Below are 72,089 nucleotides of genomic sequence, written 5' to 3' on the forward strand. Positions count from 1 at the left end.
TCCACGCCGTCAGCCACCCCGTTTCCCGCGGCGCCGCTACCCAGCGCGCGCCGCGGCACCGCATCCGCGGCGCTGCCGTCCGGCACGCGCCGCCTCGCCGCGCCCGCGGCCACATTTCCCCTCGCCGGGCCGTCTGACGCGCCGACCTACCGCCCTATGGTAGTCGGTCGCGAGACGGAGCCGCGAGGGACCTCCATCGCCGACTCAGAGCGATCCTCGATTTCCCTGCGCATCCGCCAGGTTCAGCTAAAGGCTGAAGAGCAGCTCGCCAAGCTTGCGCGAGCTAAGCTGCAAATCAACAAACAGTTGATCGAGCTAGAAGAGGCTCACATGCGACGCCGCCTTGCTTATGAAAGCGAGTCAACCAACGAAGATGAACCAATATACGGCCACGCCACGGCCGTACCGATGAGTCATCCGACTTCATCTTTCTCCGAACGTCGAAGCCTCGACGCTCATCCGCATGCCGCCATCCCGGCGCCTATGTCCCATGGGGGGCAGACCACCCTGCCCCGAGAGACACTGTCATGTTGGCAGAGAGAAAACGAAGCCCAGCTCCGCTGCAGTGAGCTAGAGGCCCAGCCCCGCTACACCGAGCATGAAGAACACTGTGCTGAGATCTGCTACGAAACAGATTTCCCAAGCAAGGAAAGTGACGTTCCCAGTTACGTGCATACGGTCGACCGACGGCATTCCTTTCCTGTTCGTCAGTGTAGTGACAGTGAAATTTACTGCTATATCAGTGAAAATGAAGATTATGAAAGTGAACATGTGAGTGACTATGTGTCACCTGTGTGCCGCGGCACAGTCCCGGGCTACCTGGAACCGGTCTCACCCGCCGACGGCCGAGCCGCCGCCAACCATGTGAGTCACCCATTGACTACCTGGAACGAGTACCCTTCACACTCCGCCATAAACGCCGCTACAGTGATAAAAGTGTCGTTCAATGAATGTGGTGCGAGTGTTGACATAGTGCCAGACAATGAGTGTGCTATTGTGCATTCCATTCCGTCTCTACTGAATAGAGACCCGCCCGGCCGGGCCGACACCGCCACCTGTGATAGTGTGTGTAGTGAAAGTAAAAAAGTGCCAGTGTATGTGTGCCACAACTCCAACCGCTGTGATGATGACACATACATCGAGGTCGTCAGTCCTGACGCCACGCCCGAGGCACGAGACCCGGCCGTCCATCCAAATGACGGCCATACTATTAACGATGCGGCGAGTCAACCTCTGCCCATTTTCCAACAACGGTGTGACGCTGACGCTCACTATGAGCGCCACGACGCCGCCGCTGTTTCTGAGTGGGACACATCCGTCCCGCCGATCGACGGCCAACCCACGGCTGTCTTGCTGAGTCAGCGTCCGCTGACTCCACCGTTTCCCGAGCGCCGAATCCCCGACGCTCGCCACATGCATGTCAACCCTGACAATGTACCTGAGCGAGACACACCCGTCCCGTCGATGGACGGCCAACCCACGGCTGTCTCGCTGAGTCAGCGTCCGCTGACTCCACCTTTTCCCGAGCGCCGAAACCTCGACGCTCGGGGTGAGCGCCTTGACACTGGCGCTGTTCCTGCGTGGGACATGACCGTCCTGCAGCCTGATGACCATTCCACGATCATCTTGCTGAGTCAGCAACCGCTGACAGTACCGTATCCTGAGCGCCGAAGCCTCGACGCTGAGCTGCCTACACCTGTCCTCGTGTGTCGAGTACCCGACACACGATACCATGCCGACATACACAATGTCGGCCGTGACGTCTCCACACATGAGCTGCACGTCAAGACCGACGCTGCCTTCCAATGGACGACGTCATCCACTTCCCCGTCCACCCCCGCCGCTGCCGCAATCCTGCCGCAGCCTGCGGATTCCGTCTCTGTGCCGCTACCAGCTGTCCAGCCAACAGCACGAGACGACTCCGCACAGCCACGTGAGTTGCCTACGGGGGGAGCCCTTCTTTCCCCGTTGTGTGTTATTCCGCTGCGTCATCTTCCCGCTGCTGCCACTGAGCGCGGGACCTCCGCTGACGTGGCCCCACCAACAGTAGCGAGCCGAACCGCGCCGCTACTCTCCGCTGCACGTCATTCCCCAAGACGCTGCCCTTTCCCCGCTGCTTCCAGACAGCGCGGGGCCTCCACTGACACAAGAGTGTCACCACCAGCGAAGACAGTGAGGCAGCCCGCTTCACTGAATTCCTCCAAAGGCCGCACCCCGCGGCACCATCCCGCTGCTACATCCAGCAGCCGAGCCACGACCGCCCCAAGACGTCCATTCGTCGAGACGTGGATCCACGACGGGGGGAGCCCCTCTTCGTCGAGTCGTGGCCACCAACCTGGACACGCAACACGCGGTCCCACTGGCCACCCCAGGCCAGCTCCAACTACATCACCGGGTACAGCCACGCCGCTGAAGCCTACTCGGCGCCCGACGCTCGTCGTTGAAAATCACGACGTCCGTCGCTCCGTGCCACGCCGCCCCGCTGCTATGAAACAGCGCGGGGACTCCACTGGCCACCCAAGGCCAACTCCAGTTACATCAGTGGGTACAACTACGCCGCTGATGCCCACTTGGCGCCGCTCCCTGCTGCGCAAGCCCGCTGCTACGAAACAGCGCGGGCACTCCAATGGCTACAAACAGCCAACGACGGGGGCATCATCCGAGCCTGCGCCGCAGGCGTCCCAGGTGCGCCGCCGTCGACCGCAACGTCCCGCTGCTACACAGCGCGGGATCTCCACTGGACGCACGCAACGAGTCCCAGTTGCACCAGCAAGCAAGCCTGCTACGCTGGTGTTCACCGCACGCGTTTTCTCACCGTGCAACCGCATCCCCGCTGCTTTGACCCAGCGCGGGGTCTCCACTACAACCGCACGTCATCCTTCGACGTGCATCCACCATCCACCCGCTGCTACCATACAGCGTGGGTTCTCCACGGCAGTGACAAAGGCGGGAGACCTCCAGCCTATGTCTGCCACTCTGCCGCACCATTCCGCCGCAGAACTCGCACGACGATCCCTCGCCGTGTCACGAGTCGTCGACGGGGGGAGCCCTCCCTCTTCCACCGGTGGCCGCTTCATCGAGTCTGGACCCAGACGACCCACAGGCTACCAACAGCCTTCCATGAAGAAAGCGTGCAAGCCTGCACCGCTACACCCTTCGTGCCGCCCCACGTGGCATCACCCCGCTGCTTCCGCAAAGCGCGGGGACTCCGCTGACTACCCTCCGTCAGCACCTGTGAGCAAACCAATTGTGCTCGTTTGGCACCGCACCCCGCCGTGCCACCCCACCGCTATGAAACAGCGTGGGGACTCTCCTGGCTGCAGACAGCCATCACCTGGGACACCAGCGTCCCATCCTAAGCGCCCCCAGCCGCGCAAGACCCGTCCAGGCGCACATCCCGTGCGCCATGAGACTCCAACTGGCGCCCTGCCAGTTACCACACCGCTCGCAACCGCTGAGCGCCGCACCCCGCGGCACCGTCCCACTGTGCACCCCGTACAGTGTGGGACTTCCACTGGCTGCCCCCAGCCAGCACCGAGGCCTGTCAGCAAGACCGCTGCGATGGCACTCCATGCGCACTGCCCCTTGCCGTGCTGCAACTTTCCTGCGCGCTGCCCTTCGCCGAGCCGCAATTTCCCCGCTGCATTTACACAGCGCGGGGTCTCCATTGGCTTGTCCGAGCCAACTCCAGAGCCGACGTCTACGAAGCCTGTGCCACTGACGATCAGTGCGCGCGGCTCCCCGTCACGCTACCCCGCTGCTCTGAGCCAGCGCGGGGTCTCCGCTGCAACCGCAGCCATCCCCGGACTTCCGCCGACTGCAACCAGCAGCCCTGCAATGGTGCAGAAACCGCCACCACCGAGGTGGCCCCGACGTGGCTGCGTTACTTGCTTCAGGAAGAGCCAGCCACCAGCGGAAGCTTCATCGAGGCCATTGACGCCCGCACCGGCCGTCAATCCAGAGTCCACACCGGACGAATAGTTCCCCGCCGTCCTCCACCAGAGACGAAGAGTACGGCTCACTCCGTATACGCCGGGGGGGAGACTGTTACGGACAGCGAGCTACCCGTCCTGCTCGCACACACACAGTTCTCCCTCGCACCCACGCACGGCGCGCTTGACCAATGAGCGCGCCTCTCCCGAGTCGAGAACAATGGAGGCCTATTGGTCTCAGGTATAAATACAGGCCCATTTTCCCTGTATTGTCAGTCTTAGCCTCGCTTCGACTCGGAGTTCTGCTCAGCGCAAGCTAGCAGTTCTCACCTCAGCCGACCGCAAGGAAGGCACCCAAAAGGGTCGAACCTCCGCGTTCCCCTTTTCCGCACATGGTTGCGTGACTCCGACCGCAAGGAAGGAACCCCGACGAAGGCGAATCCTCGATTCCCTGAGTCACCCCGCCGAAGTCCGAGCCAGGGAGCAGACTTCGCGCGGGAGGTAGCATCCGCTACTCCAGACACCCGTCTGGCCCAGCAGCGACGCCCGTCGCTACTACCGCGACGCCCGTCGCCTCCACCGTGACGCCCGCTGCGGGTCGAGCCGGTAACCACCGCCGCTCCCCGCAGACCACCGTCCAGACACCCGTCTGGCCCAGCAGCGACGCCCGTCGCTGCTACCGCGACGCCCGTCGCCTCCACCGTGACGCCCGCTGCGGGTCGAGCCGGTAACCACCGCCGCTCCCCGCAGACCACCGTCCAGACACCCGTCTGGCCCAGCAGCGACGCCCGTCGCTGCTACCGCGACGCCCGTCGCCTCCACCGTGACGCCCGCTGCGGGTCGAGCCGGTAACCACCGCCGCTCCCCGCAGCCCCTCTCCAGACACCTGTCTGGCCCAGCAGCGACGCCCGTCACTGCTGCCGCGACACCCGTCGCTCGTCGTTGACATTCACGACGCCCGTGGCCCCGACGCCGCTGCTGCGGGTCGAGCCGGTAACCACCGCCGCTCCCCGCAGCCCCTCACGAATCCACGGTACGGGTCGAGCCTGCATCCTGCCCTCCCCGTGACACCAGTATAGAGAACAGTGACTAAAGTGAAAGTGATTACAGACAGTGATATGGACACCCGTCCTTCAGTGAACCTTTTACGCCTGTGTCTTTATGTATTTGTGTTAACCTTTGTGTTCCGTGTATGTGAGTGTGTAAATAAATTCCTCTTGTTGAGGAGAGTAGAATCGAAACGGTTTTTCTTTTATTCCGCTCAGTCCACTGCTGTCCTCAACAACTCTGAATACCTTCATATCGTCGGCAAACAAGAGGAATTGTGAGTTGTTAAAACAGACGTCAATGTCGTTAATAAAAATAATGAAAAGGAGGGGGCCCAATAACGATCCCTGTGGTACTCCAGAAGGAATGCTTTTCCAGGTTGACGTATAACCGTTATGTTATATACGTGATGCATCATGTTTTAACGGTGTTGCAGAGTAAGATGATCGTCGACCACTCAATTGCGTGGTGTGACTCCAGCATCGCTTTGGCCTGGATTCACACTCCACCGCATAAGTTAGGGGTCTTTGAAGGAAATCGGGTCTCCCAGATTCAGGGTCTCGTTCCTTCAACTGAGTGGCGACACGTTCCATCAGCGCTCAACCCTGCTGATTGCGCCAGTAGAGGTCTTCGACCCGACGAAATTGTCGGGCATGATTTATGGTGGTCCCCGTCTTGGTTACGGATCGACCCTTCCACTTGGCCGGAGAATATTGCGGTGAACTCGTCCAGTGCCCAAGTGCATACTGGAACCATTGCGAGCGAGGAAGAGGTAGTAGCTGTAGACCCTTCTTTCATTGTCGGTCGCTACAGCTCTCTATCAAGAACCAAGCGAACAATGGCTTGGGTTTTGCGATTCATCCGCAATGTTCGAAGTCGCAATCATCCGACCAAACATGACCCGTTGGTCGTACCGGAACCATTGACCGTTTCGGAGCTTGATGGTGCCTTGCTGAGAATGATTAGGTTGGTGCAGATGACTTCCTTCTCTGAGGAGATCACAGCCCTGCGCGAGAAGAAACCCCTCAAGCGACTGACTCAGCTCAGTCCATTTTTGGATTCAGAGGGTCTTCTTCGTGTAGGTGGACGTCTTCGGCACTCCGGCTTGCCATTCTCTGCAAAGCATCCCATCCTTTTGCCTTCGAAGCATTGTCTGACCGATCTGATCGTCGACTACCACCACGTCACTCACATGCACGCCGGACCTGCATGCTTGATTTCGATGCTGAGCCAAAGGTTCTGGATCCCTTCAGCGCGTCGTGTGGTTCGACACCGAATACATATGTGTCACCGGTGTCACCGCCTGAAGGCTAGACCTTTGCAGCCGCTCATGGGTGACTTACCTCCCAACCGTGTAGGCCAAATTCGTCCCTTCCTGAAGGTCGGCATTGATTTCGCGGGGCCTTTCCTAGTAAAGGCCTCCACTTTGCGAAATGCGAAGTCCCACAAGGCATATCTGTGTGTCTTCGTTTGCTTCGCCACTAAGGCGATGCATTTAGAGGTCACCACAGATCTCACTACCGAGGCGTTCTTGGCAGCATTCCATCGGTTTGTGTCGCGAAGGGGAATGGCGTCGGATGTCCATTCCGATTGTGGGAAGAACTTTCAGGGGGCTAGGCGTCATCTATCGGAGGTAGAAACCTTCTTGCGGAGCAAGCAGAGTGACATAGACGCTGCTCTGGTTGGTCAGGGTGTCAGGTGGCACATGAATCCACCGTATAGTCCGCACATGGGGGGGTTATGGGAGTCCGCAATGAAGTTCGCGAAGCAGCTGCTGAAACGAACCATCGGGGATAGGATTCTCACTTTGGAGGAGCTGATGACCGTGTTCTGTCGGGTAGAGGCGGTGCTTAACTCGAGGCCGTTGTGTGCTCTGTCGAATGACCCAAATGATTTGGAGGCGCTCACCCCCGGGCACTTTTTGATCGGTCAACCGTTGGTGGCGCCACCCGAGCCCTGCTTCGAGGATATCCCAATGCCACGCTTGAAGCGATGGCAGCTTGTGCAGCAGATTGCTCAGCACGTGTGGCGCAGGTGGCAGCTGGAGTACTTGCACACTCTGCAGCAGCGTGGCAAGTGGACCAAAGATCTCCCCAACCTTCAGTTGGGAGACTTGGTTTTGATTAAGGAGGACCACTTGCCACCTCTACAATGGCGCAAGGGGCGAGTGCTCGAGCTGCACCCTGGACCCGACGGGGTCGTGCGGGTTGTCAAACTCAAGACGGGTTCTGGCACATGCCTGCGTTCGATGGCTAAGCTGTGTCGACTTCCCACTTTGCAGGATTAGGCTGGCTTGTGGGTCCCACCCCAGCCGCGCTGTTAGGTTTACTAGGTAGGTAATTTAGTTTTATAACTTTTAGGTAGGCATTACTTTATTTATTTTTTTTTCATGCGGAAAATCACCTCGGAAAATCATCTTTCTTATATATTTTTTTTCAAATTTTGTTTTTACTTTCTCGTTAAAGAGCCTAGACGCTCTTTGGGGGGCGGTTTATGTTGGGGCCATGGGCATAGGGTCAAGGAACTTCGTGGGTACACACACAAACAGCTGACAGACAGGTACACAGATGCTTGTAACTCCTTCCCATCTTCCCTATCCTAATGGAAACTGCAGGTAGATGAACACTAGCTGTCATCTGCCACCTCAACGACCGACCCTCGTCCACTTCTACCACCGCCGCGATTCGAGTCGGTCGACGCACCTTACGCTCCCGTCACTCAATCCGCGATAGAAGCACAATTCGCCGCGTACTACAACACACGTAGCTCTACGCCGCGCACCGGTACATCAGCACATCAACCTGGAGAAGACCGGGTGGAAAATCGAAGAGGTCAAACGCATTTGCGCAGCCGGACAACCGTTCCTGCCAGGTCAGTTTCTTCCTTCAAACTTCCCCCTTGCTCCTCCACCATCTAATCTATATCAATATATAATTCATTAGTAAATAATGAGATATGTATCAATTTAGTTCGCTCTCACCGGAACAGATAAGTTTGTGGCGCTGTACTGTGTTTAAAGGTCGTATACGTCAAAATAAAACAAGAAAATGCAATCATATTCTGTATTTTGTAGTACAGTTCTGCCATATTAATAATGCGCATGCAAATCTTCGCAAACTGTCGTATTCCCGGAAACACCCGAATCATTGAATCGTAGAGCCTTAAACAAAGCACTTGCATTTTGATCCTTGTTCGAAAGAATTAGTAGTCAATATCATGTGACACATAATCGAAAACAATTTGGGCGGTCGGTGGCTGTCACCGATCAGTCAAGGGTCTCAAGGTCAAGATCAGTATTACTTTTGTGGAATTATAAAGAGCTGCAATTACACATCGTTGTTGTTATTTTTTTCAAATGTGAATTTAATTTCAACTTTAATTATTTTTGACGATGCCATATTATGAGGCACATTTAAGAATAAAATATACATCACATTGATAGACTTCACTTTGCCAATAAAGCCACACCCAAAAGACCAAGTTTGTAATTGTAATATTATTGTGAATGATCAGCGCTGTAAATACTTTTGAACTGAGATTCAAAATTTTTAATGTAAACCTGTGTTTGAAATCCATTTCTCCTTATAATATAAACCTTGTGTTATTCAAACCTTTTTTCATCCATACCATACATCAGCTTCAGTAAGACACTTGAAAAGTACCTACTGTAACATTTTCGAAGTAAATTTTAATATTATGGAATATTATGAATTATCGAATCAAATTTCGTTACTGATAAATCAATTATCTCTTTTAGCACCAATTACATAATTCTACTAAAATTTCATGAAGAAAATGCAATTAACCACTCTAAATACATAATAGTTTTCTAACGCTCAGGAATACGACCGTTGCCAAACAATGACGAAGATTTCTATGTGCAATGTGCATTATCAATTTTGGGGAACTGTAGATTTGTATGTACGAGAATTGAGGTTAAAGCGTTGAAATTTTAGTGAATTTTAGAATAAATTATTTTTTTACATCCGGTGTCCGTTTACGCATGGTCAACAGTAGATTTCAGCCGAAAACTGCATTAACCTCCTGATGCCCACGGTCCTTCTGTGAGTACTTAACGAGTATAGTTGTTACTGCCCAAGCTATAATATATTTTTTCTGGACTAAATGCCCACGGTCCTTCTCCGAGGACGAATACTTTGTGTTTGAACCATATTTGAATTTACCGCCATTATTTTTTGGGATTGCATCAATGGATTTAACATTCCATCACTGACAGCTGTCTTAAGTGTCATCTGAGGATAATCAATCGTTCATTGAAAAAACGTCAAAAAACGGAACCATGGCGGGGCCACCGTCGACTAAGTAAGTTGTAATCTCATTTTACTTATGTGATCTAATCATTTAATTAAATAACTTTAATAAAACCTTATTGTTAAGTATATTAGCAAGAGACGAATGCTAATATTTTATCAATTAAGGTTCTAAATAATATTCTATGATCATCCATTTACATTAGTACTCGTCTGAGTACCGTGGTCTTCAATTACATAAACTTTTAGTCCACTATACTATAATTTTAGATATACTTATTTTTGTATTTTTTTACAGAATATAATGCTAAATCCAAGAAATTGAAGCATATTTAGCTATGTCGGACATAGATCTCTCGGAGGACGATGACATGACGACATAAATGACTCACCATGAACCCGTAGAATTTGAATTTTGTGATGATGATATCCAGGAGCTGCTAGCTGAGCCTTTCATTTTATCTTATTTTGTTCCTATATTGATCCCAATAATTATAATAGTTGATAAGTGTGAGTTTATCTAGAATAAATATAAGTTCTAAACTTATATGAGACTGATTTAAAGTGTTAAATGTGTTCCTAAGTGGTTCTTATTTCATTAGTTTTGTTATTTCTAACAAATTACCTTATAAATATATTTTCTACCAATAAATTAAACTTTTTTTAACTGCCCACGGTCCTCACATGAGGACTAATGATTTTCGAATTTAAACCTATTGAAACTGGTTCCTTTTTTAATGCATTACCCGTACATACTACTAGGAACACTATATAATAATTTTTGCGACATTTATTCAAGTTTAAGTTTCTGGGCAGTAAGCTAGGTAAACGCAATAGTCCTTGTGTGAGGACCGTGGGCAGATAGTCCTAAAAAATAAAATAACGGCTGGGCGTCAGGAGGTTAAACGGTTGGAAACAAGTGCGCTTTCACAGTATATAGGAACACAACGCTAACTAAATCTTAATGGCTTTATTTATAGCAATTCCGGTATTACTTCAATACCGGTATTGAAAAAAGCGTGGATTTTGTCCGGGATCCCGGTATTACGGGATACTGGTATTGCGGTACTGCATGCCCTAGTAGGTACATACCTACACAAAAACCCAAATCGTTAGTTACAATAATTTTAACATAATATACTTAGCACTCACTTTCATATTCCTCTCTAACTAATACCTACTTATTCTAATATTCTCTTTGGGGGTAAGTACCTGCTCTCTCGAATGGAACCTTAGTGTATATCCCCAACCCCAAATTCTAAACTGCCTTCGGGGTCGCCTGCCTTGGAACATTTCGCCCCACAATGGCCCACTGTGGGTTGGTGGGTTCACATAATTTAGAAGTGCTAAATCTAGATATTATGCAGGTTTCATCACGATGTTTTCCTTCATCGTAAGAGCGATGGTCCTTGTTTCACGGGGAAAGACATCTGATACAAACAAAAACTACCCTTATTCGAATGTAATAAGGGTCCTTTCAGATGTCTTTCGTCGTGAAACAAGGTATAAGTAAGTAAGTACATATTGTACTTAAATTCAAATAACTCATTGGTATTAAGGTAGTATTGGCAATCTCTAATTTGTTGCTTGACTGCACTGATTCTGGGTATCGGCTTTCTGTGTAAATGAGGTAACTATGTAGGTAAGTACTTAAACGCATGTTAGTTTTTAGTGCATCATTTATTGATTTAGCACTGTTGTTATAATATTCTATGTACAAATACAAATATGCATATAGTTGACCCATTTCAGTACCTACGCTACGCCTACGCCCCAGAATGTGAAAGTACATAAGTACCTACATAGCTTAGGTATAATTAAGTACTTACTTAATATGTCGGGAGAAGTAAGACACATTTGAGTAAAGGATGATTTATATTTGTGCTGGGTTCCGCACATAATTATAGACATTATATCTGTTTTAAGTACCACAAAAACTTTAAATATTGTTTAACAAGAACAAGTGTTTATAACAAAATTTTACAGAAATTAAGGCGTTTGACAGTGCATGGACAGCGCTGAACATCTGTTTAACACTGCGTACCTAAGTGTAAGTTTTTGTTGTGAGGTATGAGACCTTCTGAGTCGCAGGCGATTACCATCTCGGGCAAGGTAATAAATACTCAGTAAGTACTTACTATAGAAATTTAAGTAAGTGTACAGCCTGGAAAAATTCGAAAATAATCTGAAAAATAATAGGGGACAAAGGGGAATGGCCAAATCTGACCCGATTTGCGTAAGTTAGCAGCCACTAACCAAAACTATTTTAATTCATTCATAAAAGTGTTTTATATAAGGAAAAAATATGTAAAAAAATCTAAACCATGAGATTATATCTTCTTTCTCCCATGCCTCATAATAATAAAATTTTACCAGGATATACGTGGGCATGGACTACACATCAGTAAGTGTTTCATCAATGGCTGCTCTGGGTCATGGCGACATAGAGATTTGGCCATTATCTTTTACTTAAAAATTTTCAAACTTTATGTAGGTACTTATACTTAGTTACTTAGACTTTATACATAATTAGGTATATTATCATTGTCTGATATTTACCTGTAATTAAAGAATACAATACAATACAAAAATGAAATAGCAATAATTAACTAATTTCTATTTCATAGATTTCTGCAAAAAGTAATCATAAAAACTGGCGAAAATTATTTACTTATTAATCATTTTTATATAATATTATACATGGAAGTAGAAAAAAAGATCTTTTTTTCTACTTCCATGATATTATATATACTTATACATTTATCCAGACATGGTAAGTATATTATTATTATATGTTCTTTTATATAAATAACAATTCTTTACAAAATAACTTTCGGTTAGGTAGTTGTGAAGGCCTCCAATAGGTAGTTTATACTTGTACCCGTAACATAATAAGTAAAAGTATTTCAGATCTGTAATATTATTATACTTAATATTAATAATAGTAAACTATGCAGTGTTGTAAATATTATATTTGTTGTAAACTATTACAAATGCGATGTGGACTCGATGATTGCGTCAGCAAGTGGCCGCCGCGCCGCCGCCGCCGCCGTTTACAGATTAAGTACTATACTCGTATGTAGGTATATTATAATACTTATCATGATATTAAAATTTATTGTCCGCGCCACCACTAAAGTCTTCGGCAGAAGCAGGAACTACAGTAAAATGTTCACTCATCATCATCATCATCATGTATATGCGGCAACACTTCGCTTGCAGCGGCATGGGCAGTGTGCCGACTGCCGACTACTAGTTGATCGGCAGCGGAAGGGGCGCGGCCGCCACTTCACTACATACGCCATAATATAATTAATTATTATGTATGTGAAGCTCAAACATTTTATTTTAATAAGTACCTACGTCTAGAATAAATAAAATTATGATGTCTATATTTTTTTTGATTATTTGTAATTAACACTGAATACACCATAAATATCACGCCATTATAATGATCTCTTGGGGGGCGGATGGTGCCATGGCGCTCAGAAATTTAATTTGGTGATTAATTTTATGATTCTGAAAGCACAATTTTACATTTTTTTTTTAAAAGTGTGATGAAGGGTTTGTTCGTTGATAGGCGTGGGGCCCTGCCGGTGCTGGCTCTAGGGATTTGGTCCTCGTACGTTAGTGGGTAAGTACTAATGATATTGCTCCGCTAGATCAGCCGTAGAAGGGGGGGGGGGCTGGGATTGTGGAAGGGCTTGTGTATTGGATATCCTTATCGATATGGGGTTTGTCGTAAAATATTCACAAAAGTGAACACGTATACAATAAATTAGTTACAATAACGGTTTTTATAAAGATCCCTGTTTCAGCGACATTCACCACTTCAGATACTTATCAAAGTGTGATCAGTGACCGCTTGTGCGTAGTACCTACGGGTATATTATAGTATACACTTACACTTATATAACTTATTGGAAAACATTTTGGAACACATTCATTAAATAGTTTATAAGTAATTAATTTACTTATCAACTTATTACAAGATTTATTTTATTAGCACGGTGCACTTGATGCACTGTCGGCTGTGCAACAGCACAGAGGCGCCTGCAATAGCCAAAGACTACGGGAGAATCTCCTTATGACTCGTAGTTCTAACTTCACTGGACGAGGTTCCTCGATGAACTAGATACCTAACTAACTAAGATTGGGTGTTACAAGCAACGTACTGTAGTTTTCCAAAACGATATTCAGGATCTAACATAAAGCTTGTTATATAATATCATAAAAATTCACATATTTTTACAAGCTCTATTCTATACTTAAATGATTCTTACCATTTTATAAAATTGCAAAGCCGCACGGCTGTCCCATTTCAAAACACAGTAACCGCCAACTTTAAAAAAAAACGGGTCTTTGATTTATACATTATTTTAGGCGATTCCGCACAAAACTGCATTGTCAGAATATCAAAAAACCGCTTAGAAACGAAAATAAAATTTCTAAAAACCTAGTAACTCCACCCTGCGAAATCAAAAATGCCACGAAAACCATTTCAAAACATAGTAAGAGCCACCAACCATTTTAAAACACAGTAAGTGAAAATGACTTACTAGGTTTTAAAATGGTCAATGGCGCTTACTAGGTTTTGAAATGGTCAGCAAAGGACAATTTTCGTCCGTTAATTTTAGTAAGTCACAAATGGCATACATTATTACTAACACTTTTTTCGAACAAAATATCAGACATTTCAGAACCTGTATCTTTGCACCAATGAAACCTAGAGAGTTGAATTAAAAGTAGAACATAAGTAAATTTTGTCTTCTTTGTAAAAGCTATAGAGACCTTTCTCGTTAAAACCTTTCTACTAGCCCTATTTTGCATAAACAAAAAAAAAACAAGTTATAAAACTGATTTTTAGATAGAAATTTAGGAAATATTGTCTAATTGAAGGCAGCCATAAATAATTTTCATGTTGGAGCCTTCTGAATATGGCTATTTAATTCATTTACATAAAACAAAAAAACAAACATAAAAATATGCCCGTATTTCAGCTATTACTTATAGTGCCGTCGTGTAAAAGTGCTGCAAAATTGGATTTATAATATGTGAAGGATCCCAAACATATAAAAAATGAAATTATTACGCAATTATTGCAATTTCAATATACTTAACTTGTCTTAAATGACACAATAATGGCCCTTACTAGGTTATGAAATGGTCAGTGAGGGCGGTTTTAGGGTGAGAAAACCATATAAAACCTAGTAAGTGTTTTCTTTTGTGCATTACAGCAACAATTTTAGTCATATTTAAATGAAATAGTATTGTATATAAAGCCTAGGTTCTGCCGCTTCTTTTAAGCTTACATTTGTTCAGATATCTATCATAGTTTTACCAGGGCATTGAAATGAAGGTACAAAAACGTTTTTTGGCTCTCCTGAACATTTTGTCTCATGGCTGTTACTGTGTTTTAAAATGGGACAGCCGCGCAGTGTGACAGCTCGATCTGTGCGCGCGATGCTCGCAGCTCGAGCCGTTATCATCATCATCATCATCATGAGCTTTCAAAACCCTGGAGTAAAATGTAAAATGAATCAGTACAGATGTTACTTGAGTGCTACAAGCTGCTGCAGCACCGTGCGGACATTGCTAGAACATAATTTCATGTAGGTAAAACAGATAAGTAATATTTTCTCTTTAAAAAATCTAATCACATAAGTAGAGCAATAGCTGACTCTCTGAAATAAAAATTTTAACAAAAAAAAATTAAGTGTTTATATTAAGTATATTATTTACTTATGAATATTTTGTGGGTTTTAATACATTAATTCCTACGTAATCCTACCTTGGTGTTATACATTTTTAGGCAATTTATAAGATATCATATGTAAGTACCTACTTACACTTAGTTAAGTACTTACCTACATACTAAATACGTTTTACGTGGTTTTGAAAACCGATAAATATGGTTTAATTTAAATATAATAATTGTTCAGTGTAGCTACTTACCTATAAGCTTTAAACCTTTATTAGTAAGAGATTCCTCATACTTCAATAACTCGAAACATTTAACTGAGGATTTCCAGGTAAACAACGCGGCAGGGTGTAGGTAGTTATTACGGCCCTGGATTGCTCTCTGGCCATCATCTCATCGTCTCACTCAACTCAACCCTCGACTTTTACCTCTCCTCTTAAAGGAGAATGTCCAGATCTGACCAGCTTTCCCTAAGTTAGTAGCCACTACACATCATCACGACGTGCAGGAGGGGCATGGGTCTCCTTCCAATGAAGGAAGGGTTTTAGGTCCACCACGCTGGCCTAGTGCGGGTTGGTGGACCCCAACACAAGCAAGCTTGTGCTGAGAGAGTTGTCGGGTAAGTGGGCAACCCGATGTCAGATATTATTCAAGTTGCCCGAAGGCCTATGATTAGGCTTAACGACTGCTGTCGAAGCAGCAACCGGGACCCACAGCTTAACGTGCCGTCCGAGGCACGGAAGTGTCCAGAAAGAACCACTTGAAGTGGTTCACCCATCCAATGGCTGACCGTGCCATCCATGATCGATGTTGCTCGATCGAAGCTAGACCGACTACGAATATACCACTAACCAAACCTATTTAAATTCATTGATAAAAGTGTTTACTACCTAGGTACATGAGGAAAAATATTTTAAAAAATCTAAACCATGAAGTTTGTTCATGATAATGAACAAAGTGAATTGTGAATAAGTGATTAAGTAATTAAATACTTTTTACTTTAAATAAGATTTTCATAAATTTTATAACAAAGCATAATTAATTATCTAAACCATGGGATTCCTAACATAGTGCATCACTATATTAGTTGTAGTGTGTTATATGATTTTATTTGTGCAAATTATATAATTTGTATTTATATTTTTATATATTTCACAGTCACACTGAGTTTTTTTTTCTAAAGCATTCGTTTTAAAATTTATTTCATGCTATTCAAAGTTTCCGTTATCCTGAAGTAACATAATTAAATACTTCTTATCCCGGAATTCGCACGGGAACACTTATAAAACGATGCTAAGCTCGAGAAAGTAGAAAGACTTGATTCTGACATCGATCTCCCATGTCTCGTATATATTGTTTGTATACTGTAGTCAAGGACTGCACATCAGTATAAATGTTTCATCAATGGCCGCTCTGGGTCATGATTACTCATGATGCTATACAAATTTGGCCATTCTCCTTTCCAGAGGATGTCGTGAGCCGAGTGAGCGAAATTTTCCCCCTTGCTCGTGCAGGTAGCACTCAGTGACGTGGCGGCACAAATATGTAAATATAACAGTAGGTACTTACAAAACTCCTTAGTTCTACCACAATGCTCAAGCAAATAAATTGTAGCAAAAACCTAATTGCAATTATAGTCATAAATTAATAACAATCAATAGGATGTAGGGGAATGGTCGGCGCTATCTCCGCGTGCAGTTGATGTCCACCGGAGGAGCGGCTAGAGCCAGCCGGCGGCGTGCGGGCCGCGCAGCGGGGTCACGCCCGCCAGCCGCGCCAGCGCCGCGCAGCGCCCGCACGCGCCCCCCGCGCCCCCGCCCCCCGCGCCGCAGCCGCCGCACGCCTCCGCCTTGTGCGCGTCGTCGTCCAGGCTGGCCAGCAGCGGCTCCGTGCTGCCGGCCTGCTGCGGCGCGCGGGGGGGCGAGCGCGGGGGCGAGCGCGGCGCGGGGGGCGCGGGCGGCGGCGGGGAGCGCGCCGGCACGGAGCTGGCCCGCTGCAGCGCCGCGGCGCGCGCCCCCGCCGCCGCCGCCGACGCGCGCTCGGCCGCCCGACGAGAGTCGGAGAACTTTTTCCGCTTGCGCTTGAGAGCGGCCAGCGCCGACAGCGGGTGCAGCGGGCCCGGGCCGCGCGCCGAGCCGCCGCGCTGCACGCCCCGCTCCCCGCCCCGCTCCGCCCGGTCGGTGGAGCCCCCTCGCTCGGGGCTGCGTTGGGAGTCGCTCCCGGAGTCTGATCTGTCGCTGCCGCTGGTACACGAAATGTACACGTTACATACTTACTGATATTGTCACAAAATGTAAATCAACACAAAGACAAGCACTGTGTGTCGCTCACCTGGGCGACTGCCGCGCGTGGTCGCACACGGAGTCCTCGGAGCGGCTGCGGCCGATGAGGCGCGACACGCGGGCCGCGCGCGCCGCCTCGATGATGGTGCCCCAGCGGCGCTTGTGTGGCGCGGGCTTGCGGCGCGCGCTGCCCCCCGCCGCGCCGCCCCCGCCGCCCCCGCCGCCGTCCGACAGCGAGGACTGGCTGGTGCGCAGCGCGCGGCCGCCCAGCAGCGCGGACAGCGAGCCGTGCGCCGCGTGCGCGCCGTGCGCCGCGTGCTCGTGGTGCAGCGACGCCAGGAACTCGTCCACGGGCGCCAGCGTGCCCGTCGGCGCGATGTTGAAGCCCTTCATCAGGCGCCGCTCCTTCTGCCGGTTCTTCTTGCCGCCGCCGCCGCCTGCGACACAGTAACGTGAGTGAGACAGCTCCGCTACACACACACACACACAAAACAGACACACACACATGTACGGGCGCGGGACTCACCGGGCGCGCCCGCGTTGGCGGTGGACGTGTTCATGCCGGAGTTGCGCAGGATCTCCACCAGCTCGCAGCGGAAGGCGCTGACGTCCTGCTTGATCTCGTTGACGTCGTCCTCCGTGACGCCGCCGCACTCCGCGCGCCGCTGCTGCACCGTCACGTAGCGCCGCACCAGGTTGCGCATGATGCCCTGCACACACACACACACCACATATTTTCTATGCTGTTCAGAGATCTTAAAGTTTAGCAAAAATACTTGACCTGATGATCTTGAAATACGAACCTGATATCTGAAATCCCTCTCGTTGGCTTGCTTAGCTTTCCTCTGCGAAAAACAAAATTGATTGTATTACTGATATACAAGACACAATGTACTTTTAAACCAATAGGGAAGGATCGCCCAGAACAGAGAAAGGCGTGGAGTGGCAGGGACCGGGGTGTCAGTAATGGCAGTGGTGTCGGTACCCGGATGGTGCGCATGTGCTCGCGCTTGGCGCGCGCGTGGCGGCACAGGCGGCGCTGCAGCCAGCGCCACGCGTACAGCAGCGACTTGGGCGACGGCACCACGTTGAAGGGCGGCGGCACCGTACCCCCCTCCTCGAAGTAGCTGATCCACAGCTTGCTGCGCGCGAACTTCCACTCCACGTCCGCGCGCTCCTGCGGAACAATCACACACTCATTTATCTTACTGTTGGTTTTTTCACTAATGACAGGCACATATCACCATGCACTGACCGAGATGAGCTGGTAGGAATGGTTCATCATGGCGATGAGCAGGTTGAGCAGCACGATGACGTTGATGACGGCGTAGGTGCCGAACATCAGCATGCCCCAGAAGCGCGTGAAGATCTTGATGCCGTCCAGCTCGAAGGAATCCAAGTCCACCAGCCCGAACGCCGCCCAGAACAGCGTCTGCATCGTCTCGAACAAGCTGCAGGATATTTTAGTTATTTTACCGTAGGTAAGACACCTTACTTAACATGAGGCAGATATCGGGCAGCGTGCCATTACCAGCTGTATAAGTGTTTAGTATGCTCACTTAGCGAAGCGTCTCCACACAATGCAGGCGTCAGGGTCGGGCAGCGTGCCGTTGGCGGCGGCCAGCGGCGCGCCCGTCGTGCACTTCTTCTTCTCCATGTCCGCGTAGTACCACAGCAGCTGGTTCAGCCCTGCACACACACTCACACACGGTCACCACCAGCCGGATATACATATAGCCAACGCACAGCAACATTATTATACTGATACACTCACCGCACGAGAAGGCAAATATGACGAGTATGTCGAGAACGAAGAACTTGAGTATGTCGAGCACCATGCGGCTCAGCGACACCTGCAGCGGGCCCAGGTGCGGGTTCACGCTGAAGATGTACACCAGCTTGAGCGAGCTGAAGATGTTGGCGGCCGAGAACAGCCCCTCCGAGAGCAGCATGGGGTCCCACGCGTCCCACTGCTCGCGCGGCTGGTTCCACTGCAGCCCGCGCGCCTGCTCGCGCCGCACCTGCAAGCACACGCGTCAGCACTGGTCCCTGCCGGCCCGGGCGCACCTGCCCCCCCGGTCGCACCGCCCCGCCCCCCTCGGCCCCGGCCTACCTGGAAGTGGGACACGACGCGCAGCGCCACGGTGGCCACATACAGCGAGTTGGTCACGAAGTCGATCACGTTCCACATGTCATGAACGTACTCCCGGAGACCCATGTCCCACAGCTGCTTCACCTCACTCCATATCAGACCTGCACAGACATAAATATACCTTTACTCAGTTATTGTCGCGGATTCATTAAACTATTTATATGAGTAAACGCGAATATCTGAACTGTTAATAACCGTGATTAGTACAAACATACTAATCACGGTGACGAACTGAATATGGGATATATCATAAACATATTAGTTACTTAATATCACGCACACGTGATGACCGATCAGTCTAATAACCTGATCGTCTGAATGTCAAGGATAATCCTGATGTTCTTAGGGGTTTCACCCCAGTGGCCTCCAACCTCCCCTATAGCCACCCCGTGCCTCGCTAGCAGGGTTGTTCCCTGGGACTGATCACATGGGATTGTTTCCCTAGCTTCTTACACTGATCACATGGGATTGATTCCCTAGCTTCTTACACTGATCACATGGGATTGTTTCCCCTGGCGCACTGAATATCTAATCTATCTATTATCACACGGTACGGGTACGGTATGTACCTCGTACCTCCTTTAAACCTTACATTATTAGCTCCTTAGTTTCCTTACTCATTATAAACACAATTGGTACATCAAGAAATCAAGTGTAGGTATAAATTATCAATCATAAACGAGATATAAAAGGTAAGTAGAAAGGTCACTTAGCTGCGCACTTGCAGTAACTGGCTGTTGTCTGAACCGGGCCATCACGCCCGCCTCGGCTCCCCGAGCCTGGGCGCCTCGGCTCCGCTCCGCGGGGTCCTCTCGCACCCACGACACTGATAACTCCCTCACTCTCCGTCTGCTCACCGCGGCTGCTCACAAAAAGTGAAAAGCGCTCCCGCGCTGCTCGTTTACGTGGATAAATTAGTCTACCCTCAACTCGCCGATATTAATATTAAGGCTCGTCTACACTCAGAATAATTATCTTGATTATTCTGTGAGTCGAAATCGGTACAACTCCCGATAATTCGGGACACTCCCGCCGAGAGAAAAGTTTCTATGAGTGAGACGCTTTTACCTATTCTAATATAGGTCATAAGTATATGTATAGATGAGCCACCGACAGATTAGACCCTTCTCAAAATTTTCGTGTTTTGATTTTACGTCTATATTAATGCCTGTTTCATTAATAAGCAATACTCGTAAAGCATACATCGGTAGCAATCTCTAGTTTTGGCTCCTTTGCTACAAGTTCCTCAATTGCACTTCTCCTTTCGTACCATAACAACATTCCAGTAATTCAAGCAATTTTCTATTGCAAGTTCTATTTGATACTTCTACTATGTGGCTTCTATTACAAATAATAGTTCATCCTATTTTTCTATTATCTTTTATGCTTACTACACCTCTTCTTTTCTTACTACACCTCTTCTTTTCTTACTACACCTCTTCTTGCATTTTCTGTTTTTAGCTATTTTTCCTGTTGACTTCAGCATGTAGACACTTGAACACTCTAAATCTTAATACTCAATCAACGATAATCTTAAATCAAATAAGAATTAGCAAACAAACTATTGTGACAGTTTACTCGGGAGCTGTGGCTGGCCTAGCCGAAACCAAGGGGAAATGCACAAAGGTTCTACTCGAGAGAGCCACGCACAGAAACATCGCCCCCTCTCTGCACAGAATAGAATAGAATACATCTATTTCAACACACAATAATGTATTCGGTGTCGACACGTCCCCCATATAGCTAAATTAACGCTTCAGACTAAACAATATAATCATGTCATATTCTTATCATTTATCTTTATTAATATTGTATTTATTGTTTGCTATTCTAAGGATATAAATATTAGTAGGTATCCCAAATGAATGTTCAATGTACAACAACTATATTAATCTCTTCATCTATAACCATACTGTAACTCAATTTTATTATTCTATATGTATTTATGTTTTGGTATAAGTGGAGTGTTAGCTACTACAAGCTATTATCTTGAACTACGTTCGAAGACCCTCCCCGGCACAGAAAAAACTTTTAATTTGAACATCTAAGCCTTAGCTTTTATTATAACAAGCATTAGAGTAAATTTCTGTGTATTGTAATATTTTACATTCTGTTACCTCCATCATTATTGTTATGCTTTCGTATTGCCTTTGACAGTTAAAATGTTGAACCAACACCATGGTTCAATGGCAAATATAGGAAGTTAACAGCAGTTCAAAGTTAACAATTGTGATTTGGTATTCGACTTTTTACGTCGTTGCCCTATGGCAAGTTTGTTATCCATACGACTATTCGTATAAACAGTGCTAGTTATTATAGATTGGTAATGATAATAAATGCTAGCAAAACAACAAAATCCATTTTGTTACTGAAATACCTAGTGAAAGCAGGTATACTTATGTCTTTCTGTCTGCCATAAAACATTAGCTTAGTACTCATCAGACTCTTATTGTATGCCTGAACTTTAGGAGTGCTATTCTGTCTTTTCATCCATTCATATTAGAATACCATTAAAGAATCTGTCTCTTTATCATTAACAGATTATGATATAAGTTTGGAAACATTCATTGCAACAAGACAGTATTTGTAATAGGACTAAGTTGCTGGGAATATTATGTTATAGTAAACCCACCTCAAAGTCAAGAGAAGTCATGATCATGAATAAGATACTTTAGTATAAGTACCTAAACTGAGGCTAACTCTCTCTTGATCTGACACTGGACTTGGTTATTTATTATACAGAGTTTGATGACACGGTTAGTGATACACCGATACTGATGCTGATACTGGTACTGATACTGATACTGATATGCAATTATATGTTCTGTTCAACTTTCTATGAAAGTTCAGATGTATGGGTAGGTTCATTACCTATAAATTAGCTCAACCTTTCCAATTACAACGGGCACTGACTTTGCCACTGGCGCTGACTGTGACTCTGACTGTGACTGACTGTGACTCTGACTGTGACTCTGACTGTGACTCTGACTGTGACTGTGACTCTGACTCTGACTGTGACTCTGACTCTGACTCTGACTCTGACTCTGACTCTGACTCTGACTCTGACTCTGACTCAATGAACAAGTATAGTAGTACCCATTCACTATAAAATGCACACAGGTTACCATTTGCATATCTGTCTACCGGGATCCCGGACAAACTTTATGCTTTTTTCAATACCGGTATCGAACGTTAATACCGGCATGGAAGTAACACCGGAATCGGACCCTTTTAGGCTATAAATAAAGCGATTAAGATATAGTTAGCCTTGTGTTCCTATATACCACGAAAGCCCACTTGTTTCCAACCGTTTAATGCAGTTTTCGGACGTTGGAAATCTACTGTTGTCCATGCGTAAACGAAAATCAATGTTAAAAAATATATATTCTAAAATATAAACTCTATTACACAATTGTTGTAAGTAAAACTTTTCTTGTTTAATTTGGTCCTACACGACCTTTAAACACAATATATGCCATTTATTACAATGAAGTCTAATACCGGCACCAATACCGGAATCCCGGTATTGAGTTGTAAATTTAAAAATTTATCCGGAATTGTATGCCCCAATCTGCATACCTTGCACAAAGGTCTTCTTATCTTATCTTATAATTACATAATATTTCAGTTACATCCCCATTGGGCCTCAAATATTCATTTCATTTATTCACACTAAAACACAGCCAACATCATGTGCATCACATGTACCTACATGTGTTGCACATATTCTATCTATCCTTCTTCAAGCCTAATACATAGTACGTAAGCACCAGTTTGCACATCCGTTCTCTAGTTAGGTAAGTAAGTACTCAACATTTAACATGAAAATTGTTAATCTTTAATTTTAATTGAGACTTAGGTACACTTTTGCTTCAACACTCAACACTCACACTACTTAAACTTCTGACTTATACAATATTCTTCTGATATAACATCTGTATGTTAAGGAAACATAAAGAGGATTACCGTCTATCTGTCAATTGAATTCTTCTTACATTGGTGACGTACGTACGTACCCATGTATATCTACATATAATTCTGTTCTTACGTAGGTACTTTACTTTATGAGTACCAATACCACATGCTAGTTAAGGTCATGTGCATTATATGTATACAATTATACTATACCACACATAATTGGATTCTAAAAATGATACAAAATCTAAGAATATTGCAGATCTCAATGAAAGCGATGTGTTTATATACTACTTAGTTATCCATACTATTTACCTATGGCAAACTTGTTTTATAACTATTTTGGATTCAAAATAACGTGAATCTGAATTTTATCTTTGATGACTGATTTAAGTCTGTGGTGGTCTATGTCTTATATCTAACGTTCCTCTATATCAGTACTGTTATAAGCATGGATTTAAGATCACGTTTCGTAAAGTAAAACTCTAAATTAATAATCGATCTACTGTACCAACATGATATGTATCACTAAGATTATGATAGTTACTTTGTAGGTATTCCACATTGTCAATGAGTAGTCTAGATTGACTTCTTAACTAGATCTGAATTCTTATTTCTTAATCGCAATGCTTTTGCTGCAACTGGGCTATTTTACGTGCTATTACTAGAATGTTATAACATTAATCATAGCAGAACTTTCATAAAAATGTCCAATTTTACGACAGATTTGAATATTAGCTAAATAACTCATTTTAAAAATATGGTGAATACCACATACCACAATGCAACGTTCTGAATGACTGACTTAACTTGGTCTCTCTGAATAGGCAACTTACTGTTACTGATAGGTCATAACATACAACCATGCAAGTGTTGTCGCGCTACTTTATTTACTTGTGTTATAATTCTAACAGCTATAACGACACTAATCAACTTCATCTCAAATAAGTACAACTGTTTCAACTTTGATGAAACTGAAACTACTTATTTTCCTCTCGGACTCATTGACTTAAACTTCTGAGATCACTCGTGATCCTTTAAATTCTATGATTACTATAAACCTTCTATAAGGTATATCTTATTTACGTTGGCACGTAATTGTGTGTCCCAACTTGATACTTATATGCAAAGAAAAAGAATAGTCTTAGTTAACCCAGTATACATATACCTATCTAATTTCAACTGAGTATATCAATTTTACAGTTTGTTTTCCTTTACCTTCAGAAACTTTAGGTTGAAGGTACAGTACTGAAGCAACTATACCGACTTATGTTACGTCTGGTCTGCTTGAGAAGAAAATCGCAAGAATTTATCTGAAATTGCTAAGATGACAAAATATATGTAAGTATAAGTAAGTATACTCAGTAAGAGTACGAGTTTCAATACAATGACAATTCAAACATTCTTAACAGTATTGGGCACAATGTGAATCATATTCATTTTTAAGAGGAGATTCATTCTCCCATATTGGCCACCCTGCTTGGGTATTAATAACCAAAAACGTTCTTAGATTTATAAGCTAAGTACTTTAAATTCTGATCCTTTTCTGAGTCGCTCCTTGGTTAAGGCCATTCACTTGTAACTAAAGTTTCACGCTTACTGAAATCTAAACATTTTAAAGTTCACATTGAACTAAAGTAAGACATTTAACTTCTAAATCACTTGAAGCTTTTTATATTATAAAGTATAACTTCAGAGAACAGTATATACCTACATGGGTATAATCTTCGTTAACTGACAACTTCACTATTCATATTCGGTAATATTTTTTGAATTGAATTACTTGACTCCATGTCAAGAGATTAATCTTGACCGTCTAAGAAGTTCAGTGGAACTCCAACTCTTGTATGTGCATCTGCAGCGCGGACTGCGCTGTGGCGGCCGACCTCAGACTACTGATATACTTAGTAGGTACAAGTTCTACCAACTTTCACGATATCTAATTCTAATATCCTCGAATTATCAATCCGAAGATAACTACAAAATGTTTGGTAATAGGCAAACTGTTCCTTTCGAACATCTGGTATAGGTATATTCTTTAGCTCATAGCTTTACAACTGGTTATTCTAAATTTCAAGGGGTAGGTACCCACAAGCAAGAGCATCACCTGAGTCTGTACTACTTATCATCAAATCAAAAAATATTTTCTGGGAAATCCTTCATAAACTGAACCATATTCAATAGGCAATAAAGAACAAATTTCTTTGCAAATTATTTAGACCGCAACAATGTAACATATCAAGGAAACGAGCGGTGGCGCCAGCGCGGGCGTCTGTTGTCTACTCGCCTCGTACAGTTAGCTTACTGTGACTTGCTCCTTTACAAGTTTCATTTCACTATAAAATTGTAGAATTTGTGCTTCATTTATCATAGCATTAACTATGTAACATCTATGCAGTCCAATAACTTGTAAGCAACTACTTGATTGTCCCGATGGCTTCTAATTCAATCACTAAATATCTGAATCTGAACCATAATAAGTGCCAAGAGTAAATTACTCACACACGCTATGATAAATTACTCAAAATTTCACTAAATATATCTAGGTATATTACTCAGGGACAAAATATTTGCTGAGTGAAAAGATTGTAGTCTACAATAGTCACTATCTAAAAGTCACATTTCGGTGAACGGACTGTACTATCACATTATTTCAGTATCATAACTAATAAATTCAAATCTGACTTCGCTCATTTGCAGGTCTAAATTTGATCAATTGCTAACTGCAAACTGACATACTGCAAATTAGAATCATAATCCTCTCAGATATCGTATGCCATCCACTACTGGAAGTATCTTGTCAATATAATGTCAGGCTACTCTAAAAGAGAGGCTACTATCAAACAACTTAACTATTCACTGGTGAATGTTTATAATGGAATTTCAAAACATATTTACTTGTATTTTGCAAATTTAAATTTGCTCACAAGTCAAACAAAGCTGTAACACTGGACTCAGATCCCAGCATCTCCACCATGTCGCGGATTCATTAAACTATTTATATGAGTAAACGCGAATATCTGAACTGTTAATAACCGTGATTAGTACAAACATACTAATCACGGTGACGAACTGAATATGGGATATATCATAAACATATTAGTTACTTAATATCACGCACACGTGATGACCGATCAGTCTAATAACCTGATCGTCTGAATGTCAAGGATAATCCTGATGTTCTTAGGGGTTTCACCCCAGTGGCCTCCAACCTCCCCTATAGCCACCCCGTGCCTCGCTAGCAGGGTTGTTCCCTGGGACTGATCACATGGGATTGTTTCCCTAGCTTCTTACACTGATCACATGGGATTGATTCCCTAGCTTCTTACACTGATCACATGGGATTGTTTCCCCTGGCGCACTGAATATCTAATCTATCTATTATCACACGGTACGGGTACGGTATGTACCTCGTACCTCCTTTAAACCTTACATTATTAGCTCCTTAGTTTCCTTACTCATTATAAACACAATTGGTACATCAAGAAATCAAGTGTAGGTATAAATTATCAATCATAAACGAGATATAAAAGGTAAGTAGAAAGGTCACTTAGCTGCGCACTTGCAGTAACTGGCTGTTGTCTGAACCGGGCCATCACGCCCGCCTCGGCTCCCCGAGCCTGGGCGCCTCGGCTCCGCTCCGCGGGGTCCTCTCGCACCCACGACACTGATAACTCCCTCACTCTCCGTCTGCTCACCGCGGCTGCTCACAAAAAGTGAAAAGCGCTCCCGCGCTGCTCGTTTACGTGGATAAATTAGTCTACCCTCAACTCGCCGATATTAATATTAAGGCTCGTCTACACTCAGAATAATTATCTTGATTATTCTGTGAGTCGAAATCGGTACAACTCCCGATAATTCGGGACAGTTATGGCTCAAAGCGTATGACTCATCGGGTCATCAGACGGAAGGAGATACTAACCGCTGACCCAGGCTAGGATGAGCCACTCCACGAGTGAGGGTGGCGCCCCGCGGCGGGACACGGGCGCGCTGGGCGGGCCGGCGCCGCCCCATAGCAGCCCGCCCGCCGCCGTCTCGATGCGCTGCGACGCCAGGATCAGCAGGACTGCAACAAGCACGGGGTCAGTGACCGCTCGAGGACGGGGGCCGGTCCGGCGGCGGCGGCGCATACTCACACAGGAACATGAAGTAGCTGGCGGAGTGGCACAGGAACTTGATGAAGGGCTGGCGCAGCGTGCGGCCGGCGGCGGAGTGCGGCGCCGCGATGTACGCCAGCGAGTAGAGCGGGAACATGGCGCCGATGCGAACCATCTCCAGCGCCTGCAGCAGCATGTTCTTGCGGCGGAACCCCGGCACGCTCTCGTACCAGATGGACGCCAGCAGCTGCTGCACGTTGGGGTGCGCCACGAACTGCAACACGAGCGCGGGGGTGAGACGCGGGGTGCGGGGCGCGGGGAGAAGGAGGGGGGCGGGAGCGGGCGACACTCACCTTCTTCTGGCGCAGCTTGATGGCGAGCTTGAGGCGGCTGAGGCGCATGCGCTCCGGGGCGCCGGGCTCGGGCAGCGGCGCGGGCGCGCCCGTCTCGTGGTTGAGCAGCACCTGTAGCTCGTGCGAGGAGCGCGTGTGGTCCAGCAGCGCGGTGGCGAACTCCTGGCACTGCGCGCGCAGCTCCTGGTACTCCGTCTTGAACTCGTGCTCGAGAGCGGACAGGCGCCGCAGCTCCCAGCTCAGCTCGAAGGCCGTCAGGATGGGGTCCTTGGAGCTGAGCGCCACCAGCGAGGGCGAGGCGAGCGCGCGGTACGCGTTGATGCGCGAGCGCGAGTGCCGCAGCGAGTCCTCGCGGCGCGAGCGCACGCACTCGTCGCAGCCGCAGCGCACGTCGTGCGGCACCGGCAGCGACGCGCCGCGGTCCAGCAGCAGCTTGATGATCTCGTACGAGTCGCGGTGCGCCGCCAGCGTCAGCGGCGTGATGTCCGCCGTGAACGTCGCCGTCTCCGGCGGCAGCGCCTCCCAGCTCTGCAACAAGCGACGCCAGCTCAGTACCGGCCGCGCACACACACAGACACACGCTCGCACGTCACACTCACGTTGGGCTCGCCGGGCTTGCGCGTGCGCTCCTCGTGGTCCAGCAGCGCCTCCACGGCCTCCACGAACTCCTCGGAGATGGCGTGCAGCAGCGCGTCGCGCGTCTCCACGCCGAACTCCAGCAGCAGCTCCACCATCTCCAGGTTCTCGTTGTCGATGGCCATGAGCAGCGCGGAGCGGCCCAGCGGGTCCACGCAGTCCACGTTGACGTGGCGCTCGGCGCGCGCGCGGGCCAGCACGCGCCGCGACCCCGCCACGTCACCGCGCTCCACGCCCAGCAGGAACTTCTTCTCGTCCAGCGTCAGCACCGCCATCTCCTGGTGCGGCCGCACCACGTTCTCCTCCTCCGTCATGCCGTGGATGCTGTGCCGCTAACATACAACCATCATCACTACGAATGCCATCATAACTACACTAAGAAAACAGTTATTAAAGTTCTAATAGAAGGATAAACTAAGGACTAATGATTAGTGATACACAAAAAAATAGCGCTCAAAATTCACAGGCCGGCTGCTCTATAACTGCGTAGTAATGTATGTTCACGTTACCATAGTAGAGAGACTACAGAAAGGCATTATCCCTGTCTGACTGTATGTAGACAAGTCAGTGATCAAACGAAGCGCATCATCATAACACGCTGGTAGTTTTTGTGAGCGCTGTACTGAGTCGAGCCGGCTGTTCCTGCAGTAAACAGAGCGGCGGCCATCTGCGCCGCGCGAGACGCCCATTACAATACTCTCGTGCTTCGACGATTATTTTGTCATTGAATGAGAACATGTTGAATGCCAAGTTTAGCAAAGAAGAACTTAATACTTAGGTATACTTACCTAATGAAGAATACCTGATAAAGTTCTTATATTATCTAGCTAGAGAATCAAATTTAAACTTAGTTTTACTTAACTACTGGGTAACTAGGTGGGTAAGTATTTAAGTACCTACTTATATCGTTCGTTATTAGGTATACTTATTACGAAATATTATAATAATATAACGTAACATTTGCCTAATAATAATGAAAACATTAGGTAGTAGTTAGTACCTACGTAATCGTGTAGCTAGCTATAATAAGTGGACATGATGTAGTGTAGATGTAGAGCTTTTAGTTGTATGACTTGTATGTATATAGTGAGTTGTTGTGTGAGAGAGTGTGTCGGTACCTTGACCTTGTTGTCTATGGGGCGCGGCTCGGAGGCCAGCAGCGCGCCCAGCTCCACGCGGCACGTGGAGGCGCGCCGCGCCGCCCCCCCCGCGCCCCCGCCCCCGCCGCCGCCCCCGCCACCGTCGCCGCCCCCGTCCGCGCTGCCGCCGCCCGCCGACATGTCCGAGCCGCCGCTGCCTGCGACACACACCACACGCGCGTCACTCACTCCGCCCCCAAGGGACAATCTGCTAGTAACGTTTCGTTCAATCGTTTGGTGATAACGACGAGTAAGTTCCTCCTATATATCTTTAGCTACCTACCTGACACTATCGTACTGTTTACTATCGATCGCTGCGAGCTATACAAAGTTGTCGAGGTAGCGAGTAGCGCCGGCCATCACTAGGCGATCGCGACGATATATTTAGAATAAGCACTCATAGCTCATAGATGATACAGCACTACGCGTGCAGTATTAGTTTACACACATTATATTTATATCACTGTACCATCCGATATGGATAGTGTGTAGGTATTTGGGGTTTGATTTCTATCTTGTAGTCATCTTGAAGTAACTTGTTATAGATCTGACACAGGCGGGCGACTCACCATAGTCGTTGTCGTTGTCGCCGGCGGCGTCGTCGTCCGCGGAGTCGTCGCGCCGCTCCGAGAACTGCAACACGCACAGATTACACCATCGCGGCACCGATCATGGGGAACTTACGCACTTTTCGTTCAATCAAATTTTACCAAATCGCAAAGATAAAATTACATCCAAAAATAAAAAGAGGGTAGGCATAAACAGTAGTGCACCCTACTGTGAGTCAGACACACACACACACACACACACACACACACCTGCACGCGGCGCGCGCGGCGGGCGGCGATCTGCCGCGAGTGTCTGCGCAGCGCCTCCAGCGCGCCGCCGTTGCCGCCCCTGCAACACGCACAAGAAGGAGGCGCCCATTTATTAAATAAATAAAAAATAAATGGAGTAAGTACTCAGTGTTTTTGCTTCAAGAATGTTAACCTTTCATAACAAATCATTTCACGTGGTGACGAATTTCTCATTTTTTATTATTCGCTGCGGCGCTTATCAAAAATGGGTTTTAAAAACTCAGTAACTATTCAGGTACTATTTGTTTTTTTTAAAGCTTTAAGCTCAGAAAGCCTAAATTTCAGCTGGTTTGATCGTTGCTTCTATCACCCTCTTCGGTTGTGTACTTAGTAGGACTTTCTCACACTCAGGCTGGGTCCATGACGTAACGCACGCAGTAGATCTATGTACCTACTAATAATATAGGTATGTGTAGCTTCACTGAGGGTAAACTTAATTTAGTTCAATTACTTTGCCCTTTCACATTGACTAGGTACCTACCTATGTATAGAGGTAATATACTATCCCATTATTACTCGTTGGATCAATTAAGTACTTACTCCTGTAATATTCTACTTTTTAGGTTAGGTTCCTTCAGCTTAAACGACCACTTTTCCATGTTTTCCAACATTCTGTATTGTATTGATCGTATAGGAATAGGATCTGTAAGTCCGCACATTTCCACCGAGTTCCACCATGCAATCTGTAGTAGGTATGCAGTGGGAACGCACCTGCCGACGCTAGACGTAGACGTAGGCTACTCTTGAAATTTCGAAGAACTTTCATGAAATTGGTAGGTACTTATGTTTAATGCATCGAAATAGAATCGTTCATAGCGCAGCAGCGGCAGCGCTAAAACTCATGGTTTTGTATGTTTTTGTGAAGCTTGAAAAACCACAACATAATAGCTAGTAACTAGTGGTGGTAAGACTTATGAAAGTAATTTTTGAGTAGTTGTTAAAAGGAGAATGGCTCAATCTGTATGGCGTGGCGCCATGACCCAGACCGGCCATTGATGTTATGATGTTTAGTGTTTGACTGTAGTACATCTTGGTAAATATGATTATTGTGAGGCATGGGAGAATGAATATTTATGTAAGTAATCAATAACTGAGTCTTTATATACTGTACAAGCAGTTTCCCTCGAGCTAAGAATGTCTAGTCCACCTTTTGCACACTTATGTTTATATTTGCGCAATAAAGTAATAAATACATAAATAAAACTTGCGTCTTGTTGGAATTCTAAATCCGAATATTATTATTGGGAATAGTACTTATACACTGCCGGGCAATGAAAAAGTTCCACTCACAAATTTCCGACAACAACTGACCCCAATTTTTTCAAATATTTAATTTGAAATTGGAACAAAATATTACCGATTTTAGTTGGTAATATCCTGATGCTCTGTTAAATGGACATCAATTTTGCAGAAGACGGCATTAAGCTAGCCTTTTCCGTTTAAAAGTAATTTGGTGCTTTTCTCAGTGGAACCTTTTCATTGCCCGTGAGTGTAGTTTTTGTTTTATGAAATCTCATTTGAGAGAGAAAATACCACGGTAAAACATTTTAAAGCAATAAATAAATTATTATGGACCTCTGGGTACAATAAATGCTTAAGGCCCCAATGCCTCTATCTTGTACATGGTAAGTAGGTACAGGCGCAAAGGATATTACCTGATAAAAAAGGAAGATCCAGGTGTTGTTGCACCTCACATCATGTCCTCAGCTCACACTGCACTTGTCACTCTTCATCAATGCATGTGCGCTAACTATCATGCAGTACCTAGCATCTGAAATTAAGAAAAAAATTGGTACTGTCAGGTATTTAATAAGGAGCATAGGACGGAATGAAAAGGCAAACTCAGACAATTTCTGCGGCCCCACTCATCCTATCATGCATACCACAATATTGATGATGTCACATCTACTCACACCAGCGCCAGAGCCTGGTGATACAATGATGAATGAAGACCAATGACGCGGTTCAATACAAACAAGCACGCAGTAACACTCGCGTCGCCTCCACTAATAGACGGAAATGACTAGTCAACACACGAAGGAGGTAACATCAACAGTCGATAGCTTTAATCTAGGTCGGTTGTTGATGCGAGGTGTCGGCGCGGACGCGGCGGCGGCGGCGGGCGCGCCAGCTGGCTCTTGTTTACCTCACACGACGCCCCGGCCAGCTGTCCAGCGACAAGTATCCAGACCCAGTCCAAGCGATACAAAACGATTCATTTGCACATCACCACTTGGGTTACTATTTTATAGTGTCGATACTCGCTTCTCAGATACACAATGTAGGTGATTGTCCAAATATAACTTCACTTGAGTGGAGTCATTGAGAGCAGGAAAATAATATCTAGGTATACGCACAACCGAGTCGGTACGTGTGGCAACGGCGGGCGGCTCTAGGCGGGCGCGGGCGAGCTCGGGGCGCCTCGGCCGCGCACTGCCGCCGCCGCTGCCCCGCGCCGCGCCCGCCCCGCGCCGCCGCCCGCCCTGCACACGGTGAAAATCAATTTGAAGCGAGCGATGCCCTCGTTCTGCACGTCAAATTATGATAATGACGCTGGCGGCGGCGGCATGGCGCCTGCACCGCGGCCGGCAGGCTCATGCTCCATCATCTATACCTAACCTAATGTCTTTCAGCTTTCTGCGCGCGTGTCGTGCAGATGTCACGTGAGTGGGTTCGTTCAGTGTCTACTTCGTTATCTTGAACACAAACTTGAGTGCTCGTCCTCGTCACGCCTTGTACTGCTATTGTACTAGTACTCCCTTCCCTTCTGTCGTTTGTGGATGGTACCTAAGAACACCTTACATGACCTTCAATCACATGTTTCAGGTTATCCCATACTTACCGTTCTAAATACATATCTATTACAGTCTATCCAGTATAAGTCGGCGTTCCTGTGGGGGCGCCTCTACACCCTTTGTGATGGAACTTTTTTATTTATTTAGCCCATTTTAAATAGATTTTGGGTAAGTAAATTTTCTTAATTTGGGTAAATAAAACAAATATGATTAAAAATAAAATTAGTAAGTACCTAACAACGTTTTTTTGCCACACACCAACTTACACTTGACGCGCTGTAGAAGCAAGTGTGACTGAGTGCCCCGCGGCGAGCAATGTGTCGCTAGCGGTGTTGGCGCCCCCCGCCCCCCGCCCCCTGCGGCGCGATCTGTCGCCTGCAGCGTCGCTCGCGCCCCGCGGCGGTCAATGTGTCGCCACTGTCGCCAGCGGTCGCTAATCACCAGTGTGAGACAAGCAAGCTCCTTATGGAGTATTAGGACGTATACAAAATTACAAGGTATAAGTTTAGTCAGTAATCACGAGATTATGTACTTAAATAAATCTTAGGCAAAAAGTAGAACCAATAAACCTTTAAGCGCGAGTCTGAGTGCCTTTCCAAAACCTCCAATAAGTCTCAAGTACCTATATTCGATGACCGGTGGGGGAACCACGAATAGGCAAGCAAAGCGGGACCGAGGAAACGCCGTTGCTCCTTGGGAGAGGGAAGGGCGGAAGGCCCACTATGTCCCTGCCCAGTCCAACCGTAAACAAATAGAGAAGTACCTACTCTGAAAAAGAGAAAGGCCAAATCTAACCCGTTTTGCAGCCACTAACCAAACCTTTTTTTATTCAGTGATAAAGATGTTCTAAATCATTGAGTATGAATGGTCTGGAGACGAAATAGGCAGACGACGTTCCCCTCCGGCGGGGTGGTAGGCCAGAAAGGCCCACCGATTTATAAAAACTAGTTGCAGTCTTAATTTTCACTAGACTCAATCTAGTTGGAAAAGCGTTCGTTTCATAGAAAATGATTTGTTTACATACTAAAATGACAGCTTCAATTCATAGAATATCCGGATTCCGGATTTGATCACAGATTTGGTCATGGTTTATTGTTATTAGCTGTTTCCTAGCAACCAATGTCAAAAAAATGTAATAATCGACAAAAAAGGTCATAGTTGGGAAGCGTCCGTAGTCGAATTGGCTTCAGTAATCGTAACTGATCACTGACGTTAAGCAACAACTGACACGGTCAGCCATTGGTAGGTACAGCATGAGTTACCGATTTCAAATGGTTCTTTTCTGGACGCTTCCGCCGTGCTTCGGACGGGACGTTAAGCCGTGGGTCCCGGTTGCTGCTTCGGCAGCAGTCGTTAAGCCTAGTCAGAGGCCGCCCGAAGGGGCAGCTTGAAAGCATCTGACCGTCGGGTTGCCCACTTGCCGGCTCGCGACCTATCACGTGAGTATAAATGAACAGCGAAAAGCGGGTGACTTTGTTTATTAATCATTCCTAATTAAATTTAACTATACCTAATTAATTTTAAATTAGTATTTCTAACCCATGTTCTCGAATTCATCGATAACACTTATCGATAATTGTTACATCCATTGGCAAGAAAAATGAAGACACTGTGTTCATTATTAAATGTCACTTCACGTAACCCTTATTGCTGGGAATTTAAACTCATAATGATATGTCCCATGAGACATAATCATGGTAAACGGTAAAATTTCCCCCCGCAAAAATTGGCAGACTTTTTTGTATCAAGAAAGATCGCTATGACGCTTCCCGAGGGTACACCCGAGTCCGCGTTGTTCTATGTTCTAAATAAAGGAAAAATATTTTAAAAAATCTAAACCACCTTAAAAAAAATACTTAGCTTGAGGGAAACCGGGAAACATCTAGTACCTACAGTACAAATACTATTGATGTTTTAGCACCTATATCTTCGTTCTCCCATGCCTCATAATAATAAAATTTTCACCAAGATATACCTACTGTAGTCATGGGCTACACATCAGTAGGTAAGTACGAGTATATATTGTTTCCTCAATGGCTGCTCTGGCGGGTAATGGCGCCATAGAGATTTGGCCATTCTCCTTTAAAAATTATTTTCGAGAAAATAAATAAGTATTTAAGTACTTATAGGTAGATAACATAAATACCTACCTAGCACTAAAATCACAACCTTTATGTCTAGATTCTCCTGGTTTTGATAAGCGGAACACAAGCGATTACGTAGGTAGGTAGTAGGTACGTAATTTTAAAAATAAATAAGTACTTAATAAAGTCTCATTAGGAATTGAGGATACTAAACATGTGCAATGATTTATATCTGTAGCAAGTAATACCTACCCTCAGTCACTAAGTACTCATATAAATAAGTATTTAAAGTAAATACTCTCTCTCGTGAAAATACGCTACTAATGTAGGTACAGTGAAAATTGAGGTCCCGATTGCATTAGCTCTACTATTACCGTAACGTAAGGTACTGTTTGTGTCTGATTCAGTAAATGGCTAGATTTGAAGTCGGTCCCGCGGCGGCGGCGGCGGCGGCGGCGGCGCGGGGCACGGCGGCCGCTGACCGGGTCACGGCGATAGCATCGCTCGCGTGCCGCCCCCGCCCCGCGCCCCGCGCCCCGCGCCCCCACCGCAATCACTGCTCCCAAACTAAAATACTATTTTATTTTACGATACATTTCACCATAATTGCCATTCTAGTAGGTAAGTTCCTAGTTCCTACTCGCATAGTTTCAACGGTGAATACCGTTTTACAACAAACTGACTGGTAACTTAAAACAGACTGGTACAGTCACTTCTTTAGCCGGTTACGATAAAATTATAAGAACTAGACAATATCAAAACAATTAAAGTAAATGATTATGTTAAGTCTTGTTAAGTATTACTATACTCTGTCCATTATATTATTGGTTTGTTGACAGTGCGAAAACCCATACATGTACAATACATGTACCTATATAGTATATTAATTTGATGACTGCAAAGGCTGCTCCAACTTTACATACCAGACATAAGGAAACGTCAAGAATACAATGACATAGTGGAAGCTCTATAATAACTTGCTACAGTCGTGGAAATACATAATACCTAAAATTATATAATACCTAAGTAGGCCCGTTTGGACAGCTCTCCAAAATGTATGGGATGACAGCTGGTGACAAACCTGACAACACTGGCAACTTTTGGTGCTAAAGTTCTTTTTTCTTTCGGCCGTTAAATAATAAGCCAGATTATGTATTGTGTCTTTTTATGTATTTCATCAAGTAAATCAAGAGTAAATAGAAAATTAGTGTAGCTGTCCAAACGGGCCTATAATATTTCGACGACTGTAGGCTCTTTGACTCTTGGTATTGCTCTTTTGTTAGTCAAATTTAAAAATTTCTTCACTTCTTTTTTAAATGCAAAATAATTCAAATTATTGTTGTGTTAGTCCCAATTAGGGCATGCAAAAACGGTATTATTTTCAATACCGGTATTGAGTTCCGGTATTACAACTCAATACCGGGATTCCGGTATTAATACCGGTATTAGACTTTCTTGTAATAAATGGCATATATTGTGTTTAAAATTCGTATAGGTCAAAATAAAACAAGAAGAAGCAATAAAATTATGTATTTTGTAATAGATATTTACGAGAACTGAGTATTCACACGTACCACAACCACACCACGTCGCAGCGACATAATGTGGTCAAGCTGTGGTTGGGCAGTTCTTCTTTTTAACCTACATAACGGTGTCGGTGTCTCCATCAGTTGTGAAGAAAAAATCATGAGTTTTACAAATATTTATTTATTTATTTATATTTCAACGTGCATTGTACTAAAAACACAACGGCTGTGCACGTTTACAGAAATATAAATTTATATTTTTGTATTTAAAATTACGTTACAGAGTGGTAAATCCGCGTGACAGAGGTGTATTTCATACGAATCTTGGCTGTCTCCCGCCACTTCATCCTGCGTATATTCCATAATGTTACAAAAAATATATATGACGACATAAAATTAAAAAAAAAATTTAAACTCCAGAAGCCTATTTAGTAAAACAAAATATATATTTTTAAATTATTTCTGAAATATTTAAAAAAATTGATGAAAATTTGTCTCTTACTACCTAATGTTTTAGTAGTTACACTCTGTCACGTAGGTTGCCATTTAAAATATTTGTTTGAGCCACTCGTCCTTATTGCCATCGATCAGAGATTAAGGTCTCCTTTTCCCCTTGGTAAGATTTCCCCTTTGAGATCCAGACACCGCGTATCGGCCACCGGCAAAGTGTGACAGGAGGTGCGTGTGTTTATTCGGCGACAGCTTCGTTACGTAAAATTATTATTTTGTTATTTACTCATTGGTAATAACAATTACTTTGCAATAAACATGTGAATATTACACTTTATGTTACTGTTTAAATGCTAATCGACTTTGCAACACATCTTACCCCTCTGTCACACGACAAATCTGTCACATTCTTACCAAACACTCCAACCTGAGGATATTCATCAAAGAAAAATTGAGGAGAAACTACACGTTTTTGTTAAAGTACGAAGCGAAGGGAACGTCCAATACACTTGCGCTGCAGTAATAAAAAGTTTCGTTACTGAAAAAGGTAATTTCGTGCTATTGTTCTCAAGAACAGACGAAGAATGTGGTAGACTGTTTAATATGGTGGAGAATGATTTATCGGATGTTTGATGATAACATTAAAGTCCTTCCAGCTTCTAAGGTAATTAAAAAAGGAAAGAGTATTTATTTCAAGTTCTAAGAGCCACTGCAGTTTTTTCGAAATATGGCTGATTCAAATTACGTAATTTTTCATTATGTCACTTAAATTTTAGGTTGCCAAAAATATTATTTGTGCAGATAAACATTATTTTATGTAGTTGGAACAAATTTGTCTTTTAAGTTCCTGAAATACGGATATTTCACTCTCTAGAGGTTCTCAAGTGTGATTTCATTAGTTATACTAAATAATAAAGATATCTCCAGTAATTTTTATGACTAACTTGAAACCATAATGATTTATATGTAAGTTACTAAATTATAATTTTTAAATAAAACTGTTTTATTCCAAAACACTTCCGCATAATTTTAAAAGAATAACAACTCTGTCACATCGTTTACCACTCTGTAACGATTGGTGTCTCCTGGTAGTCAACTTATTTTTGGTCGTTTATATGTTATGTTATAAATAGTGCAACTTTGGAAAAATCATATTAAATTTAGTCATTGATGTTAACGTCTATGCTGTTAATTTTTGACTGTAATATGTAGCGAAAATTTTTTTATAGCAAAAACAAGCTTCATTTTAGCTGAAATTGTGACAGAGTGGTAATAACTACTTAATAAATATTTTGTTATTGATAAAAATCCATTCCTTCATATGTTTTCTAAAATGGTATTTTGTTTATGAACGTATCAAAAAAGTTTCATTTTAAACGACGAAGACTATTTCGTTAAAAAAAATAAAAGATTCTGTGACGAAGGTGTAATTTTCTTTGCCTTATCCAAGTATTATGTTCTGAAAATCTTGAAAAAATACTTAAACTTCGCGGCCAACCACCTTTTTCGATAGAATACAAATGTAGCTTTAATAAAAATTATAAGAGTTCACCAAAAAGCTTAAGTTATTTTTTTCAAATTCGGGATAATTTTTTTATCCATTATGTAGGTTAAAAAGAAGAACTGCCCGGTTACGTGTGAATAGTGTGACAGCGGCTTTTTGCAGTTGCGTTGTGGCAGCGACAAAATGTCAATGTGGTTGTGTTGTCGCTGTCGTTGCGATGTGGTAACCACGTGGTCGTATGCATTTAATAGGGAGAGGAGGTGGCCGCGGTGCCCCGCGTGGCGGCGTTGCCGACGCGATGTGGTTGCGCTGTGGTCGTATTACACAGGCGGTAGATGACAACGGCAAAATGTGGCACGTGTGAATTGGATTATTCATTTTCAATACAAAATATACGCCCGACCACACGGCGTGGTTGTGGCTGTGGTATGGTTGTGGTACGTCTGAATTGACCCTTAGAGTTAAATTCTTGAATTAATTAATTTTATTACATCTGGTGTCCGTTTATGCATGTGCAACAATGTGTTGTTTATCAAACCCGACCAACTTTAAGGGTGTATTCTACGAGTGATTTCATAGAGAAAACACCCCCATATGTGGGGTCAAATCTCAGTATTCTAGAAATGGCGGCTTTCCTATAGCATTTGAGACAAGTGGAGTATGGGGGTCTGAGGCAAGGTCTTTTTTAAAAGGCCTTGGACGACGTATAGTTATCAGAGGTTATGACCGCCGCTCCGGTTCGTATGTTGTACCTACCTCGCTCAAAAGATATCACTCGCTAACTCCCAATGTAATAGGGGGCGGGCCTATTGCCAATTTACGGGCATATCCAAGACCCAAGAACAAATATTTGTATTTAAACAAATATCTGCCCCAGCCGGGAATCGAACCCGGGACCTTCGGCTCAGTAGTCAGGGTCACTAACCACTACGCCATTCGGTCGTCGGTATGTAATATTTAATTATATCAATGTTGTTAAATTGTTATTAAATTTGCATTGTATAATTGAAGATCAAACGAACTTACCAAGTGAAGTTCGATCATAATTATGTGAGCAGCTTCATTCGATGCGATTTATGTTTACGTATTGTAGTAGCGCCATCTACTGTAGGCCTTGCACGATAGTTTAAAGTTTCTTTTTTTTTTTTTTTTTTTAAGTTGGCATCTCTGACTGTGTCGTGTTGGTGACAGGAGGTTATATAAGCCCCTGCTCTAGGAATTTCTCGTCATTTTGTTTAAAGGTATAGCAATTGTAGGGAAATATATTTATTTTATAATCGTCAAAATATACAGGGTCGGGATGGTTAATTATAAAATAATTAACTTTTCAGTTTTATTTAGGGTGGGTGATTATAAATCGCATCGAATGAAGCTGCTCACATAATTATGATCGAACTTCACTTCGTAAGTTCGTTTGATCTTCAATTATGTTTCGCAGCTTCATTCTTAGCGATTTATGTTTACGTATTGTAGGATGTTTATAGCTTCGATTATAGAATAAATATATTGGTATATTAAGCAATGTACCGAAGGTATGTTGGGTAAGTAATACAATAAGTACTTATTTTTATGTAATCAACATTTATTACAGTAATCATCTTAGTAGGTAAGTACATCATATTATTATTACAATCATTCTACAGAATTAAGAAGTGATTCAGCGAACTGATCATCATTAGTTACAATATCTTTGTTATAGAAGCGAGCAAAGGCGGAGGATGAACTAGACCAACCAGCCGTCCGTTTGATGACTTCTATGCTTACTCCTAATCGGTTTGCTTTCGATGTGGCTGCATGTCGTGTACTATGTGCACTAAATATTGAAGTGTCTACACCACTCTGTTGTAGCATATCTTTAATCCAATGACTAATGGTCTGGCTAGTAACACTAGAATGAGGCTTTTTTGTACTTAGAAATAAGGTTGTCTTGTTATTATTACGTAAAGGTTTTGTCTTATTTAAATACACTTGTAAACAACGAGCTGGGCAGATTTCTGGACGTGGATTATAGAATGGAAGCCTTAAAACGGGTTGCAGTGAATTTAATTTGGTTGTTTTAATTGTATCCGGAATTTTTATTAAAATTTCGTTTTGATTAATTACTATGTTATTTATTTTGATTAAAGATAGCGTCTGTGCACGATGTGCAGTCACAAGAGCAAGTAAAGTGAGCGTCTTCTTGGAGAGGGTTCTCAAATCAAGACTTTCATTGGGATATTTTTGTCCAAGAAAGTTAAGGACGATATTGGGGTCCCATGTTACATTGTATTTGGGATTAGTTGGTCTTAATTTGAATACTCCCTTCATGAAGCGCTTTAGTCTTTCATCTTCTAAATTATTTCCTAATAATAGAGCTAGCGCAGATTTATAAGAGTTTATTGTTCCATATTTAGCACCCTTGCCAAATACCTCTGTTAGGAAATGGATAACAGATATAGATGCCTTAGTGTATTCGTAATTATGTATATTACAATAATTTATCCAGGCTTTTATTGAGCCGTCATACTGTTTTTAAGTGTTATTTGACAAGGACGCTAGCATAATTTCGACCGACCTAGGTGATAAAAATTTTTTCAGTAAAGTCTGCCGGATAATCTCGCGGCAACCAATGTTAGACTGCGATGAAGCGTGTGGGTTGATCTGTAAGGTGATTTTAGGAGGTTAACATCCGGTGGGAATTGTATGATTTCAGATTTACATATTCTTTGGAATAATGGAAACCAAGGTTGCGTTGGCCATAAGGGAACAACAACTATTCCTTCTGCTTTATCAGTAATTATCTTTTGAATCATTTTTAAAATCATTGAAAATGGTGGAAAAGCATAAAAATTTAATCCACTCCATAGTACAGTAAATGCATCGATAGCCCATGCATCAGGCTCATTTCTCCAGGTTACGTAAGTATCACATTTAGCATTACAACGGCTGGCAAATAAATCAATATCTGGAATACCTAACTTTTCTTTTATTTTATCATATGCGTAATCACCTAATTCCCACTCTGTTTCTTGAAATTTTTTCCTAGATAAAAAATCAGCCTCTCTATTATCTTTAGTGTTAATGTATGATGCAAAAGGTATAATTCTACGCTGTTCACACCATTTCCAAATGTCGCGGGCCTCATCATTAAGATGGGGATATTGCACACTGCCCATCCTGTTAATGCACGATATGGCAGTAACATTATCTATTCTTAGTAACAATTCACAATCAGAACAATCACTAGCAAAAACTTTTATTCCAAAAAAGGCTGCTTTGAGCTCCAATTGATTAATATGCAACTTTGATTCGTTTTCCTTCCAATGACCAAATGATTCCTGGCCATTGCAATATATCCCCCATCCTGATGATGAAGCATCGCTATAAATTTCTTTTATGTAATTATTAGTTTTTATATTAGAATGGCCATTATCTATATTATTTAACCACCAATTTAGATCTTCCCTTATGAAATTAGGTAGTTTAATTGTTTGATTATAACTGTTATTTTGCAATAAAGATTGAAATTTAACTTGCTCGAATAGTTTTGTATGATACCACGAAAACTGCATCGCTGGACATGCAGATACTAAAAGACCGATCATTTGGGCGAAATCTCGCAATTTACAATTACGAATATGTAAAAATCTTTGAACATAAGTTTTTATTTTTAATCTTTTGTCCGTGGGTAATTCCATAATCATTTTGTTCGAATCAAAGATGAATCCAAGAAATTTACATCTCTTATTTGGTATTAAGCTACTTTTTCTTCTGTTTATCATAAATCCAATTTCTTCTAATATCTTACACGTTTGTTTAACATTTTTCATACAATCATAATAAGTTTTACCTACACAAAAATAATCATCTAAGTAAATTACAGAGATCATGTTCCTTGAGCGTAAATATTCCATTACAGGTTTAAGTAATTTTGTAAAAACGTAAGGAGCTGTGCATAAACCAAACGGTAAACAGTTAAATTCATAAAGGGTTCCGTTATAATTAAAACGTAAGAATTTTCTATGTAAACTGCAGATATTTATAAAAAAATATGCATCCATTAAATCTATGGATGCCATGTAACTGTCTTTTGTTATTAACTTAATAGCTGTTCTATAGTCTTCCATTTTAAAATGGTTTGTTGATACAAATTTATTTAACAATTTTAAATTTAGAATAAAACGTTTTTCACCGTTTGGTTTAGGCACAAGGAAAACGCTCGAAATAAATTCTCCTTCCTCATGTGAACATCGAGAAATAGCATGTATAGAGGTTAGCTTATTGATTGCCAAAACAAACTCATCATGCTCCTGATCAGATTTTGGTCTAGTTACAGGACAAACATCTTGTATTGGAGTAGATATGAAAGGGATTTTATATCCCGTTATCCATGACAGTAACGTTGAATCATCGGTTAATTTCATCCATTCTTTATGAAAATATTTTAATCGACCAGCGTACTGCGTTACCTGAGTATCTACCGGCGGTAGGGCCTCCTCGTCGGCGACGGCGCTTTGGGCGGAGGTGGAGGCGGACGCGCGTACGGTGTGGCGCGTTGTTGGCGCGCCGGTGGTCGTCCTCTCGATGACTCGCCCTGTCTGTTCGGTGGTCTCTTCTGAGTCTGACCCCTGTAGTTTAAATTCCGGTTTCTTGGTAAGGCCAAGTTTTTATAGTTTGAATTTTTGCTTGAAGTAGCTACTGGGTTGGGTTTGAGCAGTGATTCCCCGGTTCTTTGAACAGATTTAGCGGCTTTTAGTTTTTCTGTTAGATCTTCGCCAAATAAATACTTGTCACGGCTGCTGTTAGTGAGAGTTTCACGTAAGCTAGTATTTATGGTGCTCATCACAATGCTTCGCCTTGTCTTGGTCTCCATGTTGTGGCTGTCACACAACAAGCGGCAAGCATCACTTAATGGCTGCAGAAGTAGCTGTGTGGCAGTTTCTTTCTTTACAATCATTTCTATAACTTGAGAGAGCGCAGCTAAAGCCACACCGATCTGATTTTGTTTTTGCAATAAAGTGCAGTCTCTCTTTGCTAATATATCAGGAACCACAGCTTTAGCTTCGGGATTTAAAATCGGTGCAACCAGGTAGTGACAATTGGCGGGAATGAGATACTTTTTAAAAAGTTGTTCCTTTGACTCTTTGGTCATACCTTTTAATAAAATATCTTGCCAGCGAGATGCAATATCTCTATGAATGTTTCTGCCTAAAACAATATCCGGCTGAGGTGCTTCGCCAAGTATCTGCAAGATATCTTCCTCTAGCTGAGCTTCAGACTCCTCGTTGGGAGCGCCAGTTGTGGTGGAGGGCCCAGGATCTGACGGCAGGCCTGGCTCATGTACTGTCACATCCGCTGTGGTAGGCTCCGGGTTAGGCTGTTCAGAAGGCGATGTATTCTGCATAGGAGACAACAAGCTTGGCATGTCTAAGCTCATTCTAATATTACTTCGTGGCGAAGTTCCCGGTGAACTGGACGGCGTCAGATCGGGCAAAACTTGCTCCTCACCGTGTGAGTCTGTGTGGCAAATAAACATAAAACATGTTATTTTTATAAATTCAACGTAAAACTACCCGTTAACAACGGTAACTATATAATTTAACAAAAAACTTTTGTTATAACAACCATAAATAGGTTATGTCTCCAGAGAAAATAATAAACGTCAACGACGTATTTTCAGTTTTTGGCCGTCAACGACAGTCGTTTTTTATTGGTTTAGTATAAAAATAACTAAACGCCAACGGCGGTAGCTACGATTTTTTCGCCAACGGCGACAAAAAACATTATAAATTCTTCACTTACCGCTATCATCCGATGAAATTATTCGCCTCCCTCGTCGTAATTTATTTTCCAGTAGTTTTATCTTTTTAGCAATCCTGTCGTTTTCAGCGTCTCGAATTTTCCTTTTCTTTCCCATCTTGTTAATTGCTTGGAGGGTATTTGAAAAATATCGCAGAGTGCCAAATACGTGCGAAGGCTACAGCACGATAACACAGAATGACGAGAAATTCCTAGAGCAGGGGCTTATATAACCTCCTGTCACCAACACGACACAGTCAGAGATGCCAACTTAAAAAAAAAAAAAAAAAAGAAACTTTAAACTATCGTGCAAGGCCTACAGTAGATGGCGCTACTACAATACGTAAACATAAATCGCTAAGAATGAAGCTGCGAAACATAATTATAATTCATTAATTCCACGAAAAATGAATGTTAAACTGTTAATGTACCTAACTAAGAAATTTATCTTATTGTAAATTTAATTGCATGAAACAATTAGTTAATGTTAACTTATTAATGTAAATAGAATTTGTCATCAGAATAATAAAGGCTTATAATAAAAAAAATAGGTTAAGTTGAATACCTCGAATTCCTAGTCTTTCCATCTTACGTAGAAGTAATGGGACAGAGACCGTGTCAAACGCTTTGGCTAGATATAGAAATAAGGATACACAATTGCCATTATCTAGATTCGTAGCAACAAAATCTGTGAAATTCAATACAGCATCTTCGGCAATGCTAACGCCAATGTTAGCACATAAGCGAAGAAGCCTTTTAGATCTTTAAGTATTTTATTTGAGATTTGGTCTAGTCCTGTGGCACATTCCAATTTTAGATTGGTTATGATTTGACCTAGGTATTTCCTGTTCATCCGTTTCAGCCAAAAAGAAAGAGTCACTGTTTATAGGAATATTATCGGTTAAATGAATAGGGTCACCACATTTGTTTTGGGGAATATTTTGCGCTAAAGATTTCCCTACAGTTACTAAATGTTCATTAATATTATTAATTTCTTCCTGAGGAGATGAGCTGTTTGTCAGAAGATTGTTGGATTGACCATGATTTTTACAAGTGTTGGTAATGCTCTTGATAGCATGCCAGAGTTTCTTAGAGTCCTTGCCGGCATTTGTGATTTGTTCTTTAAGTATAATATTTTCTTTTAAGTTTTTTTATTAAAGCATTGCAAATAATTCTATAGCGTTTATATGTAATTTTAAGGGTTTGATTGTTAGGAGAGCGCTTAGATTTTTTATGTAAACCGTCTCTATGGAGAATGCAACGTAATAAAAGCCAGGAATATGTATGTTTGTATATTATAATATAATGTAAATAAAATAATAGTATGTAGGTAATAGTAAGTAGGTATATTTAGAATAGATTTATTTTCAGACCAGGGCCATAGTGTTAGTTATGTACAATACAAAAATTTCAACTTTTTCCGTGGGTATAGCTCGAAAACGGTTAGGAATTAGAAAAAAACATATGATATAAAAGTTTTAGATAATTTTAAGACGTCCATTTCATTAGTTGAAAATATTTCTATCCGTTGCACCATTTTCGAGATATAAGCTAATAACCAAAAAACGTAACTTTATCCCCCCTCCTCCCCCCCGCTCATCACCTAGGAGTCAGGACTTTTGGTATGTTAACAACCTAAGCCCTCTGAACAAGTTTCTGAAGGAATGGCTTAGTTACCTGCTCACGCACTCTACACCTCAATTTCTGGACCATTTTTAGATAGCGATTCCCTACGCGTGGCTAAGGCGTGGTGCTTCGATTAGGCTGCAAGATTTGCGAACCGCATCGCTGCACATTGTGGTTCATTCGTGGATGCGCTAGGGCACCACGGATTTAACTGCGTCAGGACTCAGGCGTGCGGGCAGATTACCAGTGTACTGGAGCAAGGGCAAAGGCAAGGGCAAGGGCAAGGGCAAGGGCAAGGGCAAGGGCAAGGGCAAGGGCAAGGGCAAGGGCAAGGGCAAGGGCAAGGGCAAGGGCAAGGGCAAGGGCAAGGGCAAGGGCAAGGGCAAGGGCAAGGGCAAGGGCAAGGGCAAGAGCAAGGGCATGGGCAATTCATTTGTTCATTCGTTCTTTTGTGCATTCGTTCATTCGTTCGATCTAGGGTTTCGTTTTCCCCGTTTTTCTGTTCCCGGGAAACGGGAATTTTTTCAAGATTTCCCGGGAATTTTCAGAAAACGGGAATTTATTTTAATTGCTTGGTTTTGCTATTTTTGGTGATTAAAAGACTATTAAAACACTTACAATTAAATCAAATATATATATAATACTTTTATCCAATGATTTCAAAAGGAAGGATACGCCCTTCAGAACATTTTACGCAAACCTTCTTCATACAAGCAAAATAACTGCCATCTGTCATAATTTGTTGGAACTATGTCAGAGCCGAGCTACTTATCCTGACGACGCAACCTTGTACGTGCGTTCATATTTTACAGTCACTGGACAGTATAGTCGTTTGCAATAGAATCCAACAATCATGTAAACAAATATGGCGGACTGACATTGACAGCGTATTGTTTATGCCCATAGTGATGTCATAGTGTTCTAATTAGATTAAATATATAAGCCATAGACTATAAAATAAAACTAATTATATATAAAAAAGTGTTTATTAAAACAAATTTAAATCTTCGTCTTCTTCATCATCACTATCAGAAGTGTCGCCGGTGACCGTAATTATAAATGGAACCACTGTGTCATCGCTTGCCGTGTCTAAAATGCCGTCGAGGTTTTTCATTTCTTCCTCTTCCTTTTTTCGTTTTGGTTAATTATATTAAGCTCTTGAAAATTATTTTTTATTGTATTCAAATAATATTAAATTAAAATAATTTATTAAATTAAAATTAAAAGATAACTTCAGATTACGAACAACACTAACTTTTCAATGACTTATAGAGTTCGATGAGTAAAAAACTAAGATGACAGCTTGTCAAATACTTCGAAATTTTTACGTTGCAAATGTTTTAACAAATTTTACTTATAAATACAAGTTAAATCGTGTTGAAGATAATGTGAAAACAATGGTGCGTTCGTTGAAATCAGACTATGTTCATAATTGATCGTCAAATGTATGTGATTGTGATTACGGAGTAATCGTGACAATTTGGTTTGTTTACATGATTGTTGGATTCTATTGCAAACGACTATAGGTACATAATAATATGAGTGAGTTGCATGCGGACGTCCGTACAAGGTTACATCGTGCGGCCATTGTAGACTTTGGTAGTAAAATAAATTATCGCTTTAAAATGTGTTTATTTATTAATTAAGGATGATACGATATACCATATTCCTTTTTGACCTTCGTATCATAGTTTTTTAGCCCTTCACAACAAAAATAGGCATATTTATCACAAGAAACAAAGACTCATCTCTCCGTCACAGACAACTGTCGACTGAGGTCCGTTGGCCCTAAAATGACTATTTTAGGGCCAACGCGCGGGTGCCATTTTCTTGAGTGGTTTGGCCTGTCCTTACGCAGTAATATATATGTCAATGCTTTTATCACTCGTATCGGTAGAAAAAGCAACAGTCAGATAAATTAACAACCAAAATTACTTATCATTTTTTTTTTATTAATTGAAAACTAAACAATAACAAGGGTATTATAATAAATAACACTTTGAAAATAATATTATTATGACATATAATTAAAATAGAAAATTAATTACACTTGAGGTAATGTTTTAGAAAAATTAATTGATTCAACATAAAAAAATATGACAGGCGTCACCCGCGTCACTAACGTTAACTATTACATACTCTTTGGTCACATAATGTAAAAGCCGATCAATTGTTTGCTTTTAGGTAGGCGGTAGGACCAACAGACATATAAAGATGAAAATATTAATTATTATTTAATATTATACAGTGTGTTTTTTTTCGAACCCGACAAACTTTAAGGGTGTATTCTACGAGTGATTCCATCAAGAAAACACCCCCATATGTGGGGTCAAATCTCAATATTCTAGAAATGGCGGCCATTTTAAAGTTTTAGATCCTTAGTTTTCATAAAGTTACAAGCACCTAATCTAGTTTTTTTGACACAAAAAAACAGCAAAAATTTACATTTACTTGAATAACTTTGAAAATATCCCCCCTTTGATGAAATTTTTATGTATTCTTTAAAAAGTATTTGAGTTAAGCTAAACAATGATACCAAAACGGTATCTGTACGTCGAGGCAGTCAAGAATTATTGAAAGTTCAAACCCTAGTTCGATCGTTTTTTATTTTCATTTTCATTTTCATTTTCATTTTCATTTTCATTTTCATTTTCATTTTCATTTTCATTTTCATTTTCATTTTCATTTTCATTTTCATTTTCATTTTCATTTTCATTTTCATTTTCATTTTCATTTTCATTTTCATTTTCATTTTCATTTTCATTTTCATTTTCATTTTCATTTTCATTTTCATTTTCATTTTCATTTTCATTTTCATTTTCATTTTCATTTTCATTTTCATTTTCATTTTCATTTTCATTTTCATTTTCATTTTCATTTTCATTTTCATTTTCATTTTCATTTTCATTTTCATTTTCATTTTCATTTTCATTTTCATTTTCATTTTCATTTTCATTTTCATTTTCATTTTCATTTTCATTTTCATTTTCATTTTCATTTTCATTTTCATTTTCATTTTCATTTTCATTTTCATTTTCATTTTCATTTTCATTTTCATTTTCATTTTCATTTTCATTTTCATTTTCATTTTCATTTTCATTTTCATTTTCATTTTCATTTTCATTTTCATTTTCATTTTCATTTTCATTTTCATTTTCATTTTCCTTATCTTCTATCACGGGAGACCGTAACCGCTCAGGTTAGGTTAGGTTAGGTTAGGTTTTTTTTTTTTTTTTTTTTTTCGTAGGGAGGGGAAATCCTAATGGACACCTGACAGCCCGTACTGTCAGGTAGTGTCGGACTCTCACCGACTAAAACCCCTCCCTTTCCAGTCACCCCTGACATTATCAGGAACATTGTACACCTAATCTTATAATATTTCAAACTTAACTATACTTATAATCTATCACGGGAGACCGTTAGCGGTCAAAATAACTCACATTCTTTTGTATTTTTTATATTCTTTTTCTATTTTTTATAGTTTTTTTTTTTTTTTTTTTACGTCCTTTACCTTATTTTTTACTTTTTTATTATATACAATAAGTCTTAACATTATTTAACATGCCTTAATATACTACTTACATTATATGCTTATTTCATTTAAATCTTAACTTAGGGCCTTATTTTAATTATGATCTACATTATTTATAATACACTGTTTCTATGCATGTAGTGCATATATAATATATATACACTCATTTCAAGTTACTTATTCCTTAATATTACTTTATTTGGGGAACACCCAAATATTCCGAAAAACTTTTTTCCGAATTTGAAAACACCGAATATGTAATTTACGAAATATTCCAATACCGATTTTTTAAAATGCCGAATTCTAAAAATCACGTAAATAATAATTTCGAATATTATAATCACGAAGATTATTATTACGATTGTCAAATACACGAACGTTAAAAAATACGATTACTTAAGCTTACGAAAAATAAAATACCGATTTATTATAATCACGAAAAATTCAAATCCCGATTGAAAATGTGATAATTCATGATTTTGACAAAAAAACCATAAACGTCTTAAAAACCTTAGACCCAAAACCTAAAGATAGGTGCGACGACGGAGGAGCGTGTTAGGTGCACATAGATATCGAAAAACAAAGCGGAGCGCAGCGAAGCGGAGCGGAGCGTTTCAAATATAGAGCAAAACAATTGCTCGGAATTTTATGGTGTTTAACCTTAAAAACCTTAGGACCTAAACCTAAAGATAGGTGCGACGACGAGCAAAGCGAGGAGGAGCGTGTTAGGTGCACATAGATATCGAAAACAAAGCGGAGCGCAGCGAAGCGGAGCGGAGCGTCTCAAATAATATAGCTTAAAAAATATTGTACAATTGTATACGGATTATGCTGTTAATAAACACACTATTCTTAATAACTATTTCTTGTTAACTAAAATACATTCGGTAATTTGTATTTTCGGAATATTAAAACTTCGGGATTCGTAATTTTAACAATTCGATATAATAAAAAGTCGCACTTTTAAAACATCGAAATAATAATATTCGGAAAATTGACTTTCGTTATTTTAATATATATGTTGTTTGAAATTTCGTTTATTAACTATTCGTGATTTTCGTTATTCGGAAACTTAAAATTCGAGATTGTGAATTATTCGGAATTATGAAATTCGTAATTTTAAAAATCGTTATTTTCATATTCGTAAAAAAGTAATTCGGATTTATGTAGTGTACCCCTTTATTTGCTATATTTATGCAATAATCAAAAAAGACGCCACGGTTTTCCTTACTTACTACTATCTGGCATACGTTTTCGGCACTTATGTTGCAGTTTAATCTGTGTTCTAAATCATCCCTATGAGGACCATAGACGGGACACTCGAAAATAACGTGCGCGACCGTTTCGAACACTTCTGGGTCACATATGCATGACGGATTCTTCTTGCACTTGAATCTGTTCCAGTACTCGGAGAACCCGCCATGCCCCGTTAGGACCTGTGTTAGCGTGCCAGTGATTTGTAGTTTCCGTACGACTCGGTATGCATGTACGGCATCTGGGAAAAACATTTTGGTGACTGACGCGGTGGTACCTGACTTGTATCTGCGGTTCCATTCCTCGAGGGTATCCATGCGGATTTGCCGCTTGACGAATGAAACCGGACATAGGTCAAAGTGGGGTTTGCATTTCAGGGTTTGTGCCGCTTCTTTTGCCAATTTGTCAGCTTGCTCGTTGCCTTCCAGCCCTGCGTGTGCCTTAATCCAGAATAAACTAACTAGTTTATTCTGAGATTTGCAATGACTCAGATTGCTTCTGGTTTCAGCCGCTAGGGGGTGTGGAGCGTTGCTGTTGACAATTGTTTCCAGAGCCGACCTGGAGTCGCTGTATATACCGAAACTCGTCTCCCTCCGATCTCTAATGATCCTTGTTGCCCTACATATGGCCAACAGTTCCGCTTGGTAGACCGTGCAGTGCTGTGACAGCTTCAGCTTGACGGCTTTAAATTGGGATGTTCTATCCCAAAGTGATAGAGCAGCTCCAACCTTGCCATCAATCTTGCTGCCATCTGTAAATATTTTGACAGCATAGTTGCTGTGTTCTTCCACTTGTTGTTGGTCTGCCAGGCTTATGAACTGCAGGTCCATAACTCCATATGCTCGGCTGGGTGAGGAGTGTCGGCATATGCAACGACCCGCTCTATCTCTGCGTCCCTCAGGCTCGGTGGCGGTGCCCTTTTCCTGGCCTCATACAGGGCCGCTGTTTCCTGTATCCTAAGGTCCAGGGGAAGGATTCCGGCCAGTACAAGAGCTGAGTTCAGTGAGACAGTTCGGTACGCTCTGGTTAACTTTTGAGCAAAACCTCTTTGTACCGCGTTCAAATGCTTTTGGATGCCCAGTTTCTTGGATGCTTCCGCCCAAGCGCTTGCCGCATACATAATCACTGGCTCTACGGTCGCCACGTAGATGAGTCTAATGACCTCAGGATGAAGGCCCCACGTGATTTTTGCTGCTCTGGAGAGCTGCTTATATATGTTCAGAGCTTTTTTACAAACATCCGCTACATGGCTGTTAAAGGTCAGTTTGCTGTCTATGGTGAGTCCTAGAATTTTTATTTCGTTGGAGTAGCCAATGTCGACCCCGCCCATGGTCAGGACTGGTGTGTCGTATTTAAGCTTGTTCGTCATGAGCATAGCTTTCGTTTTTTGCGGAGCGAAATTGAGCTTATTTCTGACACCCCACTCCCGAACATAGGCGAGGGCGGCATTGGCCTGGAACTGAACGTCCTGTGCTGTTTCTGCGTCAAAGACCAAGACAACATCGTCGGCGAAAGCTTGGCAGTAGTGCCCTTCTGTCGCTAGGCCTTTCAGCAAGGGGTCTATGATCAGGTTCCAAAGTATTGGGCCACCTATTGATCCTTGTACACATCCTTTGCTGGTGCTTTTTGTGTGCTCTGCTCCTCCATATCTGACACTGACCATTCTGTCCTGTAGGTAGCTGTCTAGGATCTTTTTGATCTTTTTTGGGCAGTTTTCTTCAGCCAAACGGTTCTTAATTGCAGGCCACCACGCATTATCGAAGGCGCCCTCTATGTCCAGTGATACCATAACAGTCAGCTTTTTGGATCTAAGTGTACTGCGTATGTGGTTCACTAGGTCGTAGAGGGCGTCCTCGGTACCTTTTTGGGGCATGAAGCCGTATTGGCGAGTGCTGAGCCGCGGTACAAGGTGCCATTTTAGCCTGGTAACAATCATTTTTTCCAGAATCTTTCCCATCACTGGCAGGAGTCCGATGGGTCTGTAGGATTTTGGATTTTGGTAGTCTTCTTTATTTGGTTTCCTGAGGACTACCACTGTGGCCCTCTTCCAGATCGTAGGGAAGAGTCCCAACTCTAAACATTTATTTGCCAGTGAAAGAAAAAGTTCCGGATCCCTCATAATGATCTGTTCGCAGATGTCGGCCGTCAGTCCGTCCTCACCGGGGGCCTTCTTTGGATTGAACCCCTTTACTGTTTTCACTAGTTCAGCCATCGTGAATGGTGGTTCTTCCGGTGCGTTTTCATCAGCATTGTATTGTGCTGCTAGCTGTCGTACACGCTGGTGTTCTGCGCTATCATTTGTTTCTAGATCGGCTGGGTAGAAAACTTCAGCTAGCAGTCGTGCTGACTCTCTCAGGTCGAACTCTTTTCCGTTCTGAACCAGTGGAAGATCCTCTTGTCGCTTGGTGGTTCTGCCAATGACACGGTATATCCCTTCCCAGACACTTTCTCTATCCTGTTTGCCGCAGAATTCCTTCCAACTTTCCACTTGTGCCTTTTTGGCATGGGCTTCATATTTTTCTTTGGCTTGCAGGTATTCGTCTATGACTCCCTGTCTCCGCACGGGGGCTGCACACTTTATCCTACGTTTTTTGGTGGTGGTGTCTTTTTTAAGCTTACTGAGCTCTTCGGACCACCAAGGCAGTTTATATTTGTCATTAGGTTAATTAACCTTTGGGAGCTCTTCCCGGCAAGTTTTGGCTATTATATTATAAAAATTTTGAATGAAGGTGTCCAAATCTGTAATGTTATTTATATTTACTAAGGTTCCTAATTGACCACCAAGTACTCTTCGCATTACAGTCTCCACCCAGTAACAGCCTTGCAGGTCCTAGGGTGCTTTCTATTACTTTTATCTGCTCCAGGTACGGCTCAATAGCTTGATCGGGTTCAAAGTAGAATGAGACTGCGTGAATCTCCCAGGCTGTGGTTCTGATCTTTACCACGACAATGTTGTTGTTGGAGAGTTTCGGATATGGGATTACATCCAAGTCGTTGTCAAATACTGCAACGGCTGCCTTAACCACTCCGTCACTCTGATCATTGTTCTGGAAGATCCTGGCTGCCCCATAATTCCTCATCTCTCTGTTGCCACCCACGTATGGTTCCTGAAGCAGTGCGAAGGCAACTTTGTTTTTATTAGCCGCCTGGAAGACCTCAATAGTAGCTAATTGTTTCCGTTGCAGATTTGCCTGTATAACGCGGAACTGTTTGTCTATGTGTGAACTGTCTGTGGTGCTCGTTTTGTCCGTTGCTACCACCTTAGCAGTACGCTACCGACGACCGTGCAAGCGCATCCCATCTTTGCCTTATCGGGCATTGCGAATCAAACGCGTTGTGGTCTGTTCTGTCAAGTTTCGCTTGGCAGCAGTTCCTGCACGAGGGGGTTCCTCGTGCGAGCCAGTCGTCGCATGTTGCCTTCAGGTGGAGACCCCCGCAGTGAGAGCACGCGTCGACACTTTCGGTGCAGTACTTCTTGCCGTGTCCGTAGCCTAAGCACTGGGTACACTGCACCAAGGGAGACTGGTCAACCACGCGCACATGCTGCAGGTCCACATGAATTTTACCAGCGGTTGTTAGTCTGGCCCACATCTGCGGCGACACCTGCATGACAACGTGACTTTGCAGGGGATTTCTAGTACGCCTTCTGTACTTCACCGATACCCTGTAATCCTCCGGCTTGATTTGCTCCATCAACTGCTTGTTTTGATTTTTCAAAGACTTTATGATATCGTCGTCGGAATTATATGCCATCACATCCTTCAGCATAACCAGAGGGTCTTTGTTGGGTACTTCGTCTATTTGTAGACTTTGTCCAGAATCCCTAATTTTAGCGGTTAACCTGGACAGTTCTTCTTTGGTTTTGCAGGCAACAATGACTTTTTGATCTTTAGCCTTGCGTAGCCGGTCGACTTGTAGGCCACTGGTCTTCGCGTCCACCGCTGCTCTGATTTTCTCTATCACTCCTCCGCTAGTGTCATTTTCTTCGGTAGAAGATACGACGGCCGAGTGTAGAGACGTACGAGGTGGTGTACGAGCAGACTCATGCGATGCGCCAGCAACGACGCTTGCGTAAGTCATTTTCTCTGCGGTTTGCTGCAGTTTATCTATTTTTCTATGCAGTCCGTCCATGTCGAGGTCAACTTGCGACTCAATAATGCTGCTATGCCTATCAAGCCTCTCCTTCAGTTCAGCCATCTTCTCACCGGCCTCCTTGAGCTGGGCTGTATGGGCCTCCATGGCCTTTATAATATCAGGGGTGTGTGTACTCTCGGCCTGGATAGCAGGTGATGGCGAGTTTACCTGAGGCAGTCCCTTCGCGGCCTCTGCTTCTTTGACAAGCTGGTAGAGCCGTTCAACTGCTAGGGTTACCTCCGTTTTTATCTCCGCTTTGAGGTTGCGTGAGTTACCTAGATGATGTTTGGCCTTCATAAGGCAACCCTTGGCCTCCGACACTCTCTCTGATAACTTCGAAGTTGAGGGGGCGCTTTTTTGTACTTTTGGCGACTTATGGGTGCTCCCGGTTTCCCAGTCCCCGATACTGCGTCTGACGTTGGTAGTCATGGTTGAGTTAGAAGGACCGGCCTTCTCAGTCGTGTCAGACGCAGTGATCTTAGTGCCAGTTTTTGCGTCCTGTGTCCTCGATGTAGGTGTTCTGTGTCCGAACATTTTCAAGATTTACAATGGTACACCAAATACTCTATGTAAAGGTAGAGTCAAGAACAACGATAAAATATAAAGAATAAAATGTAGAGCCAGTTATATTGGCTCTATATCAATAATTTTATACTAATAACACTATTTTAATAAGTACAGTCAAGCAACTGAAACAGTAGCCTTGAGGTCAATAAACCTCTGGTCAAGGCAAAACAAAATGGTAATTTATAAAATAATAAAAAGTAGAGTCGAGTTATCCTGACTCTATATCAGCAATTATAACTAAAACGACACAATGTAAGAGGGTCAATAAACCCAATTATCAATACTTAATAAAAATATAAAAACTATTAATAAATGTTATGTAGAGTGTCACTAGACCCTACGCTCAACTTAAATACTAGGAAGAGGGCTCAATAAAACCCCCTAGGTCAAAATTACAAAGACAATATACAAATAAATCAAAATAAAAAAATAAAATAACTCTATGTAGAGTTAGTCTCTAATAGTCTCTATATAAATAAAGTCAATCTTAAGCTGGACCTAACACCGAAAACCGCATCCGGATCGGGTGACGGGTCACCGAGATACAGCCACCCGAATAATTTCAAGATGGCGGACAAGATGGCCGCCGAAAAATTCAATTAGCTATAACTCGAAAACCAGAAGACCTAGAAGGGTGCGGCTTCGAGCTAGGTGTGTGGGTTAATGTCGTCCAGCAGAATCTAGTGCAAAATCTATCAAAATATTTTGACTCTATGTAGAGCCGTTTAGTCGTGGGTCCTGTAGAGCTCTTTAAGGGGATCACAGATAAGAAATCCGCACGTCAATAGGACGCTTGGAACCAAAGATATGGGGGTTTGAAGGTTTTCAAGATGGCGTCCAAAATGGCCGCCGTCGGTCCAACTTTCGTCCCCCTTGTCCTAAACGGCTCGAGTTTGGGCTCGTTCTGTCGGGCTTGATGAGCACAATCAAGATATCTTATCAAAATATTTTTAAAGCATAAACACAGTAATGGTCAAAAAACAATAAAAAAATTACAAAAATATACACAAATCCTAAAATAAAATAGTTTTCCAAAGAAAAACTTCTGTTATTCTTAAAAATAGATTTGTTCTTGCGTTTAAAATGGAAAACAGTAGTCTAGCACTGACAGTTAGACCGCCAAGTAAATACCTAAATAATTAAAATGTCAATTAAACTAAAACTACTGCATAAAAAATTCTAATTTTTTGCTTCAATGTAGAGCTCATTAATGTCCATATAATGATGCAAAGAAACTCCTATGTCGTAGATCTTGTTTAGGAGTTATAGATTTTCAAAAATGTCACATTCACAAAAACGTTAATAATTCTTTGAAATTTTGAAAATTTTAAAAAATTAAAATTTTGTCACAACTAGCCGGTTGTAGAGACTGCTTCTCAGGTGTCCATTCTTGTCAGGCACCCGGGGATCGATGACCTCGTGGCCACGTGGTAATTGTTTTTTTGCCGATTGTACTTCTGCCGAAAGCGGCAAAAATCTGACAATCGGCAGGATCGTGGGGGTCACCAGACCGCACCTGGGCCGCAAAGAAAAAGTGGGGGTCGTCGATCGCTTTCACGAGAAAAACGACCTTGAAGATAATAATTTTCACTTTTTTGCGATTTCAACGCCCACTCTAGAGACTGGGGCGGGGAGGCAGACGACGCTAAGGGAGACTCAGTGCTGGAATGGGCTGCTGGGCTTGACCTACGGCTCTTAAACCGGGGGTCCGTGCCCACGTGTGTGCGGTGGCAGGAGGAGTCGATCGTGGATCTTTCATGGGCAACTCCTCCTGCTGCACGTCTTGTGTCTGGATGGAGGGTGGCTGAGGAGATGGTAACCCTGTCGGATCATCGACACGTCGTGTTTGAGGTGAACCTCCGGCCAGCTGGCCATACCATCCGCACGGACACTGCACAACGCCGCTGGGCATTAAAATCGCTGGACCGGGATAGCCTAGTTGCTGCTGCAACGGTAGCGTCATGGGCGGGAAGACCGGCCGAAGGCGTCAACGTAGAAGAGGAGGCCAATTGGTTCCGGGAAACGATGACGTCCATCTGTGACGCGTCGATGCCCCGGGCCAAGCCATCCACACGCAGAGGGGCGTACTGGTGGTCAGAGGAAATTGCGCAGCTGCACGCGGTTTGTCTCCGCAGTCGACGCCAGTACACCCGAGCACGGAGAAGACGCCAGGCAACGCAGGCCGAAAAGAGTACCGCCTATGACGCCTATCGGGAGGCCAAAAATGCGCTTCGTTTCGCGATTGCAGACGCGAAGGCTCGGTCCTGGAAGGAGCTCCTGGAGGGTCTCAACAGGGATCCATGGGGCCGACCGTACAAATCAGTACTGGGCAGGCTGCGTCCGTGGGTCCCTCCGTTGACCGAAACCCTGGAACCCGCTCTGGTAGAGACAGTGGTCAGCACACTGTTTCCCAGGGCCCAGGAAGGTCAACAAGACCCTCTCCCGTTAGACCCGACCACGTGGTCTGACGAGCTAGGAGTGAAGGATCCGGAGCTGGAACAAGCAGTCAGGCGTCTCGGAGCGCGGAACACCGCTCCCGGCCCCGATGGCATACCAGGACGTGTGTGGGTGCTGGCGCTCAGGGCTGGTTTATTCAGACAGTTCATCTGTCTGCTGAACCGCTGCCTGAGTGACGGCGAGTTCCCCACCGACTGGAAGGAGGCCACGCTGGTGCTCCTGAAGAAGGAAGGCAGGCCCGCAGACTCTCCCTCTGCGTACCGACCCATCTGTCTGTTGGACGAGGCTGGCAAGCTCTTTGAGCGAGTCATCGCCGATCGCATCCAGGCACACCTGAGACGGGATGGTCCCGACCTTTCGGATAGTCAGTACGGCTTCCGGATTGCGCGATCGACAGTGGATGCGATACTTCGCGTTCGCTCACTGTCGGAGCAGGCTGTGAACCAAGGGGGAGTTGCGCTGGCTATTAGCCTAGACATAGTTAATGCGTTCAACTCCATCCCTTGGGGAACCATTAGGGAGGCTCTTGTGTACCACCAATTGCCTTCCTACCTGCAGCGAATAGTCGGGTCATACCTGTCGAACAGGTTGTAACAACTCGGGTACTAGCAGGGAGATGAGTTAAAGACGAATTACAAGTTCACAATACTCATTTATTCATTGAATCAGTCGTTCTTATATAGCTAGGATTTAGGACACTCTTAACTACTGCGCATGCGCGGCCCCAGCGCTGTGCGGTGGTGTAGGCCTGCGCCGGTCGCGGCTGATATATAAACAGCTGGCGCGGGCGCGCAGTCAGTGGAGCGCCCGTCGTCGTGGGAAGCGGACGTCGAGCAGAGCAGCGGGCATCGGGTCGTCGGCGGCACCGCGAGGAGAGCGCGCAGGGCGCGCTTGGCCGATGAGTCATCACGCCGCGCTGTGGTATGCGAAGAATGCGGCTCTGGAATGCCGCCGCGCGTATGATTCACGTCGCATCGTCTGCGTATGCTACGCATAGTACTCCCCCTCAAGCGAAGCGTACGGTTTGCTTTACGGTCCGTCCTGACCGTGTTGTGTAGCTTGTAGATGCAGTTGTAGGTACTGCTGCCGACTCGTCTGCTTCTTTGCTTATGTAAGCTGGCTTGAGGCGGTCCAGTGATATCACTGCCGTGCGTAGAGGCAACCGTAACTTGTAGTATTTTTCGCTCCGTTCCAATACTTCGTACGGGCCGTCGTAGGGAGGTGTGAGCGGTTTTCTGACCGTGTCGTTGCGCACGAAGACGTGTGAGCATGTTCGTAGGTCCTTGTAGATGAATGGTCGCTCTCTCGTTGCTCGTGCCTTCTGCACAGGTGATATCGCGGCCATGGTGTCCGTCAGTCGCCGCACGTAGTCTGCATCTTCAATTTTGGACTGTGTAGGTACAAAAAAATCAGATGGTACTCGTAGAGTCGCTCCGTAGGTCATCTGCGCGGGACATAGCGCGTTTTCGCGTATCGCCGTGCGCAAGCCGAGTAGCACCGTAGGTAGTTCGTCGCTCCATGTCACGGTAGCGCCTCTCGCCATTAGCGCTGCCTTGAAGGTGCGGTGCCATCGCTCTACCTTGCCGTTTGCTTGCGGGTGGAATGCAGTGGTGTGGATCTTGATGCCGAATCTCTTCATCAGTGCGCTGAACAGCGAGGACTCAAATTGCCGGCCCTGGTCGGTTGTACACCGGATTGGCATTCCAAACCGAACCAGCCAGTTCTCGTAGAAGGCCTTGGCTACGGCTTCCGCTGTGATTTCGCTTACTGGTACTGCTTCAGGCCAACTTGTACAGCGGTCGATCATGGTTACACAATAGCGGTATCCGTTTGACGGTTGTAGCGGCCCGACGATGTCGATGTGGACGTGCTCGAACCGTGCGGATGGCGGGAACTCGCCGAGTGGGGTGACGACATGCCGATGTACCTTCGCACGCTGGCAGCTGATGCACGTCCTCGTCCATTCGCCTACGTCCTTGTTCATCGATGGCCAGAAGAACTTCGCTGCCATCTGCTTCTTGGTCGCTCGTATCCCCGGGTGGCACAGGTCGTGTTGCGCTTTGAATGCAGCACCACGGTATGCCGGCGGCAGGTACGGTCTGGGCGTCGCTGTAGACGTCTCGCAGGTGATAGTGTGACTCAGCCCCGGCAGTGCGACCTCTGTGAACATAAGATTGGATTGTGATCTTAGTTTTCTTAATTCCTCGTCCGACGATTGATCTGCGGCCAGTTTGTTGTAGTCGATGGCCGATGGACATGCTATCTCCTCTATACGTGATAGAGAGTCTGCCACTGCATTGTCTTCCCCCTTCACGTACTCTATCTTCGTGCAGAATTGGCTCACGAAGTGGAGTTGCCGCTCTCGCCGGGGTGTGTCACTACTGTTTGCCGGTCTGCTCATTGCGTAGGTGAGTGGCTTGTGGTCTGTGTAGATGGTGACGTCACATCCCTCTATTAGCCGTCTGAAGTGCTTCACGGCTGTGTACATGGCTAGCAGTTCGCGGTCGTACACACTGTAGCGTCGCTGCGTCTCGCTCATCGCTTTTGAGAAGAATGCCAGCGGTCTCCAGACTCCGTTGACGCGTTGCTGCAGCACCGCTCCTAGGCTGAGGTCAGATGCGTCGGTCATGAGTCCCAGTGAGCTGCCGTGAACTGGGTATGAGAGCGTGGTGGCTTCCAAAATGCTTTGGCGGCATTTTTCGAAGGCCGAATCCGACTCCGGCGTCCATTCAATCGGCGTCTTATCATTTTTCTTCCGGTTGTGTAAGTGTTAGTGACCCTGACTACTGAGCCGAAGGTCCCGGGTTCGATTCCCGGCTGGGGCAGATATTTGTTTAAACACAGATATTTGTACTCGGGTCTTGGGTGTTGATATTTATATTTAGTATCTATCTATCTATATATTTGTGTAGATATATCAGCTGTTCGACACCCATAACACAGGTTCTGCCTAGCTTGGGGTCGGATGGCCGTGTGTGAGATGTCCCCACATATTATTATTATTGTTTATTCAGCGCGCTTTGTTGCTCAGCTTGGCGAGGCAGGCACTCTCTGTAGAAGTTGAGGATTCCGAGAAAACGTCGCAACTCTACTACCGTCTTCGGTTTCGGGAAAGTAGAGATTGCCTTTATCCTCTCTTCTGTAGGTCGTATTCCTTCAGCTGATACTTCGTAGCCCAGAAAGTTCAGTTTCTCTTGACCAAATTCGCACTTGTTCACGTTCAGCGTCACTCCATACTTGTCAAGACGTTCCAGGACTCGTTCTAGAAGCGCTCTGTGCTGTTCTTCGTCTTCTGAATGCAGAAGGATGTCGTCGACGAAACAGAAGCAGCCCTCTATGCCTCGTAGGACCTCGTGCATGAACCGCTGGAACGTCTGACTCGCGTTACGTAGTCCGAACGTCATGCAGTTGAACTCGAACAGTCCGAAGGGCGTCGTGATGGCCGTCTTCTCTGCGTCTTCCTTACTCAGTGGGATCCAGTAGTACGCCATCTTCAGGTCGAGCTTCGAGAACACTCTGCTTTTGTTCAGCTGGTACGTGAAGTCCTGAATTCGCGGAATCGGGTAGCGGTCGGGTAGAGTGACTGAGTTGAGCCGCCTGTAGTCTCCACAGACGCGTAGGCCGCCATCCTTCTTTTTCACGATGTGCAGCGGGCTTGCCCAGGGGCTCTTCGACGGTTTGCAGATGCCCATCTCGATCATGCGCTCGAACTCTTCTTTTGCCACCTTGTATTTATCGGGCGGCAGGGGTCGCGGTTTCGCGTACACCGGTGGGCCAGTCGTCTCTATGTGGTGTATGACGTCATGCTTAGCCGGCGCCTTGAGTGACATCGGTCGCAGGATGTCCGGGAACTTCGTCAGGATGCTGTGGTACACTTGGTCGGAGCTGATGACGTAGATGGACTCTTCACTGGTACGAACTTCGATGGTGTCCACTGCGAGCTCCGTTATTCTGTCCACTAGTTTTTTCTTGTGCAGGTCTACCAGCAGCTTGAAGTTGCGCAGGAAGTCGGCACCGAGAATCGACGTTTTCACATCCGCCACTATGAATGTCCACTGGAAGCAGCGCCTGAGTCCTAGGTCCAGTCGTAGTGTTCGCTCTCCATAGGTGTTGATCGGCGTATCATTTGCCGCGTACAACTTGTAGGCGCTGTTGACTTGCGTTTTCTTCTTGTTGGTGGCGGCTAACACGGAGATGTCGGCGCCTGTGTCGACGAGGAAACGCTCTCTAGTGTTGCGATCGAAGACACACAGGCGGTTGCTTCCGCTGGCAACACCGACCTCCGCCACGGTCGGTGTCGGCTCTAGTTTTCCGACATTTTCTTCCTCTTGCAGCACGGGGATTCGCAGCGCGTTGCCCTGTCGCCGAATCGCCAGTGGTATTTGCATTCCCACGTATCAGTTCCCGGTCGTGGGGCTTGCCGTTGCCGTGACCATGACCTGGATCGGGACCTGGGACGTCCTCGGTAGGGTCTGCGCTCCTGTTGCCGGCCTCGCAATTCCGCTACTTCCAGCGACAGTTTTTCTAACTGCTTGCTAAGTACGCATAGTTGCGCCGAGACTGTGACGTCGGCTGTATTTGGCGTGTAAGTCGTGTGACTATTCTGTACTGCGGCTATCGTTGTGGGCTCTGAGTACTCCAGCATCTTGTCCGCCATCGCAGCTAGGGTGTCCAGTGACGACTCGGAGTTCACGGACAGCACGACACGTAGCTGAGCCGGTAGGTGGTCCAACCATTCGATGCGCAAGCCTTCTTCAGTTATAAGGCCGTTGCTGAGCTCGCGCATTTTCCGCAGATGCTGAGAAGGTTTCTGATCTCCCAGCTCTAGTCCTCGTATGAGCTGCTGGAAGTTCTTCACCTCGGATTTCTCATACACGGTGAGCAATCTTTGCTTAATCGTCGCGTATTTTCCTGTCTCGGGCGGTCGGTACAAAATATCCGTGACATGTTGAAGGTCCACTGGCTGCAGTTGTTGCAGCACGTAGCGGAACTTCTGGTCATCTGAAGTCTTCAGTGGGTCGATGACAGCTTCGAACTGCAGGAACCAGGCGCGAGGAATTTCACGCCAGAACGGGAGTAGTCGCGACTGCACGGAGATTGCAGCTAGCTCCGCTTGCTGATTGCTCGTCGACGCAGGTGAAGGTGCCAGTACCGGTGTGGCATCTTTGATCAGGTCTTCGGATTTTTCCATCTTCAGGTGTTCTTAAAGTCGGAGGGTCACCACTGTAACAACTCGGGTACTAGCAGGGAGATGAGTTAAAGACGAATTACAAGTTCACAATACTCATTTATTCATTGAATCAGTCGTTCTTATATAGCTAGGATTTAGGACACTCTTAACTACTGCGCATGCGCGGCCCCAGCGCTGTGCGGTGGTGTAGGCCTGCGCCGGTCGCGGCTGATATATAAACAGCTGGCGCGGGCGCGCAGTCAGTGGAGCGCCCGTCGTCGTGGGAAGCGGACGTCGAGCAGAGCAGCGGGCATCGGGTCGTCGGCGGCACCGCGAGGAGAGCGCGCAGGGCGCGCTTGGCCGATGAGTCATCACGCCGCGCTGTGGTATGCGAAGAATGCGGCTCTGGAATGCCGCCGCGCGTATGATTCACGTCGCATCGTCTGCGTATGCTACGCATAAGGTATATCAAGTACCCGGGCAGAGAGGGTATGTTTTCGCGGAGGGACGTCAGTTGCGGAGTTCCACAGGGGTCGGTGTTGGGCCCTCTTCTGTGGAACTTAGCATACGATGCGGTCCTGCGAGTTGAGCTCCCAGATGGTGTTAGCACAGTGTGTTACGTCGACGACACACTGGTAGTTGCTAACGGGGCCTCCTTCGAGGAGGCTATACCAAGGGCGGAAGATGCTGTGGCCAGAGTGATTGGCAAGATCCACCAGCTGGGTCTCAAAACAGCGCCCCACAAGACCGAGGCGTTGTGGTTCCACAAACTGCCTAGGAGCAGGGAACCACCTGACCTAGCGGTGCAAGTTGGTGATGCTCGTATCGCCATAGGACGGCATATGCGCTACCTCGGCCTAGTCCTGGATAGTCGCTGGTCATTCGAGGAACACTTCAAAAGGTTAGCCCCCCGGATACAAAAAGTAGCTGGTGCTTTGCACGGGCTGCTTCCGAATCTGGGGGGTCCTCGCGAAGGAGTCCGCCGCCTCTATACGGGAGTCGTGCGATCCATGGCCCTCTACGGAGCACCTGTCTGGTCGAAGAGACTGACGGGTGTCCGACGCAACCGAGCACTGCTCAACAGCGTCCAACGTAAGATGGCCATCCGCGTTGTTCGCGGATATCGCACGATATCGTACGATGCGGCGACTTTGTTGGGTCGCTTTCCGCCACTCGACATCTTGGCGGAAATGGACGCTCGAGTGTACCAGCGACTACACAATGTGGAAGTTGCCGATGCGGAGCCGGCATCAGCCATCCGGCGATACGAGCACCAGGTCGCTCTGGAGCACTGGCGGGAGCGGTTGGAGGAGCCGAGAAGTTGTCGGCAGCGAGCTGTCGCAGCCGTACTTCCGTGCTTCGACGCATGGATGCAACGACCGGGCAACCTCACGTATCGTCTGACGCAGGTGCTGACCGGGCACGGTTGCTTCGGTGAGTACCTGCACCGGATAGGGCGTGAGGTTGCACCGTCGTGTCACCACTGTGAAGGCAGCCTGGACTCCGCGCAGCACACACTTGCAGTGTGCCCAGCGTGGGAGTCCGAAAGGCAGATCCTGTCTAACAGGATCGGGCCGGATCTGTCACTGCCCTCAGTGGTGGCAGCCATGACTCGAGGCAAGGAGTGTTGGAAGGCCGTGGTCTCGTTCTGTGAGACCGTCATGGTCCAGAAAGAGGCCGCAGAGCGAGATCGGGAGAGGGCCGATCCAGCTCGGAGGCGACGGCGAAGGGCTCAGGCCAGGTGAGCCCGTCGCGTCCCTGTAGCCCGGGAGTAAGAATAAGGCTACGGTATCTCCTGCCCGTCGTAGAAGGCGACCAAAAGGAGGGTAGGGGCTGTGGGCGGTGAGGACGGGGGTCCGAGCCGCCGCATAATAGCGGCCCCGGGAAGAGCGGCTGTGCATGTGGCCATGTACAGCCGCGCAGGCTGCGAAGGAGTTGGGAGACCTTGAGTCTCCCGGAGAAGAGCTGCGGCACAGTGCGAGGTGACTCCGGTGCGTTCCCCTGGAGATCCCGGAGCACCTACCTGCACTGATGGTGGCCACCGAGGGGGTTTTAGTGGGTAAAAATCCCACATATCCCGCCTTCCTCCCCCGAGGTCGGCGGGAATCTTTCTGAAGATTTCCCCCCGTAAAAAAAAAAAAAAAAAAGCTTAGGTTAGGTTAGGTTCCCCCCCGAAGGGTTCTCGGCTTGTCGTGCCGGGGGGGCTGAGTAGCTGTAACTGTCGGGTCTGCCGCTATAACTCGACTGATACGGTGAAACCAAGAGGAACCCATGGGCGGCTAGCGTGTCCAGCCACGGGCATGCTTTTGCTTACGCCACCCGTAACCCTGGATGTACTGTGGTGGGACATCATAGGGTCGGGGGCCGCTCTCCTTGTGTGGGAGGGGCTGCGAGGAGAAAACCTCTGTAAAAAATCCAAGGTGGAGGCGGAAACGCCCGTGCGCGGTGCTATTTGATTAGTTTCCGGGCAACCCGTAACCCTTGGATATTTCCGAGGAACGGGGGCCGCTCTCACAGTTCGTGATAGGGGCCACGAGGAGACAACCTCTTCAAAAACCACGGGCGGCGGGTCTTAGGTCTGTGAATTCACAGGCTGCTAGACAGGCTTTTCTACAAGCCACCGCCGGCAAACCTGTTATCCCAAGGTGACGTGGTCATGTCTCGCGGCCTGGGACCAGGGAGCTTGCCTTAATCGGCCGGCTCAAGAGGAGAAAACCTCAATAAAAATCCTCAAGTTACTGGCGTTGTGGTACCTACGGGTCTAGCGTGGCGTCAGGCTCCTACTCGCAAGGGTAGGAGGCGGGGGAGTATCTCCGTCGTTAACGACCAACCCTGGAGAAGTCCCGCACTCCAGGTGTATTAGGGATATTTTAAAATGTTCATACTCGTGGGATCTAAACATGCAACAATCCAACAAAGATGAAGACGAAGTTGTAGATAGTAGGAGGCGTAGTTTAAGTAGGTTAAGTTTTGAGGTTGAGGAGGGAGAGGAGAGTAGTAGGAGTAGTAGTTATGAACATTGTGCTAAGGCACACACTTTGGGCACTAAAGCGGGCGGAAAGCCCGCGGAGCAAACTGGACTGAGACCGGGTTCCACCACCCCGGAATCGGTTCAGGGCTCTGGCCAAGGCGCTCGCGCCAAAAAGGGAGGAAAAAGGGACGGGGTCTCTGAGGGATCGATCCGAAGCGGCAGGGGTCGATCGCTCGAGTCTCCCGCCCATGTAAGCGAGGCTAGTGTGGTCATGCTAGAGTCTGCGGAATTTACAGACAGCGCGGAGAGCACTGCAGACGAGGAGAGAGTGGGTCCCTCTGGCAAATATTGGCAGAGTAGGTCCCAAAAACGTAAACGATCTGCGGTCTTCGACTCTGGAAGCGGCTCAGGAGGAAGCCCGAGCGGTGTGCCTAACAAGATTGGCACACCCAAAAGGGGCCGAGGCAGGCCGCCTACCACTGGCCAATATGTTGGCTTAGCAAAGGCCAAAGCTGAACTCGCGGCAGCCAAGGAGAAAGAATTACGGCTCCGCTTGGAAGAAGAGGTTGCAAACCATTCTCTGAAAGCCAGAGAGTCGTTTTCCCGGTTGGATCAGGCCATCTCCCAAACACTTGGGGATGGCGATAATAGACTGTCTGCTGACTTGCAGACAGTTATAGCCAATAACTTGGATGTTATCATGGACGTGGGGAAAAAGTCCCGAAACCTAAAGGGCACCTTTGTGCGGGCGATAAAAGATTCCGTCGAGGCAATTTCCACGGCTGTGAAAACTCTTAGTGTTCGGACTACAAACGAAGAGGTGGCTAAACTACAGGCTGATAATAATCGCCTGCAGTCCGAGGTCGAGCGCCTGAGAAGGGAGAACGAGGCACTCAGAGCGGAACAAGCGGACCTGCGAAGGGAGTTCCAGACTCTTCGCTCCGGCTTCGAAGCAGCGAATGGACGCCGATCCCCCTCCCCTGTTCCCTCGGTAGGCCCTAGGCAAATTGATGAGGCACGTCAGGTTTCACCGCCACGGACGGTACAACCAAGCCAACCCAGCCGGGCTGGGCCGCCGGCGGAGCGGGTGAGACCAGAATTCGCCGAGTTTGCGCGTGCTATAATGCTGGAGGTGGGGAACATGGTGGATGCCAAGCTCTCCTCATTAGAGTCGCGTCTGCCACCCGCTCCTCCGATGCGCCCTCCTTTAGCTGCAGATAAAAAGAAGGCGGAGGCTGCAAAGAAGCAGATCCAGACACCAAAAGGCGGTATAGTGGCTCAACAACCCGGACCAAGCCACAAGAAAAAGAAGGCCAAAAGAAAAAGAGGCAAGAAACCTAGTGGGCCCGCACCAAATGTGGCACCCAATGTGCCAGCACCAGTGGACCAAGACTCACCCTCACAACCCGTTCGGCCAAATAGGAGCGGGGAGACTTGGACTACTGTTGTTAAGCGTGGAACCAAGAAACGGGCGACAGTAGCAGCGTCCACTAAAGCGCCTTCTAGGGAACCCCCGAAGATTAAACTAAGACCTCCACGGTCTCAGGCCGTGGTTGTAACCTTACAGCCGGAAGCGGCGGGCAGGGGAATGACCTACGCCAAAGTCCTAACTGAGGCGAAGTCCAAGATCGATCTCTCTAGCCTTGGAGTTTCAGGGATGCGGATTAGGAATGCAGCCACGGGTGCCCGCATCCTTGAAATTCCGGGAATTTCAAGCAAGCCCGCTGCCGACGCTTTGGCAGCAGAGATCGAAAAAGTTATAGGATCTGAGACTGTAAAAGTGTCTAGGCCCACAAAGTGTGCGAGTCTACGCATATACGGTCTGGATGACTCTTCAACCTCGGAAGAGGTGGTTGAGGCAATTGCCCTTGTCGGAGGATGCCCTAAAGAGCAAATAAAAGTAGGAGAGTTACGTATGGGACCTTCTACCACGGGCAGTATGTGGGCTAGCTGTCCCGTCGCTGCTGCTCAAAAAATCAACAAGGCTAAACACCTCAGGATTGGTTGGACGTCAGCCTCGGTAAAACTGCAGCCACCGAAGACAATGCGGTGCTACCGTTGCCTTGAGGCAGGACACGTTGGCGTCTGTTGCCAGTCGGAGGTGGACCGCAGTAACACTTGCTACCGCTGTGGGCAGCCTGGCCACAAGGCCAGCACCTGCAATGCCGACCCTCACTGCTCCATATGCAGTGCCGCTGGTAAACCGGCCAACCACAGGGTGGGTGGTAAAGCCTGCGTTCCTCCCTCGAAGAAACAGCGGAAGAAGACCTTGGCGGCCACACAACCGCTGCCTACCAGTGCCTCGGCTAATACTGAAGCTGCAGCGGCGGTGGAAGAAACAATGTCCAGCTAGATGGCCCTCAGAGTTCTCCAGGCGAATATCAACCACTGTGAAAGCGCTCAGGACTGTACCAGAGCATGGCGCAGTGGCTGATACACTTGGCGGTGGTGTCCGAGCCATACTATGTGCCTCCAGACTGGGTCTCGGACCGGGATGGAACGGTGGCCCTGGTATCGCGGGGTGCCGTTGGCTCCCCTCCTTTTGAAAAGGTAACAAAGGGAAGGGGATGCGTGGCGGCACTGTTGGGCGGAATAGTGATCATTGGATGCTATTTCTCGCCCAACAGGAATGTGGCGGACTTTGAACATTTCCTCGCGGAGCTAGGATCACTGGTTCTGCAAAGTCGACCATACCCAGTCATTGTGGCAGGAGACCTGAACGGGAAATCAGAGGCGTGGGGATCCCCGGTGCGCAATGAGCGTGCTGAGCCTATGGAGGATTGGCTTGCCCAGGTGGGACTTTCTGTTCTCAACCGGGGGTCAGAATGGACTTGTGTGCGTCACAATGGGGGTTCCATTGTGGATGTCACGTTCGCGAGTCCCGCACTGGAGCCCCGTGTCCAGGGCTGGAGGGTTATAGTGAATGTGGAGACTCTGTCAGACCATCGGTATATCCGATACGACGTCTCCGCAACACTGGATACCACGCGCTGGACCAATATATGTGGCGCCGGTCCCCGTTGGGTATTAAACCGCCTGGACCGCGAAGCACTAGAGGAAGCGGCCATCGTCCATGCTTGGGCATCAAGCCCGGAAAGCCTTCCGCATGTAGATGATGAAGCCAACTGGTTCCGGGAGACTCTGTCGCAAATATGCGATGCAGCTATGCCTCGCGCCAGACCAATTCCTCCCAAGAAGAAAATGTACTGGTGGTCTTCTGAAATCGCGGAACTACGCCGCGCATGTATGTCGGCTCGTCGCCAGTATACCCGACACAGAAGACGAACCAGGCGTAGGAACGATGTCCCCCCAGACGCCGAAGAAGTTGCCCTATTTGCCATATACAAGGCAGCCAAGAAGGCAATAAAAATTGCAATACGGCGGTCCAAGGAGGCTGCTCGTAATGAGATGCTGGAGGCCCTAGACGTGGATCCCTGGGGCCGGCCGTACAGGGCTGCGAGAAAAAAGCTCCGCACCTGGGCTCCACCACTGACTCAAAGTCTTCGGCCCGAGCTAGTGAATGAAGTGACCTCGGCTCTCTTTCCGACGAGGCCTCCACATGCCCCACCATCGATGGCAGCCGTGTTGGACCCAACGGAGGAGAATCTTGTTCCTCCTGTAACGGAAGCGGAGCTTCGAGTCGCCCTTCATAGACTCCGCACGCGAAAAGCCGCCCCTGGGCTTGACGGCATCCCTGGCCGTGTGGTGTACCTGGCCCTCAGGGAGCACCTTGGGCCAAGATTCCTCTGCTTTCTGTCACAATGCCTAGAGCAGGGGAGTTTCCCACTGCAGTGGCGGACTGGCAAGCTAGTGTTGCTACAGAAGGAGGGACGGCCTGCAGATTCACCCTCACAGAACATCTGGAGTCAGAAGGACCCAACCTGTCCGAAAACCAGTTCGGCTTCCGGAGGGGTAGGTCCACTGTCCATGCCATTCTGCGGGTAAAGACCTTGGCGGACGAAGCAGTGCGCGATGGTGATGTGATGATTGCGGTGTCACTTGACATTTCCAATGCCTTCAACACATTACCCTGGCCGTGCATAAAGGAAGCATTTGGGTACCACAGGATGCCCAAATACCTGATAGAGATAGTGGACTCCTACCTCTCCGAAAGGTTTATAACATACCCTGGGCGGGAGGCTTGGGGCCGAAAGGCGATGTCGTGCGGCGTCCCACAGAGATCGGTTCTTGGCCCGCTCCTGTGGAACATCGGCTACGACTGGGTGTTGCGTGGCGCGACCCTCAGAGGTATCGAGACCACCTGCTACGCAGACGACACCCTAATTACGGCTCGGGGCATCACGTTCAGGGATGCTGCCATTCTTGCAACGGCTGGTGTCGCCCAGATTGTGCGCCGCATCCGAATGCTGGGGCTGGAGGTAGCTCTACACAAGTCAGAGGCCCTGTGCTTCCACGGGGCCCGCAATGCTCCTCCGCCTGGATCAGGCATAGTAGTTGGCGGAGAACGTATCGCTGTCCAGTCGACGATGAAATATCTGGGACTCGTCCTGGACAGCCGGTGGAATTTTGCCGCCCATTTTGAAAGGCTGGCTATAAAACTGGTCGCCACGTGTGCGGCACTGAGTAGGCTCTTGCCCAACCTTGGTGGGCCAAGAACATCTTGCAGGCGGCTTTATATGGGCATCGTGCGTTCTATGGCCATGTACGGTGCTCCTGTGTGGGCCGATAGCCTATCGAGGTCGAACATCACCCATCTGCGCAGAGCGCAAAGAGTGATGGCCTCAAGGGTGATTCGGGCATACTGCACCATCTCCGCAGAAGCCGCCTGTCTGATTGCTGGATCCCTACCGTGGGACTTAGATGCCGGTGTCCTCTCATCCCTGTATCACTGGCGGGAGGAAGCACGTCGGACAGACATGCGTCCAGCACCAAGAGAGATCGGGGCTGCGAGAGACGGGTACGTGGACGATGCCATAGAATTATGGACAAGAAGGCTCGACGAATCAGCCTATGGCCGGCGCACAATCGACGCGATTCTCCCTGCTCTGCGACAGTGGCTAGATAGGGAGCACGGGTCGTGCACTTTCCGTGTGTCACAGATGCTTTCCGGGCACGGTCGGATCGGGAGGGAAGAGACGCAAGCGTGCCACCACTGTGGTGCTGCAGTGGACTCCGCGGAGCACACACTGGCGGAGTGCCCGGCCTGGGCCGATGAGCGCAGCGCTCTCTGCGCGGTCATCGGGCAGGACCTAACGCTGCCTGCAGTAATTGCAGCGATCGTAAGCAGCAGACCTGCCTGGCGTGCGTTCTCCACATTTTGTGAGACCGTCATATCGCAGAAGGAAGACGCAGAACGCGAGCGGGAACAGGATGACCCAGCTAGGCGTCGTAAAAGGGGGCTCCGCCCTGTAGTTCGGGCATAACAATAGAGCTACGGTAACCCCTGCCTCAAAGGGGCCCTGGAGTCGCAGGCGCACGAGGGGCGGGAGACCCTTAGTGCGTCGAGTTGCGGGTCCTGCGGCGTGGTAACACGTATTGTGGATGCGTGCTACTGCGGAGGGCAGGAAATCCTTCCCTCAGAAGTGCTGCTGTTCTCACAGCAGCCTGCGCGGAGGCTACCGGTAGTATGCCACAAGGCGGTTCCCGGCACACCTCCAAAAAGCGCGATGGAGTCCACCGTGGGGTTTTAGTCGGTGCAAGCCCGACATAACCCAGTCGCTTCCCCGAGCGGCTGGGTATGCGTTAGGCATTTCCCCACGTAAAAAAAAAAAAAGGTTAGGTTAGGTTAGGTTGGCACATTACCCTGGCCGTGCATAAAGGAAGCATTTGGGTACCACAGGATGCCCAAATACCTGATAGAGATAGTGGACTCCTACCTCTCCGAAAGGTTTATAACAT

At 45.8% G+C, this 72,089-nt stretch overlaps 2 protein-coding genes and 1 long non-coding RNA gene across 3 annotated transcripts; 2 read left to right on the forward strand and 1 right to left on the reverse strand.

Moving 5' to 3' along the window:
- Positions 1–9,021: 9,021 nt before the first annotated feature.
- On the forward strand, positions 9,022–9,902 carry LOC125489360. Its single transcript, XR_007266917.1, has 2 exons — positions 9,022–9,302; positions 9,549–9,902. It is a non-coding gene; the product is annotated as an uncharacterized LOC125489360 (long non-coding RNA).
- A 6,209-nt stretch (positions 9,903–16,111) lies between these two features.
- LOC105389250 (transient receptor potential-gamma protein) lies at positions 16,112–32,827 on the reverse strand. Its single transcript, XM_048625058.1, has 17 exons — positions 32,038–32,827; positions 30,344–30,422; positions 30,095–30,158; positions 29,505–29,683; positions 28,350–28,718; positions 27,751–28,278; positions 27,437–27,671; positions 27,223–27,366; positions 19,347–19,486; positions 19,008–19,254; positions 18,793–18,922; positions 18,489–18,684; positions 18,219–18,410; positions 18,037–18,078; positions 17,760–17,943; positions 17,283–17,670; positions 16,112–17,194 (listed from the first exon to the last, which is right to left on the reverse strand). The coding sequence occupies exons 4-17, from the start codon at positions 29,664–29,666 to the stop codon at positions 16,672–16,674; spliced, it is 3,480 nt and encodes a 1,159-aa protein (XP_048481015.1). The 5' UTR covers positions 29,667–29,683; positions 30,095–30,158; positions 30,344–30,422; positions 32,038–32,827; the 3' UTR covers positions 16,112–16,671.
- Positions 32,828–66,159: 33,332 nt separating this feature from the next.
- Positions 66,160–68,583, forward strand: LOC105395482. The gene has a single exon (XM_011567439.3). It carries the CDS (start codon positions 66,160–66,162, stop codon positions 68,581–68,583), a length of 2,424 nt encoding a protein of 807 aa, XP_011565741.3.
- Positions 68,584–72,089: the final 3,506 nt, after the last annotated feature.

The sequence above is a fragment of the Plutella xylostella genome, chromosome 13, assembly GCF_932276165.1.
Source record: "Plutella xylostella chromosome 13, ilPluXylo3.1, whole genome shotgun sequence".
In the NCBI taxonomy this organism is placed as follows: Eukaryota; Metazoa; Arthropoda; class Insecta; order Lepidoptera; family Plutellidae; genus Plutella; species Plutella xylostella.

Bases quoted from the DNA above. Each gene is read 5' to 3' on its own strand.
- LOC105395482 (XM_011567439.3), top strand. From the start codon at position 66,160: ATGCAACAATCCAACAAAGATGAAGACGAAGTTGTAGATAGTAGGAGG.
- LOC105389250 (XM_048625058.1), bottom strand. From the start codon at position 29,666: ATGTCGGCGGGCGGCGGCAGCGCGGACGGGGGCGGCGACGGTGGCGGG. The intron at 18,923-19,007 runs GTGAGTGTATCA...GTGTGTGTGCAG, and splicing joins CATATTTGCCTTCTCGTGCG to GGCTGAACCAGCTGCTGTGG. The intron at 17,671-17,759 runs GTGAGTCCCGCG...ACTGTGTCGCAG, and splicing joins CGCCAACGCGGGCGCGCCCG to GCGGCGGCGGCGGCAAGAAG.